Raw genomic sequence first — 72089 nt, forward strand, 5'->3', positions numbered from 1 at the left:
TATATGGACGAATAAACGACCGAGGATTAGTAGATGCCTCGTTATGTTACCCAAGTGCTTTGGCAGAGTAGCTGTCCCGGATGCATTCAAATATTATCAAGCTGCCCATCTTGGCAGAATGATTGATTGGTGAAAACACACAGATTTTAATCTCTGGACAGACATAGAACAACAGTTTAGTACCATACCCTTGCGTAGAATGTCTTGGTGTTAGGCAGCCCTACTGGCCTCTCTTAACCTCCCTGGCGGTATGATTATTTCTGATTTTAGGTGCTGAAAGCGGTACAATTATTTTGCATGGAAATTTGGCATTTTATATTGTAGGCTGCAATTCTTAGCCCCTGTACACATGGTCGGAGATTCCGACGGAATGTGTCCTATCAGACCGGTTTGTCGGATAATCCGACTGTGTGTGGTATGCATCGGACTGTTTCCGTCGAAATATCCGTCGGACCCAATTTTCCAACTTGTTGGAAATACCTTCCGACAAACTGGTCCGATAGGACATACTCCGATCATGTGTAGAGAATTATAGAGAACAAAGTGCAACGCATGCTCAGATCAAATTCCTACATCAAAGCTATTGGCTACTAGCCTGAACGTAGTCCCATCGTAACGAAATTACGTCATCACGTTCTGAATGATCTGATTTTTCGACAACTTTGTCCGACCGTGTGTATGCAACAGTTTCGGACAAGATCCGACGGATTTGGTTTTCGAAATCTCCGACCGTGTGTACAGGGGCTTAGGAATAACTCACTTAAATCTAGTAGACATCCCAGGTATGATAAAGTTTATAATATAATAAATAATGATAATAAATAATAATAAAAATAATTCAATAATGTAATCAAATCCAAAAACACAGAAATTTGCTCATTTGCAGAATTGTCGCTGTCATTAGATTTAGTGTTTGATGACGAATTTCCCCACAAATCGCTATCGCTCAATTCTGCAAGTGATTATAATTTATTATTGCTGTTTTCTAGCTGGTCTAAAATCAGTTTTGACATAAAGGGACACTTTTTGGTTGCTATGGACAATCTCCAAATTCCAGGCAGAAAAAAACAGTATTTATAATATAAAAGTCCATGCAGGGCACTGGACAGACCACTAGGGAAAAAGGGATGTGTATTTTTTTTTATACAGTACTGTAATCTGTAAGATTACAGTACTGTATGTGTTTTGTGTATTTTTACTTTTTTGAATTTGGCGCCGATCTCCGCTCCCGTGTGTCGTAACGTCACAGGGAACGGAGCTCGATGGCACTCGGGCACTGTGTGAATCGAGCGGAGAACAGCTCGCACACACAGCGGGGGGACATCGCTGGATCCAGGGGACAAGGTAAGTAACTCTCCCTGTATCCAGCGATGCGATCCCGAGTCTGGCACGGGGTTACCGCTCGTGGTACTGAAATTGCAGCCCGAGCCAGACTCGGGATTACCACCAGGGAGGTTAAAACACATCCCATTATAGGCCCCACGCTGCGAATTGGCTTTAGGATTTGCCAGAGTTCTCTTCTATAGAATCACAGTCGTTCCCCATTCTGGGGAACCCTAGTTTTCTTCCAGTTATAGAACCGGCGCGTTTAACAGTCTCTTGGAGAAGAGCTGTTTTCAGGCCTCACGTTTATTGCTGAGACTTGGTCCACGGTGTCTTCATTGATGGAACTTGGGGGATGGTATGAAATAAACTTCTGGCAGGTGTTGCAGTTATGCCATTTTTTTGGATCTTTAGGACCACTGATAAATTATCAATGTCAACAAACAACATTTGAATCATATTGTGATGAAAAGGAACCTCTCTCTCTGATTATTTCCAAGATATATGCTTTGTTAATTGCTCCCTCAGATGACTTTGTGATGCCTGGCCTTAGTAAATGGGAAAGAGATCTCAATAAGATCTTTACACTAACTAGCTTAGCATCAGAATATTATCCATCTCTCGTTAAACTCATCTATCTGTACGCAAATTCAGGAATTTGATTATAAATTATTGACGCGTTGGTATTATACCCCGTCAATTCTTTGCAAATTTTTTTTCAAAGGCATCGGATGGCTGTTGGCGATGTAAAGAGGAACAGGGGACTTTATTTCACATCTTCTGGTCTTGTCCAAAGATAAGACAGTATTGATTGGAGGTACAGGGTATTTCTCAAAAATTCACAGACCTTCTAATACTAGAAGACCCTGCTTTTTTTCTTGCTTCACTCTTCACAAATTCTGCTACAGATATATATTGCTATGTGGCTGAACAGGGTCAGAAGTATAAATCCCATGGAGGACCTAGTGCTTTCCGCTCAAGACAGACAAAAACAATATAATAAAATGTGGTCATCTTGAGATCTGTTTGTATATTCAGAAGATGAGAAGAGGTTACTAAAGAGTTATTTGGGGGAGTTAGTTCCCCCCGCCTTTGTTCCCATCAATACACGCAGGTAATCCATGTCCTCTGAGAATTGTTGATTATGTTCTCTATGTTTTTTTTTGGTTCTGTTTTGTTTTGTTTCTTTTTCTTTTCTCAGTTTAAAAAAATATATATATGAAAAGGAGAATTGAAGAGTCCATTAGGGTAAATCCTCATGCATTAGTAGTAGTTATTTTCAAAAATATGACGACAAGAAGGGGCTTTATTGAGGCTAGAATATTATGTATATAGTTGTGGAATATTAAGCTACCCTAAAAGGTATTGGTACTATAAGAGATTGTGTATGTATTTTGTGGAAATTGATGTCTTAATGGACTCCCAGATCTTCTAAAGAATTAAATTTAAAAAAAAAGATTAAAACTTTGCAAATGTACACACCACTCCTCCACCGCCCTTGTCCGAAATCCAATAAGCATCTTCAGGCTTCCTAGGGGCATAATTTATGCCCCTAGGATAATTTATCTAGTTTCCTGACTACACATTTTGGAGGCCCTGGAGCACCAGAACAGTAGAAATACCCTAAGGCATTTTTTAAGAGACATGCTGAGTCTTTTGAAGACTTCATTTTTTTGCCACAAGATTGTAAATAATATGGAAAGAGAGTGAAAATTATTTTCTTTTTTTTCACTTTAGTAAGATATTTTTCACACACAGCATAGGCATATGTTGAATATTTTTCCAGGGCTTCTCTCCATTGGGTATGGGTTGTAGGAGGCCCACTGGGATCGCCAATAGCTCTCTGTCACCAATCTCGTAATTGCACTCAGCAGGTGACAATTTCTTGGAAAAGTAGCCACACAGATGCATAGCGCTCTCAGAGTTAGGACGTTGAGACAGAAGGGTGCCAACTCCAGTCTCAGAAGCATCAACTTCTAGGATAAAAGGCAATGTGGGATCAGGATGTGCCAACACAGGAGCAGCCTTGAGAGTCTCAAAGGCCTTAATGGACTCCGGGGACCAACTCTGTGGGTTACGTCCTTTCTGGTCATATCAGTCAGGGGCTTGACCAAAGACGAGAAGTTACAAATAAACTTCCGATAATAGTTGGCAAAGCCCAGGGAATGCTACAGAGGATGTAAACCCACGGGTCGAGGCCACTGTAGAACTGTCAAAAGTTTCTCTGGGTTCATCGAAAAACCAGCAGTGGAAATGACATAGCCCAGGAAACTCCTGGAAAACTGCCGGGGCATTACAAAGGCCAAAAGGCATTACCAGGTACTCATAATGGCTTGTTCTGGTATTAAACACAGTTTTCCACTCATCGCCCTCCTTAATCCGCACAAGTATGCCCTTCTCAAATCTAGCTTTGTGAAAACCGTTGCTCCCTTGAGGCGGTCAAATAACTCTGTAATCAATGGTATTGGATAGGCATTCTTAATCGTGACACGATTGAGACCCATATAATCAGTACAAGGTCTCAGTTCACCGCTCTTCTTCACAAAGAAGAAACCAGCACCAGCAGGAGACGAGGATTTGCGGATGAAACCTTGAGAAAGTGCGTCTGCAACATACTCCTCCATGGCCATATCTCCAAGACCGACAAGGGGTAAACCTGGCAACGAGGGGGTATGGCACCAGGTTGAAGGTCAATTGCGCAATCATAAGACCGGTGTGGAGGCAAACTACCGACTTGGCCTTTGTTAAAGCCATCTCTAAAATCGTGGTACTCCTCCGGGAGGGAGGTGAGTGAAGAAGTGCACAGGACCTTGGATACCTTCAGGAATCATGTGTCACTGCATTGTGGTGACCAGGAGAGAACCTCAGCACAAAGCCAATCAAAAGAGGGGTTGTGCCTCTGTAACCAAGGCTAAGGAATAACCAGCGGAAACCTGGGTGAGGAAATAACTTGGAATTGGATTATCTCAGGGTGAAGAGCCCCTACGGCCATGGACAACGGAAACGTCTCATGAGTCACATGGGCAGGCTGTAGAGGTCTCCTATCAAGAGCCTCAATGGCAAGTGGAGTGTCACGCAGCTGCAGCGGAATCGAGTGCTGCGATACAAAGGCAGCATCAATGAACAGGCCTGCAGCCCCAGAGTCAATTAGAGCCTGTATCTTTGATGGACGACTCAGTCCAAGAAAGTGTGACCGAAACCAAGGCCTTATCCTTCTGAATAACTGGCGATAAAAAAAACGCCACCTAAGGTCTGTCCATGACAGGGCCTCAAGCTTCGGGCGTTTCTTGGACGGTGTCACGTACCTGGTTGGAGATCCCAAACGTGCAGGGAGCGGCGCCTCGTAAGCCTCCGGCTCGAGAGCCCCTGGAGATGGAGACAGGGGTTCAAGAGTCCAGAGGACACAAGTGCCAGACCGGGTAACAGCAGCGGTGATCACCACCAGTAGATGCAGGATATCAGGCAGAGGAAGCAGATGGCAGGCACAGCAGGAACAGGTAGTTGACTGGAACGGCAGGTGCAATCAGTGCTGGTAGCCGGGCCGGAACAGCAGGAGCAGCTGGCACAGGTAGTCAGGCAGGACCCACAGGAGGAGCCGGTGCAGAAGTTCAGGTGGGTAGTCAGGCGTAGTCAGAGGCAAGCCGGGTCGGCAACTATCGGGCAGCAGAGGTACAAGGCAGGAGGCAGAAGCGTAGTCAAACAGGCAGAGGGTCGGAGGCAGGCTGCGAGCAAACAAGGTCAAGGAACAGGCCGGGTATGGTATCAGGAACGAACAGGAACAGGGTAGCAGAAGTCACGGGAACGCTGTAGACAGGACAGCACTGGGGAACAGAAGCTGATTCCTTAAATAGCTTATTGGGCGCCAAGAACGGTCGCACGGTACGTTTGCGTACCCCCGCGGCTAGCCGTGCTCCCGTTCGTGACCCCGCGTACGCCCGTTCGGTTCATCGCGCACCCGCGTGCGTCCGCTCGTATCAACGCGCACCCGCGTGCGTCTGTTAGAGGCTACATGCGTTCGCATGCGTTCGTTCGCGCTAACCTGCGTCCGAGGGCACCGACGAACCTCTTGTACTGGAAACCTGTGGGTAAGTCTCCTAAGTACAGTCGGGGTGGTGGAACGATCGTGACAGACGGGTAGGTCTAAAAGTGACCTGCCTGGCCACAATAAAGGAACAATCTCTCCCTCCTCCTAAAGGCCCTCTCATCCGCAGAGGTGAGCGAGGCACGGGTGGGACTGCAAAGCTCGGAGGCAAACATACAGAAGGCTTCTGCAAGGGCTCTTTCAAAGAAAGTCTTTCTCTGAAACTAGAGTCAATGAGGATGGCAAACAAAATCAAGCTCTCCAGGTCAGTGGGTAGATCTCGGGCTGCTATCTCATCCTTGATGGAATCTGAGAGACCATGAAAAAAAAGCAGCCACAAGGGCCTCATTGTTCCAAGCAACCTCTGCTGCCAGAGTATGGAATTCAATGGCGTAGTCGGCAACAGTTCTCGTACTCTGTTTGATGGACATAAGGAACTTGGCAGCAGAAGCGGAGCATGCAGGAATGTCAAATACTCCTGTAAAGGAGGCCACAAAGTCAGGGTAACTCAAGACAACAGTTTTTTTCATCTCCCATAGAGGGTTTGCCCAGGCCAGGGCTCTCTCAAAAAGCAAAGATATCACGAAACCTACTTTGCTTCTGTTCGTGGGAAACGCCTGGGGCAGCATTTCAAAGTAAATCTCAACCTGGTTGGGAAAGCCTCTGCATTGAACTGGATCGCCCCCCAACCGCTGGGGAAGCAGAGTGGAACCAGTCATACCTCTTATAGAGGTAATACTCTAAGCGGATGCCTGCACAGAGATTGGCGCAGTAGCAGGGATGGCCTGCAACTCAGGTTGTACCAGAGCAGGGGGGGGATTCCAGGTGAGCCATGCGACTCAGGAGTGTTTGTAACGCTGTGGCAAACTGATCCATGCGGTGATCTTGCTCATCCAATCTGGAAAAAATATTACAGACGAGTGGATTAACTGTATCTTCTGAATTCATGGCCTTCGCCTACTGTGAGAAACCATGAACCAGACCGAGACAGAAGTACAATTAAATCACACTTGTTTATTAATAAAAATTAAAAAGGTAAATAGAGTAAGCGTAGTCAAAGCATAGCCAGAGTCCAGTAACTGGATCGGGTAATCAGCCAGGCCAGAAGTCAGGAATCCAAGTAGAGGAACAGCAAGCAGGATAAGGAGCCAGAAGGGATGTCAGCAAGCCAGTTTTTAAACAGGAAGGCAGGAGATGGTTTCTTGTGATGTGACTAAGGCGAAGGCAGAGATGAAGTGAGCTGGACAGCTTTGAGTAGACAGATCAGATGAGCATGATCAGGAACAGCTGGGTAACTGTGGAGAGAGATGAGAGCTGGCAATTAGCCGACAGCTGAGCAGCCAGCCCAGAGAAGGAAGGACTAAGCCAGCCCTGACACCCACTCTCTTTACTAAGAAGGGGGGAAGGGCAGGAGAGGGGGGCATGAAGAGATAGAATTAGGATGATGTTGTTAAACTGCTTAACCTATGACAAGGGTTAAATACTCCAGAAAAGGGGTACAAGGTACTAAATGAAATTGGAAGGTACTCTGCAAACATTATATTTTTACAAGAAACTCATATAGCACAAAATACAAATGTAAAACTATACTCAATATTCTATCCAATATCGGACAATGGAGACTCCCCTACAAGAAGAGCGAAAAGGTAGCAATAGGAATGGCAAAAGATGTAAGCTTTGTATTGGAAGATGGGAAAGTAGATCCAGAAGGACGTTAACTATTTTTGAAAGGAAACTTACAGGGGATGGAGTGTACACTGGCTAGTGTTTACTACAAAAGCTATTTGAAAGAGATCTTGAATTTAAATAATGGACTTTATAAAAGGCAATATAGTCTTGGCAGGAGACTTTAACTTTTGTTTGGATCCTCAAATAGACAGTACGTCAAATGCATAGGGGACTGGAAATTACCAACTAAGAATGATAAAGAAAAAATGACATCAATGCCAGTTGGTGGATGTATGGAGGGCCCAACATCCAAGGGCAAGAAACTATTCATTCCATTCCTCAGTGTATAATACATACTCAAGATTAGATTATATTCTGGTGGAGCATAGACTTTTGGAGACAGTAGTTAATTCATCCAATGAAATAACAACACTCTCAGATCAGTAATTGTGGAGTTGAGGCCCAAGGGGACCCAGAATAGGATAAATAAATAGAGATTGACTGAAGATCTGACACAATATAGATGTGGAAACAAAAATAAAAATAAATAAATAGAACAATATTTTCTGTTTAATGGGTCCCTGGAGGTCTCAAAGGCTACAATATGGGAAGCGCATAAGGCATATATCAGGGGTATACTGATTTCTATAGGAGCCAGGAAAAAGAAGGAAAGATCAAGAGACATGGAAATTATAATAAAAGAAATACATGAACTGGAACAGACGCATAAAAAGAGTCTAGATGTTGAAATACATCAAAAATTAACAACTAAAAGAGATCATCTAAGAGACTTGTTGGAGCAGGGAACAAGAAAAGTTTTTAATAAACTGGTGAAAGACAGGTATAAATGGGGGAATAAACCAGGAAAATATCTTGCCAAAACTATAAAATATTAAAAATATTAAAATTATATAGAAAAGATAAAATACAGTATAGGAGAAATGGTATAAGAAACATCAGTAATTGGAAAAGTTTTCCAAAGTTAATACAGTGCTCTCTATTCATATGGGAGAAGGAGACACGAGAAGTAGAAACAAAAAGAGACAAAAAATACAGGAATATTTAAAAAAAGCAAAACAACCAAAAGTTTCAATGGAAAAACTACAGGCCTTGGAAGATCAAATAACATATGAGGAGATCAGAACAGCAATAAATAATAAAGCAGTAGGGAAGAGCCTGGGGTCTGATGTATTTACAATAAGATATAAAAAATTTAAGAAACAACAATTACCAAAATTATGTGAATATCTGAATGACTTGGGCCGAGGGGGAGGAGGTGAGGGGAAAGTCCCTGTGGGCATATGTTATGGTTATACCCAAAGAGGGAAAAGATGCTACACTATGTTCCAACTATAGACCAATAGCATTGTTAAATTCTGATACTAAACTTTTTGCTAAAGTGCTAGCAACAATATTAAAGAAGTAAATGCCGGAGTGGATCCATGTGGTACAAATGGGGTTTATACTGGGAAGAGAAAGATAATGGGATAAGAACATTGTTATTGTTACAAAAGGAAAGAAGTGGGAAATCCCTGCTACTAATCCTGTCAATAGATGTGGAAAAGGCTTTTGACAGGGTAGACTGAGGATTCATGATGGAAATGATAGAAAACTTGCGAATAGGACCAAAAATGACCCAATGGATTAAAAACCGATACAATCACCCCACAGCGTTGGTTAAAGTTACTGGGAGAATGTCATCACCTTTTGAGATGTTCAACGGAACAAGACAAGGATGCCCACTGTCGCCCCTCCTGTATGTACAGTACTTTCATTGGAACGTTTTCTGGTAACTATATGGAACAGTGCAGGCATGGGGGGGGGGGGCAAGGATAGGAAATGAAGAACATAAGGTGTCAGCATATACCGATAACATCTTGTTTTATATATCTAAACCTAGATTAACACTTATTAACTTAATGGGGGACATGTTAAACCTCTTTTAAACCTTTTCAGTTACTTGGGGCATAACCTCTATCAGATCATATCGAAGTTTTCTCAGACATATACCATCTCAGAGGTTTGGGATTCAAAGATAGAGTGGTTTACTTTACATCTCTAGCTACCTAGTACCTTCCTGACCCACAATACTTGTATTTATTCCTTTGAAATATTTTTTTTATCATATCTGGGTTTCCCTTTTAATATCAGGTAAGAGCCTATAACATCTAGGCCCCCCTTGCTTTTTTTATTTTTATCACATCACCCTTCTTTTGCACACTTATTATTTACTGTACAAATATGAGTCTGCTCTGCTACCCCAGTGAGTACCAGGAGGTCATCCCCACAGGCTCCCCAGGTTTCTTCTCCCATTGGACCAACATGCTAAGTCTTAGCCCTTGTACACATGGTCGGACATTCCAACAACAAAATCCGTTTGTCCGAAATTGGTGTTGCATACACATGGTCGGACAAAGTTGTCAGAAAATCCAATCATTCAGAACGTGATGACGTTCGGACTACATTCAGGCTCGTAGCCAATAGCTTTGGTCTCGTAATTTGATCTGAGCATGCGTGGCACTTTGTCCGATTGGAATTCTCTACAAACGATCAGACAAAGTCCGATCGGATCATATTGTTGAAAAATTTTATAGCCAAGCTCTCAAACTTTGTCCGTCGGATATTCAGACGGAAACAGTCCGATGGAGCCCACACACTGTTGGATTATCCGACAACACAGTCCGATCGGACATTTTCCATCGGAATATCCGACCGTGTGTACAAGGGCTAACAGTTTGAAGGTAAATAAATAGATAAACTAATTCAGTATACATCTATATTATATATACGTTCTATAATCGATTTCTCAGCTTTCCTGGTTTGCCCTTGGTTTATGAGATATTGCTGGACATCAAATAAACTGTATGCAATACTGTTCTGTCATAGAGTTTTATGCTATATTATTCCCATTATAATACTATTTGGGCAATTGTGAATGCTCCACAAACACACACTGTTTTAGAAATTACATATAAAGAATGTCAATATTTGTTAATACTGTTTTATAACGTTGTCAATATTGTATTGTTAGGTTACTATAATACTTTCATTGTGTTTGTGCTACTCTAAGCCATTGTACACACGGTCAGAGATTCCGACGGAATGTGTCCGTTCGGACCGTTTTGTCGGATATTCCGACTGTGTGTGGTCTCCATCGGACTGTTTCCGTCGAAGTATCCGACGGACCAAGTTTTCCAAAGTGTTGGTAAAATTTTCTGACAAAATGCTCCGATCGGACATACTCCGATCATGTGTAGAGAATTCCGATCGGACAAAGTGCCACGCATGCTCAGATCAAATTCCTACATCAAAGCTATTGGCTACTAGCTTGAACGTAGTCTCGTTGTAACGAAATAACGCCATCACGTTCTGAATGATCGGATTTTCCGACAACTTTGTCAGACCGTGTGTATGCAACAGTTTTGGGCAAAATCCGTCGGATTTGGTTGTTAGAATGTCCGACCGTCTGTACAAGGGCTAAGGTCCTGACAAAGCCGTGTTTCCCATGAAATCCGTAGGCCATATAATTGATCCATCGCACCAGGATCAGCACATCCTGGACCAACATAACAGTAACTGTATCTTTACAACTGTAACATGTTTTTAATTAATAGATGAAAAATAAAGTTTGAATATATATTTTAAATTTGTAATATTTTTTTTTTATTCATACCCTACAGAGGTACACACAAAGTCCCACCCCACTTTACCTTTACCCCTGATTTTGTATCTTTTCTTTGGGATGGTACCCATGTAGGGTTATTATTGTTCCACATTCACCCACCCTTGTGCACTCTCATTCAGAGAGTTACTTTTTACACTTTGCATTATATGCATTGTATTTGTGCTGTACTGTTTACATGCCTTGACACTGACATACTGAACTGCTTTGTAATATTACAATTTTGGTCTGCCAATACAGTCTGCTTGTTCTCCTAAAAGGTGTTCCCAGCCGAGGCATTTTGGTGGTGTCAGCGGTGGTGAGGCTTTGCCTAAGGCTAGAGAGAACAGAGGACTCAAAACTACTAGTGGCTCGAGTGGGGGTAGCACTACATTACGAAGAATAACAGTTTGTTCTAAAAGGGGCAGGTAATTCAGGGCGTAAATTCTTATAAGATCTCTAGGGTTTGAACTCCTAAATACATAAGTGCCTGGTCTTGGCAATGGAAAACAAATTTCTCCTCTAGCAAGCCTAGTTCCTCTGTTTTCATGGAAACATTTAGTACCTCTAATACCTTAAAGCTACTCTTTGCTTCAAATCGAATTAATTCAGTTAAAATATAAGGGAAGGTAACTTGTGGGTTTGAGATATATAGCAACATGTCTGCATATAGACCCAATTTGTGGTGTGTTTACCCTAAAATTATTGCACAGATGTCTGTTTTTTGTGAATTCCAACTGCCAGTTGCTCCATGGCAAGTATATAGAGACATGGAGAAAGTGGGCAACTTTGGTGAGCAACAAACAGATGGCCCCTATCCCACCTATAACTGGCCTTCACAGAACGAAAGAAAATTCTCAGCTCAACTTACCAACCAGTCTGCTTACCAACCGAATTAACCTGTCCAACAGTATGCATTAAAAACAGGGGTTTAGTTAGCACACATTTGCAAACGCATGCTTAAGCTGCAAGGCCCCTTCATGGCACCCTGTATTACTTGCAGTCCTAACCCTTCTAAATTTTAGAGTCTTCACAGTGGGAGTACATGCATGCTAATGGATAGATAAGGGACAGGTTGGCCTGGAGGTAGCCCAATCTTCCTTAAAGGCACAGGGGCATATTGGGCACCCAGCACATAGCACATGGCAGCAAAGATGCCCAGTGTGTCCCCTGACCAAATATACACCAGACAAGCTGGTTTGAATATTTCAAAAATGTCTGATCTACTGGGATTTTCACACACAACCATCTTCGGGTTTACAGAGAATGTTCTGAAAAAGATAACATTTCCAATGGGCCGGAGTTGTGTGGAGGAAAATGTCTTGTTGATGTCAGAGGTGAGAGGAGAATGGGCAGTTCTAGGTGATAGAAAGGCAAAAGTAACTCAAATAACCACTCGTTGGAACCAAGGTATGCAGAATACCATCTCTGAATGCACAACACATCGAGCCTTGAAGCAGATGGGCTACAGCAGCAGAAGACCACACCAGGTGCCACTCTAGTCAGCTAATAACAGGAAACTAAGGCCGCGTACACACGCGGGGACTGTTTGCTGAAACTGTCCGCCGAAACAAGGTTTCAGCGGACAGTCCGCTCGTGTGTGGGCTTTCAGGGGACAGTTTCAGCGAACAGTCCGCTGAACAAGGTTTTTCGGAATTTCCGAAAAACTGTCCGCTGAAACTTTGTTTCAGCGAACAGTTCCCGCGTGTGTAGGCTTGTTCGCTCAACTTTTGAAATGAGCACTTTTCCCGCACGGAGAAAAGTCCGCCCATTTCGAGCGCGTGTACAGGTAGGCGGGGCCCGCGAAGGAGACGTCGCGGGCACCGCCGCCTGGAATGGAGTTAAAGGGACACCCAACGCCGAAAAAATCGGCGTGGGGGTTCCCCCAAAGTCCACAACAGACCCTTGTCCGAGCACGCTACCCGGCCGGCCAGGAAAGGGGGGCGAGCGAGCGCACCCCTTCTGAGCCATACCAGGCCGCGTGCCCTCAACATGGGGGGTGCCTTGGGGAAGGGGGGGCCGCGCGGCCCCCCCACCCCAAAGCACCTTGTCCCCATGTTGATGAGGACAAGGGCCTCTTCCCGACAACCCTGGCCGTTGGTTGTCGGGGTCTGCGGGCGGCGGGCTTATCGGAATCCGGGAGCCCCCTTTAAGAAGGGGGCCCCCGGATACCGGCCCCCCACCCTATGTGAATGAGTATGGGGTACAATGTACCCCTACCCATTCACCTGTAAAATAAAAGCACCCAAAAAAAAAACACAACACACGAGATAAAATATTTTATTGCACAGCTCCGGGGGTCTTCCGTCTTCGGGGGTCTTCTCCGGACTCCTCCGCTATCTTCTCTTTTGCTAGCGGAGGAGTCCGGCTTTCTTCCTCCCCGCCGCCGGCCTCTTCTCCCGACTTCGGGGGTCTTGTCCCCCTCTTCGGTTCTTCTGCCGGGCCACCGCGCCTTCTTATAGCTCTTTTACAGGCGGTGGCCCGGTCTTCTGTCGCCGCTGTCGCCGCCTTCCGTTCTTCTTCTTCTTCTTCTTCTTCTCCAGGAGATGTTGACACGACGATCTCTCCGGCCGGAATGCCAGAGCCGCGCTGTGCTGCCACTTATATAGTGCCAATGGGGCGGTGTCACATGGTATATGTCACATGGGTTGGTCACATGGGTTGATGTCACATGGTGACCCCGCCCCCTTACGATGTCATAGTCCCCATGTGACATCAACCCATGTGACCAACCCATGTGACATATACCATGTGACACCGCCCCATTGGCACTATATAAGTGGCAGCACAGCGCGGCTCTGGCATTCCGGCCGGAGAGATCGTCGTGTCAACATCTCCTGGAGAAGAAGAAGAAGAAGAAGAAGAAGAACGGAAGGCGGCGACAGCGGCGACAGAAGACCGGGCCACCGCCTCTAAAAGAGCTATAAGAAGGCGCGGTGGCCCGGCAGAAGAACCGAAGAGGGGGACAAGACCCCCGAAGTCGGGAGAAGAGGCCGGCGGCGGGGAGGAAGAAAGCCGGACTCCTCCGCTAGCAAAAGAGCTACAAGAAGATAGCGGAGGAGTCCGGAGAAGACCCCCGAAGACGGAAGACCCCCGGAGCTGTGCAATAAAATATTTTATCTCGTGTGTTGTGTTTTTTTTTTGGGTACTTTTATTTTACAGGTGAATGGGTAGGGGTACATTGTACCCCATACTCATTCACATAGGGTGGGGGGCCGGTATCCGGGGGCCCCCTTCTTAAAGGGGGCTCCCGGATTCCGATAAGCCCGCAGACCCCGACAACCAATGGCCAGGGTTGTCGGGAAGAGGCCCTTGTCCTCATCAACATGGGGACAAGGTGCTTTGAGGTGGGGGGGCCGCGCGGCCCCCCCTTCCCCAAGGCACCCCCCATGTTGAGGGCACGCGGCCTGGTACGGCTCAGAAGGGGGTGCGCTCGCTCGCCCCCCTTTCCTGGCCGGCCGGGTAGCGTGCTCGGACAAGGGTCTGTTGTGGACTTTGGGGGAACCCCCACGCCGATTTTTTTCGGCGTTGGGTGTCCCTTTAAGTCCATTCCAGGCAGCGGGTCCAGCGACGTCTCCGTCGCGGGCCCCGCCTACCTGTACACGCGCTCGAAATGGGCGGACTTGCCTCCGCCTTATGTGGGCGAGTCCGTTCATTTCTAAAGTTGAGCGAACTGTTTGGCAAACAGTCCGCTGAAACAGTCCGCTCAAAAAGTGCCGTGTGTGGGCAAGTTCGCTCATGCAAATTTTGAGCGGACTGTTGCGGCAACTGTTTGACGAACAAAGTTTCAGCGAACAGTCCCCGCGTGTGTACGCGGCCTCAGGCTACAATTCACACACACTCATCAAAATTGTTGCCTGGTCTGACATTTAGATGGTAGGGTCAGATCCATCCTGCCTTGTGTAGCGGCCATAACCCTTGGCAGGGCGGCCTTGACTTTTGGGCTTACCGGTTACCTCCGCTTGTCTTGTTCTTCCACGTCTAGGGGTTCCCAGGGTTAGTACCCAACAACTTTGGATGCTGACACCATAAAAGTCCTTTAGAAAGGTTTTTATTTTTATTTGCAGGGGTAACATCCAAAAAACACAGTCTCATATGGGAACAGAGGGCAAGGGTGAAGAAACTCAGGCACCTTGAACTAATAATTAGCAGAAAGTCTCTAATACCACCCAGAGAGTAGCCACTCGCAGCTGGGTGCTTCAAAGCTGAACAAATCTCTAGCCAGAGATTATGGCAGTCAGCACTTTGATCCAGAACTTGTGAAACCTCTGACCTTGATAAATTTGTAATAGAAAGTGAACAGGAACCTTTTCTCAGTACCTGGAACGTTCTCTGTCTCCTTGGCAGTACTGGAAAAGCATGGATCCGTTAGTGTCCTTCACAACCCAACAACCAGGCACTTCTTAGGATGCCAGCTTGTTGGCCCTCCTCTGAAGAGTCCTCCCTGGTCACTTACACAAGCTGTGGTGCCCCTCCAAGCCGAGAGCACACCCGGACGCCTTGAATCCTCCCTCAGTTTCTGCGCCTCGAACCAGCCGGTTTCCGAGACTCGGGAACAGACGGATCCCTACCCCAGACCAGGCGGGTCTATTGGGGTTAGACAACCGAAGCATGTTGCGGAGCGACACATGCTTCCGTGACCGAGTCCCCTCGGGGAGCTACCCCGTTTCAGAACCAGGAACAGGCGGCTATCGCCTCACGAACAAACCCCGAACACGTGACCTCAACTCCTCAGCGGGGCCAGGCGCACCCACTGATTGGCTCCGAGGAACGCTGATACCCAAAGCGTCCAACCAGGCCTAGTTCTAGCCTGTCATGTGCACTTAACTGTACACAAGACCAGGCAGAACTCTAACACCCAGCCAAACTGATGTCAAAGTTAAACCTACACAATCAACCCTCAGAACCCCTTCTGAGGTAAAAAACTAAATTTGTACATGACAGACACCTTGTCCAAAGGGTCATCGCAACACTTGTATCAACGGTTTAGGCTGGTGGCGGTGTAATGTTGTGGGGGATATTTTCTTGGCACACTTTGGGCCGATTAGTACCAATTGAGCATTGTTTAAATGGCACAGCCTACCTGAGTACTTTTGCTGACCATGTCCATCCCTTTATGACTACAGTGTACCCATCTTCTGTTGGCTCCTTCCAGCAGGATAATGCACCATGCCACAAAGCTCAAAATCACAAAATGGTTCCTTGATCATGAGAATAAAGTCACTGTACTCCAATGGCCTCCACAGTCACCGGATCTCAATCCATAGTGCATTGCAGGGCTGGTACTGGTTTCAGGCCAGCAGTAAAGGAGCCCCTACTTGGGGCGGGTCCATTACCAGGCTACTCCTTGGCATCTAACTTTTTCTAGAAATAAAACGCAGTGCTTTTAAATATAAAGAAGTCTTTCAAAGATATCTGTAAAGATCCAAGGTATAGACAGCACCTCAGGTGTATATCAAATGTTCTTCTATGAGTGGTGAAAAGATCCTCCACCAACACCACAGCACACTGGGCTTACCCCCAGAATTAGACCACCAAGTTATAATTGGTCTAACAGTGCTCAGTCCTCCACCAGACATGGTCAAGATCCTAATAGACTTCACATAGGTTATGGCTAAATATTGGTATCCCCTCTAGGATTGCCTCTCCAAAGGTCAGATCACCACGCATGTGTGTGAAAAGGAGAAAAACACGCCTCATGGTGTAGTATGTAAAAGTACTTTCAAGATTTATTAAAATATTCTGGAATACTCACAAAGTATAGGACTAATTTGAGCATATCATTAACATCCTACAAAAATTTCCAACCAACCGGTCCTCATTAGTGATGGACGAACGTTTCGCCCGGCGGTCGTTTCGCGGCGAATTTCGGTCGTTCGAGGTCCGCACGCCTTTTCCCGTCGTTCGCCCCAGCGAACTTACGTGTTTAATGTGTAAAAGAACTTTAACCTTTGGTGACACGTTTATCATGTGGTACAGGACAGCCAATTGAGACATGACAGCACATGCACACTTGGACATTCCCCCTAACCTATAAATACACCCGATCCGGTGGCCATTTTACATTCTTTCTTCTGTTACTATAGGGAAAGGTTCCTGTGTGGAGTAGGGAGAGATAAACCACTAGCTATTTGGTACACAAAAGTTATTTTCAGGACTGGTATAGGTGTTAGGTGTTTATAGGTTTGCTGTGCTACTGATTCTTGCAGCAGCCTGAGTGTCTTTTGTCAGTTTAGAGAAAGGGAAAGGGCGGTGTATGCTACAGGGACAGCAAGATTAGTCTTTCATCATTAGCTGTTACTATCAGGTCCACAAAAGAGCTGTTTCATAACCACTAATCGTTCTAGTCTACTGTTTTTTGCCACTTTGTATAGGGACAGGAAGGAAGCAGTGTTGTCAGGCAGTGAGGGTCAGTTTAAAGACTTGCTGTTACTATTAGTTCCACAAAGGTTCTTTTCAGGACTGGTATCAGTGGTACGGTAATAGGCTTGTACACGTATAATATTCTTTCTTCCAAATATAGAAAGAATATTATACTTGACTGCTGCCCTTCTGCTGCAGTCTGCTAAACATTCACAACTCACTTGTTCCACAAAGCTCTTTATCAGGACTGGTAACTTGGTCTGTCTAGGGTGCTACGGTACATAGGCTTGAGTGCGGTACAGTCTGCTGTTCTGTAAGGACCGCTATCGGTCCACAATAGATAGGGTTGAGGTGCACCACTGCTGACCGCTGCCCTATACTGCAGCAGTCCTTCAGCGGTATAGGGACTGACGTACAGTCTGCTAAACACTAATACACAACCTGCTTGGTCCACAAAAGTTCTTATAAGGACTGGTAACTTGGTATAGGGTGCTACGGTACATAGGCTTGAGTGCGGTACAGTCTGCTGTTCTGTAAGGACCGCTATCGGTCCACAATAGATAGGGTTGAGGTGCACCACTGCTGACCGCTGCCCTATACTGCAGCAGTCCTTCAGCGGTATAGGGACTGACGTACAGTCTGCTAAACACTAATACACAACCTGCTTGGTCCACAAAAGTTCTTATAAGGACTGGTAACTTGGTATAGGGTGCTACGGTACATAGGCTTGAGTGCGGTACAGTCTGCTGTTCTGTAAGGACCGCTATCGGTCCACAATAGATAGGGTTGAGGTGCACCACTGCTGACCGCTGCCCTATACTGCAGCAGTCCTTCAGCAGTATAGGGACTAAGAGTTTTGTCACAGGGTGATTTAAAAAATGACAGGCAGAGGAAGAGGCAGGCCCTTCCGCAGGGGTGGTAGGGGTAGGGCAGGAGCAACAGCCTTGAGCCAAAGTGAGAAGTTGCAGAAGGTGCGTTCAATTACTTTAAAGGACGCACCAGACTTGGTTGAGTGGCTCACTCAGCCTTACTCTTCTGCACCCTCCTCATCCTCTCGATCTGCACCCTCTTCTTCACTCTCTGCTATGTGCACCCCCAAAGACACTACCACCAACAACACCACCACCACCACATACCTTCCGCTTGAGTCACAGGAATTATTTTCCGATCCATATCAAGAGGACATTTCTGATGCGCAGCCACTCTTGGTATTGGATCAGGAAGATGAGGTAGCAACAAGCGCTACTCAGCAGTCTGACGACAGTACCCAGATCAGCCCAAGGAGGAGGTTGGTCCCCGGTGTTGCTGCCTACTCCGAGATCTCTACTTATAGCGGTGGGGAAGGTGACGTTGATGATGACGTGTCTAGTGATGTCACGTGGGTGCCCACAAGAGAGGAAGAGGAGGGGAGTTCAGAGGGAGATATGGACCAGCAGATAGGGAGGAGAAGCAGGACTAACTTACATTGCACAGGAGGGACAAAGCAGACTGCAAATGTATCAGGAGCGAGTCATCGACCATGTACGGTCACATCTGGCGCTCCCAGGACACCGGCACATGGCTCCGCAGTGTGGGCTTTTTTTAAGGTGTCCGCTGCTGACAATAGCGTTGCCATCTGCAACCTTTGCAGTCAACGCATTAGTCGCGGTAAGCCCAACACTCACCTAGGGACGACCACCTTAAGAAGGCACATGAGCAGCCATCACCGAGCCCAGTGGGAGCAACGGAACACACAAAGCCACACTGCAGGCTCTCACCGTCCAGCCTCGTCTTTTACTTCTCCTTCTCCTCTCTCCTCACAATTGTCCTCCACTCCACCTTCCATCACGCCAAGCTCACGTTTTTCTGCAAAAAGGCAGGCTTCCGTGGGCCTAATGTTTGAGCGTAAAAAAATGATGACGCCGGATAACCCTCTTGCCCAACGGTTGACAGCTGGCTTGTCAGAACTGATAGCCCGCCAACTACTGCCATATAAACTGGTGGACTCGGAGGCCTTTCGCAAATTTGTGGCCATTGGAACACCAAAATGGAAGGTCCCAGGAAGGAAGTATTTCTCAGAGAAGGGCATCCCAGAGCTTTATGGCCATGTTCAGCGGCAAGTGAATGTATCTCTGGCACTCAGTGTCGGTGCCAAGATACATCTGACCACAGACACATGGTCTAGCAAACACGGGCAGGGAAGGTATATCAGTTTTACTGCCCACTGGGTGAACCTTCTGACGGCCGTCAAGCATGTAACCCGTGGCACCCGTGTAGATTTGGTTTTACCGCCACGGATTGCATGCAGGCCTGACTCTTCTTCTCCTCCTCCTACTCCATCCTCCTCCCTCTCCTCCTCAGCTGCCTCCTCCTTTTCCGCTGCTAGCGTCTCTTCCGCTGCACCGCCCAAGCTCCCCAGAACCTATTCCACATGCCAGGTGAGACGCTGCCATGCCGTGCTGCGTCTGTTGTGCCTGGAAGCAAAGAGCCACACTGGCCCGGCACTCCTTTCAGCTTTGCGTTCACAGGCAGATGAGTGGCTAACACTGCTCAATTTGACAGTTGGTAAAGTGGTGTGTGACAACGGTGCCAATCTGCTTAGCGCATTGAAACAGGGCAAAATCACGCACGTGCCATGCATGGCACACGTCTTAAACTTGGTCGTGCAGCGATTCCTTGTCAAATACCCTGGGGTCCAGGACATCTTGCGGCAGGCAAGGAAAATCTCGGCCCATTTCAGAAGATCTTACACGGCCATGGCTCACCTTGCTGACATTCAGCGGCGACACCATCTGCCGGTCAGACGTCTTATTTGCGATTGCCCGACGCGATGGAACTCAACCTTCTATATGCTTGATAGGCTGCTCCAGCAGAAACGTGCAGTTAACGTCTACCTGTATGAACTCTGCGAAAGAAACGGTTCTGGGGAGCTGGGGTTTTTTTCACCGCGCCAGTGGCTGCTCATGCGCGACGCATGCAGACTTCTGCGCCCATTTGAGGAGATCACCAAACTGGTCAGTCGCAGCCATGGCGCCATCAGTGACATGGTACCTTATGCCTTCTTTATGGAGCGTGCATTGCATCGTGTCATTGATCAGGCTGTGGAGGAGCAGGAGCGGGAAGATGAGGAAGTCGCAATGCTGGATGAATTCCCAGGGGGGGCTACTCTATCTGAGACAAGTCAACAAAAGGAGTCTGATGAGGAGTCAGAGGAGGATGGTGCCGGGGCGGATGAGCAGGAGCAAGAAGAGCATGCTTTAAACCTTTCTGGGATCCCTGTTGTGCGAGGATGGGGAGAGGAGAATGAAGAGGACGACATTATCCTGGATGATGAGCAGGAGCCAGGCCACCACACCGCTTCCACTTTAGTGCAAATGGGGGCCTTCATGCTCCAGTGTTTTAATAGGGACCCCCGTATAAAAAGCATAAGGGTCAAGGACCAGTACTGGGTGGCAACGTACTTAGACCCCCGGTACAAACACAAAATGGTGGAAATGTTACCACCGTCGCAGAGGGCTGTCAGAATGCAGCACTTCCAGGCCTTGCTTCGAGAAATGCTGCATTCTGCTTTTGCGTGCGCTGGCAGAGGAGCAATTCCCACTCCCAGAGAAGGATTTGCAGGTACCAATCCAACAGCGCCTGCAAGAAGAGGCCGGTTTGAAGATGTGTTGGTGACTTCGGATATGAGGTCATTCTTTCAGCAGATCCATCGACAGGTGTCATCCGGATCCAGCATCACGGAAAGCCTAGACCGTCAGGTGTCCGACTACATTGGGTTAACGGCCGATGTGGACGCTCTGAGGAGTGATGAACCCCTGGACTACTGGGTCGGCAGGCTTGACCTCTGGACAGAGCTTGCCCAATTTGCAATCGAACTGTTGGCTTGCCCCTCATCCAGTGTCCTGTCCGAAAGGACGTTCAGCGCAGTAGGGGGGATTGTGACCGATAAGCGTACTCGCCTAGCTCACGACAGTGTTAACTACCTCACATTTCTAAAAATGAATGAGGCATGGATCTCAGAGGAATTCAACACATGTGACCAGTAGACCATGTATATGTCTATAAACAATTTTTTTAATCAAGCACACAGACCTTCTTTCTTCATTTGGCTCACTTCCTTGTCCCAAAAAAGCACACCGTACTATATGCCCCTACCCTCCTCTTTGAAGAGGTTGAGCGGTGTCATATTTCTACTGGGGCTGCTTATGATATCCCTGTGCTGTGCTGACTTCCTCCCGGGGGTTCTAATTATGAGGGGATCACACTATCCCTGTGCTGTGCTGACTTCCTCCTGGGGGTTCTTATTATGAGGGGATCACACCATCCCTGTGCTGTGCTGACTTCCTACTGGGGCTGCTTACGGTGCTGCTGTCAGTGCTGTATATCACGGTGCTGATGTCAGTGCTTAATGTCACGCTTCTGATGTCAGTGCCCTCTATCACGGTGCTGCTGTCAGTGCTGTATATCACGGTGCTGCTGTCAGTGCTGTATGTCACGCTTCTGATGTCAGTGCTTAATGTCACGCTTCTGATGTCAGTGCTGTATGTCACGGTGCTGCTGTCAGTGCTGTATGTCACGGTGCTGCTGTCAGTGCTGTATGTCACGGTGCTGCTGTCAGCGCTGTATGTCACGGTGCTGCTGTCAGTGCTGTATGTCACGCTTCTTTGTGTCAGTGCTGTATGTCACGGTGCTGCTGTCAGTGCTGTATGTCACGGTGCTGCTGTCAGCGCTATATGTCACGGTGCTGCTGTCAGTGCTGTATGTCACGGTGCTGCTGTCAGTGCTGTATGTCACGCTTCTGATGTCAGTGCTTAATGCCACGCTTCTGATGTCAGTACTCTATCACGGTGTTGCTGTCAATGCTGTATGTCACGGTGCTGGTGTTAATGCTTTATGTCACGCTGCTGATGTCAGTGCTCTGTATTACGGTGCTGCTGTCAGATGCCTCTATCACAGTGCATGTGTCATTCCGGTATGTCACGCTGCTGGTGATCATCTCCTGCACCCTCTTGTTTGCCTACCCTGGTCCCTGACCTTCCCTCTCCTCCATTGCCTTCATTAGCTCCATAGTCCTGAATTGTCAGAACAATTTCCCAAATAAAAAAAGAATGCTTGTAGTTATCGATCCCAAATTCACCTCATACATGTATTATATCATTGTCCAGGTGGTGGGAGTGCGTTTTCCCTCCTAATAAATACCACGTGGCTGCAAATTCGACATGAAGGTTTGAAACGTTCGCCTCCCATTGAAGTCAATGGAGCCCGCGGCGAACATTCGGTTTCGCGAACGTTTGGTCCCGTTCGCGTTTCGCTTTCGCGAAACGTCCCGTCGGAAGTTCGTCCATCACTATTCAACACTAACACAAAGCTTTACATTGACATGAGCACTATATTTCCACAGTCCTACGGCATCCTTTGAAGACTGTAAAATCTCCAACTGCAATAACAATCAAACATAAAGGGCACAGCTAAATGTAGCAGTAAAGTGCTTTATTAAAAGAAGAAAGCTAAGAGCTTGGATGAGTGACATCGCTGCACATGAGGACTAGTGATGGACGAACTTCCGATGGGACGTTTCGCGAACGCGAAACGCGAACGGGACCAAACGTTCGCGAAACCGAACGTTCGCCGCGGGCTCCATTGACTTCAATGGGAGGCGAACGTTTCAAACCTTCATGTCGAATTTGCAGCCACGTGGTATTTATTAGGAGGGAAAACGTACTCCCACCACCTGGACAATGATATAATACATGTATGAGGTGAATTTGGGATCGATAACTACAAGCATTCTTTTTTTATTTGGGAAATTGTTCTGACAATTCAGGACTATGGAGCTAATGAAGGCAATGGAGGAGAGGGAAGGTCAGGGACCAGGGTAGGCAAACAAGAGGGTGCAGGAGATGATCACCAGCAGCGTGACATACCGGAATGACACATGCACCGTGATAGAGGCATCTGACAGCAGCACCGTAATACAGAGCACTGACATCAGCAGCGTGACATAAAGCATTAACACCAGCACCGTGACATACAGCATTGACAGCAACACCGTGATAGAGTACTGACATCAGAAGCGTGACATTAAGCACTGACATCAGAAGCGTGACATACAGCACTGACAGCAGCACCGTGACATACAGCACTGACATCAGCACCGTGACATACAGCGCTGACAGCAGCACCGTGACATACAGCACTGACATCAGAAGCGTGACATTAAGCACTGACATCAGAAGCGTGACATACAGCACTGACAGCAGCACCGTGATATACAGCATTGGCAGCAACACCGTGATAGAGTACTGACATCAGAAGCGTGACATTAAGCACTGACATCAGAAGCGTGACATACAGCACTGACAGCAGCACCGTGGCATACAGCACTGACATCAGAAGCGTGACATACAGCACTGACAGCAGCACTGTGACATACAGCGCTGACAGCAGCACCGTGACATACAGCACTGACATCAGAAGCGTGACATTAAGCACTGACATCAGAAGCGTGACATACAGCACTGACAGCAGCACCGTGATATACAGCACTGACAGCAGCACCGTGATAGAGGGCACTGACATCAGAAGCGTGACATTAAGCACTGACATCAGCACCGTGATATACAGCACTGACAGCAGCACCGTAAGCAGCCCCAGTAGGAAGTCAGCACAGCACAGGGATGGTGTGATCCCCTCATAATAAGAACCCCCAGGAGGAAGTCAGCACAGCACAGGGATAGTGTGATCCCCTCATAATAAGAACCCCCAGGAGGAAGTCAGCACAGCACAGGGATATCATAAGCAGCCCCAGTAGAAATATGACACCGCTCAACCTCTTCAAAGAGGAGGGTAGGGGCATATAGTACGGTGTGCTTTTTTGGGACAAGAAAGTGAGCCAAATGAAGAAAGAAGGTCTGTGTGCTTGATTAAAAAAATTGTTTATAGACATATACATGGTCTACTGGTCACATGTGTTAAATTCCTCCGAGATCCATGCCTCATTCATTTTTAGAAATGTGAGGTAGTTTACACTGTCGTGAGCTAGGCGAGTACGCTTATTGGTCACGATCCCCCCTGCTGCGCTGAACGTCCTTTCGGACAGGACACTGGATGAGGGGCAAGCCAACAGTTCGATTGCAAATTGGGCAAGCTCTGTCCAGAGGTCAAGCCTGCCGACCCAGTAGTCCAGGGGTTCATCACTCCTCAGAGCCTCCACATCGGCCGTTAACCCAATGTAGTCGGACACCTGACGGTCTAGGTGTTCCGTGATGCTGGATCCGGATGACACCTGTCGATGGATCGGCTGAAAGAATGACCTCATATTCGAAGTCACCAACACATCTTCAAACCGGCCTCTTCTTGCAGGCGCTGTTGGATTGGTACCTGCAAATCCTTCTCTGGGAGTGGGAATTGCTCCTCTGCCAGCGCACGCAAAAGCAGAATGCAGCATTTCTCGAAGCAAGGCCTGGAAGTGCTGCATTCTGACAGCCCTCTGCGACGGTGGTAACATTTCCGCCATTTTGTGTTTGTACCGGGGGTCTAAGTACGTTGCCACCCAGTACTGGTCCTTGACCCTTATGCTTTTTATACAGGGGTCCCTATTAAAACACTGGAGCATGAAGGCCCCCATTTGCACTAAAGTGGAAGCGGTGTGGTGGCCTGGCTCCTGCTCATCATCCAGGATAATGTCGTCCTCTTCATTCTCCTCTCCCCATCCTCGCACAACAGGGATCCCAGAAAGGTTTAAAGCATGCTCTTCTTGCTCCTGCTCATCCGCCCCGGCACCATCCTCCTCTGACTCCTCATCAGACTCCTGTTGTTGACTTGTCTCAGATAGAGTAGCCCCCCCTGGGAATTCATCCAGCATTGCGACTTCCTCATCTTCCCGCTCCTGCTCCTCCACAGCCTGATCAATGACACGACGCAATGCACGCTCCATAAAGAAGGCATAAGGTACCATGTCACTGATGGCGCCATGGCTGCGACTGACCAGTTTGGTGATCTCCTCAAATGGGCGCAGAAGTCTGCATGCGTCGCGCATGAGCAGCCACTGGCGCGGTGAAAAAAACCCCAGCTCCCCAGAACCGTTTCTTTCGCAGAGTTCATACAGGTAGACGTTAACTGCACGTTTCTGCTGGAGCAGCCTATCAAGCATATAGAAGGTTGAGTTCCATCGCGTCGGGCAATCGCAAATAAGACGTCTGACCGGCAGATGGTGTCGCCGCTGAATGTCAGCAAGGCGAGCCATGGCCGTGTAAGATCTTCTGAAATGGGCCGAGATTTTCCTTGCCTGCCACAAGATGTCCTGGACCCCAGGGTATTTGACAAGGAATCGCTGCACGACCAAGTTTAAGACGTGTGCCATGCATGGCACGTGCGTGATTTTGCCCTGTTTCAATGCGCTAAGCAGATTGGCACCGTTGTCACACACCACTTTACCAACTGTCAAATTGAGCGGTGTTAGCCACTCATCTGCCTGTGAACGCAAAGCTGAAAGGAGTGCCGGGCCAGTGTGGCTCTTTGCTTCCAGGCACAACAGAGGCAGCACGGCATGGCAACGTCTCACCTGGCATGTGGAATAGGTTCTGGGGAGCTTGGGCGGTGCAGCGGAAGAGACGCTAGCAGCGGAAAAGGAGGAGGCAGCTGAGGAGGAGAGGGAGGAGGATGGAGTAGGAGGAGGAGAAGAAGAGTCAGGCCTGCATGCAATCCGTGGCGGTAAAACCAAATCTACACGGGTGCCACGGGTTACATGCTTGACGGCCGTCAGAAGGTTCACCCAGTGGGCAGTAAAACTGATATACCTTCCCTGCCCGTGTTTGCTAGACCATGTGTCTGTGGTCAGATGTATCTTGGCACCGACACTGTGTGCCAGAGATACATTCACTTGCCGCTGAACATGGCCATAAAGCTCTGGGATGCCCTTCTCTGAGAAATACTTCCTTCCTGGGACCTTCCATTGTGGTGTTCCAATGGCCACAAATTTGCGAAAGGCCTCCGAGTCCACCAGTTTATATGGCAGTAGTTGGCGGGCTATCAGTTCTGACAAGCCAGCCGTCAACCGTTGGGCAAGAGGGTTATCCGGCGTCATCATTTTTTTACGCTCAAACATTAGGCCCACGGAAGCCTGCCTTTTTGCAGAAAAACGTGAGCTTGGCGTGATGGAAGGTGGAGTGGAGGACAATTGTGAGGAGAGAGGAGAAGGAGAAGTAGAAGACGAGGCTGGACGGTGAGAGCCTGCAGTGTGGCTTTGTGTGTTCCGTTGCTCCCACTGGGCTCGGTGATGGCTGCTCATGTGCCTTCTTAAGGCGGTCGTCCCTAGGTGAGTGTTGGGCTTACCGCGACTAACGCGTTGACTGCAAAGATTGCAGATGGCAACGCTATTGTCAGCAGCGGACACCTTAAAAAAAGCCCACACTGCGGAGCCATGTGCCGGTGTCCTGGGAGCGCCAGATGTGACCGTACATGGTCGATGACTCGCTCCTGATACATTTGCAGTCTGCTTTGTCCCTCCTGTGCAATGTAAGTTAGTCCTGCTTCTCCTCCCTATCTGCTGGTCCATATCTCCCTCTGAACTCCCCTCCTCTTCCTCTCTTGTGGGCACCCACGTGACATCACTAGACACGTCATCATCAACGTCACCTTCCCCACCGCTATAAGTAGAGATCTCGGAGTAGGCAGCAACACCGGGGACCAACCTCCTCCTTGGGCTGATCTGGGTACTGTCGTCAGACTCCTGAGTAGCGCTTGTTGCTACCTCATCTTCCTGATCCAATACCAAGAGTGGCTGCGCATCAGAAATGTCCTCTTGATATGGATCGGAAAATAATTCCTGTGACTCAAACGGAAGGTATGTGCTGGTGGTGTTGTTGGTGGTAGTGTCTTTGGGGGTGCACATAGCAGAGAGTGAAGAAGAGGGTGCAGATCGAGAGGATGAGGAGGGTGCAGAAGAGTAAGGCTGAGTGAGCCACTCAACCAAGTCTGGTGCGTCCTTTAAAGTAATTGAACGCACCTTCTGCAACTTCTCACTTTGGCTCAAGGCTGTTGCTCCTGCCCTACCCCTACCACCCCTGCGGAAGGGCCTGCCTCTTCCTCTGCCTGTCATTTTTTAAATCACCCTGTGACAAAACTCTTAGTCCCTATACCGCTGAAGGACTGCTGCAGTATAGGGCAGCGGTCAGCAGTGGTGCACCTCAACCCTATCTATTGTGGACAGATAGCGGTCCTTACAGAACAGCAGACTGTACCGCACTCAAGCCTATGTACCGTAGCACCCTATACCAAGTTACCAGTCCTTATAAGAACTTTTGTGGACCAAGCAGGTTGTGTATTAGTGTTTAGCAGACTGTACGTCAGTCCCTATACCGCTGAAGGACTGCTGCAGTATAGGGCAGCGGTCAGCAGTGGTGCACCTCAACCCTATCTATTGTGGACCGATAGCGGTCCTTACAGAACAGCAGACTGTACCGCACTCAAGCCTATGTACCGTAGCACCCTAGACAGACCAAGTTACCAGTCCTGATAAAGAGCTTTGTGGAACAAGTGAGTTGTGAATGTTTAGCAGACTGCAGCAGAAGGGCAGCAGTCAAGTATAATATTCTTTCTATATTTGGAAGAAAGAATATTATACGTGTACAAGCCTATTACCGTACCACTGATACCAGTCCTGAAAAGAACCTTTGTGGAACTAATAGTAACAGCAAGTCTTTAAACTGACCCTCACTGCCTGACAACACTGCTTCCTTCCTGTCCCTATACAAAGTGGCAAAAAACAGTAGACTAGAACGATTAGTGGTTATGAAACAGCTCTTTTGTGGACCTGATAGTAACAGCTAATGATGAAAGACTAATCTTGCTGTCCCTGTAGCACACACCGCCCTTTCCCTTTCTCTAAACTGACAAAAGACACTCAGGCTGCTGCAAGAATCAGTAGCACAGCAAACCTATAAACACCTAACACCTATACCAGTCCTGAAAAGAACTTTTGTGTACCAAATAGCTAGTGGTTTATCTCTCCCTACTCCACACAGGAACCTTTCCCTATAGTAACAGAAGAAAGAATGTAAAATGGCCACCGGATCGGGTGTATTTATAGGTTAGGGGGAATGTCCAAGTGTGCATGTGCTGTCATGTCTCAATTGGCTGTCCTGTACCACATGATAAACGTGTCACCAAAGGTTAAAGTTCTTTTACACATTAAACACGTAAGTCCGCCGGGGCAAACGACGGGAAAAGGCGTGCGAACGTGCGGACCGTGAACGACCGAAATTCGCCGCGAAACGACCGCCGGGCGAAACGTTCGTCCATCACTAGTGTTGAAAATATTTTTATTGAACATTTCAAATGAAAACAATAAGACAGTAACCGTCATGAGGCAAAAACAAGCAGGAACAGTAACAGGATTACATTCACGGGCGTCCGGCTAATGACTATCAGCCACAGTCGGCCCCGTCGGAAAGTTTAAAGCTTTGTGTTATGGTCTTTAACTTTTGCTCTATGGTTTTTGGTTCATAGTTCTCCCAGTGTCCCCTCTTAGTACCTCCTGGATGTCACTGGTTTTCGTGTACTTATTTTTTACTTATTAATGTTCTTTGTATAGTTCTGCTCTCGGAAGTGCTCTCCTATAAGTCTAGGGTAGAGAGGCAGAGCTATGACACTCTAAGCTCCTGGTGCCCAACCTGTGGCCCAGGGGCCGCATGTGGCCCTTTGGTATATGATTTGCGGCCCATTGATTAGGATAATAGCAGTGATGTCTACTAGCCTCATGTACCATTTTCCCAGTTTCTTTTTGGCTTCTGCAGCATATCCCCAACCAACAATGTAACCTGTCCTCACTCTCTGACCCTCATTTCCTCTATTAGGTCTGCAGTTTCTGATAGTCTTCTCAGGTATTACATATATTGAACATTATGTGTGGCCCTTTAATGATGTTGAGCCCCTTTAGCTCATGAGTTGACAACCACTGCTATACGCTCAGAGGAAGTGGCTTAAATTACACTAGGCATCGTTCAGCTTGGAAGATGAGCCATTCAGCATTGCAGGATGGGTGAGTCTGGGCTTTAACTACCTCCTTTGCCTATACGGCAGGCGGGATCCCCTCTCATTCTGGGACAACGTCATATGACATTGACCCAATCTCACCACTCTCGCGCCCCCCTGCGGAGGTGTGTATTGCATTGACCTGGGACACTGCCCGACCCCATTTTTTGGTAAAGAGTCGATGACAAGGCTCTTTACCCATCTGATCAGCTATGTCCAATAACCAAGGAAGTGCCCATTATAGGCTCGTCTCACACTGATAATGTGTGAGGAGAGGAGTGCCGATCAGCGGCATCTCCTCCCAGGGAAACTATACAGATAATCAGTACCCTGATTATAAGTACATCCCCAACATTTCCCAGCAGTGATGCTAATTTCTGCCCATTAGTGATGCCAATCTGTGCCCATCAGTTATGCAAGTCAGTGCTGCATTTTAATGCCCATTAGTGCCACCTATCAGTGCATCAGCGTGGCATGTTAGTGCCTCCTCATCAGTACCTTCTCATCAGTGCCCTTCAGTGCCACCTCATCAGCACACATCAGTGAAGAAGAAAAATGACTTATTTAGAAAATTTTCTAACAAAAACTAAGATACAATTTTTTTTCCCAAATTTTTGGTCTTTTTTTGTTTTCTTTAGAAAAAAATGAAAATGATGATTAAATACCACCAAAAGAAAGCTTGATTTGTGTGAAAAAAATGATAAAAATGTCATATGGGTACAGTGCTGCATGATGGGTGCAGTGTTGTCATTCAAAGTGTGACAACGTTAAAGGTGGAAATTGGTCTGGGCAGGAAGGGGGTAAAAGTGCCCGGTATTAAAGCAGTTAAACAAATAGAAATAATATTTTTTTATGAATACATAAGGGCTGTAAAGTTTTTTGTTTTTTTAAATCAGAAAGGGATTTTTATTTTATAAAATTATAAAAAAGTACAAAAAACGGATCAAAAATACACCTCCGGTAGTATATACATTAAATTGGTAATTATACATTTCAGAAATTAAACCAGTATACAGTATCTGTATATCACAGCTAGGTATATACTCTACAACTTCAATATAGGGTTCATTATTAACATATTCTATAAAAACATAAAACTGAAATAAAACTAAAACTAACTTATAAAGTATGTGCTATCCTTCAAGCAAGATCTGGTATATGGTACAGCTGACCGTTCTACCGCAGTGTCTACCACCATTCTACAATCATTAATCTTAAAGATTTGCAGCTGGGGTCTCCACAACCCGCTTTCCTACATCTGGAGTAATCTATCACAGACTAACTGAGGCGGATGGGACTCTAGCCATTCCTGCCAGATTTTGGTGAGTTTGCTATACGCACTCCTATGCTGATATGCATTTTTCTCTCTAATCAATATACCATTAACTTGTTGTATCCATTGGTGTGACATAGGTGCCTGAGGTGAGAGCCAATGCCGCACCAGTATCAGTTTTCTAGCTAGATAAAATAGTCTAGTTAAGGCAATATATGTAGCAGGAGTATATAATTCCTCTTCCAGGCCCCAAGCAAACAAGTGACAGGGCTCAGTTGTAGCTGTAACTGATAAATACTAGTGATAACCCTGACAGCTTCCGGACAGTAATTTATAATTTCTAGACATGTGCAATTCGTTTTGTTCCAAATTAGCTTTTTAATGAATTTTGACAAATCAGAAATATCCAAATTAACGAAATCTCGTTTAACCAACTTTCCCAAATATTCATAAAATTTGAAAATTCGTAAATTCAAAAAAATTTGTAAATTCGTAAATTGAAAATCTTAAATAATAACTAATTAATAATAACTATTACTAACTATTAAATTATAGGTATTGTCATTTCCTTTCAACTTTGGCTGTTGGTGAATTATTCGAAATAACGAATGTTGCATCTGAACAAATGGAATGGAATAAATTAATAGTAAATAATAATAAAAAGGTTTTGGATAATTCTTTTGGATAAATTTGTATTTGCTACGTTCACTAACAGGCAAATTTGAAAGGAAATTCCAATACCTATTATTTAATAGTTAGTAATAGTTATTATTAGTAAGTTATTATTTCAGATTTTCGATTTTTCTGGTTTTCGGATTTTCTCATTTCCGAAAATTCGAATTTACAAATTTTTTAGAATTTGCACATTTTTTACGAATTGCAGTCATAATGAATGACCTGAAAAACATAATGAATGACCTGAAAAAAAAATGAATGAAAGGAAAACTAACACATTTTTAGGCAGTACACATGTCTACTAATTTTGGACATTTCCAGAGCAGATGTATTAGAGCAGTGGTCATCCACCCTGTCCTCAGGGCCCACTAACAGGCCAGGTTTGCAAGATAACTGGAATACATCACAGGTGATATCATTTGATACTCAGTGATTGCAGTATTCTAGTCTGCATCTCCCCAAGGTAATACATAAATCCTGGCCTGTTAGTGGGCCCTGAGGACAGGGTTGATGACCACTGTATTAGAGAGTCTAGGTGTAATTGACATTTTGGACACAAGGGGGAATACTTCCTCCCCCACGTATGCAGCTGAATAGGAGTTCTGTAAACATGATGGAGGATAAATAAATGCGATAGTTTCTGTGCTGCCGATACCGACACCAACAGATCTGCAGCCAGAATTTGTATCCAACTATCCCCATCGATAGGGCCAATATCTGATTCCCATTTTGCCCTGCTAGGTAACAAATCTGGGGCCTCTATATGAGATAGCAAACAGGCATATATATATGGAAGATAATGCCCTTTTTGTTTGCAATAAGCGAAAACCGAGTGGAGAATATCAGACTCAGCTAAATGCACGATTGAGTGTCAGCATCCTCATGGCATGTCTCATTTGTAAGTACATGTAGTAGCTATTAAGTAGTAGAGGGAACTCCTGTCGCAATTGGTCAAAAGTTTTCATGGTTGACCCATCAAACAATTGCGATTGAGATATTTAATTCCAGGCACCATCCATATTGAATGACTTGGAATTTTTGCTAATTCAGGGTATGATCTATTACGCCAAATAAGGGTACATTCCAAAAAAACTGTTATGTCCATTCTCTTCTTAAGCTCCTTCCAACGTTTAATAAGTAGCTGCACAGTTGGGCAATCTGGCGAAACCCCCGGGAGCTCCATTTCCATTTGGGACATTGCCGAATACTCCACAAGGGATTTAATCAACAAGGTCCTGGAGGGGTCCAATGTCCCCAGCAAGTCCCATCCAGAAAGGTGCTGCAACTGTGCAGCCAGAAAGTATGTAAAGCAGGGGTCTCAAACTGGCGGCCCTCCAGTGGTTGCAAAACTACAAGTCCCATGAGGCATTGCAAGGCTGATAGTTACAAGCATGACTCACACAGGCAGAGGCATGAAGGCACTTGTAATTTTGCAACAGCTGGAGGGCCGCCAGTTTGAGACCCCTGATGTAAAGGAATGAGGAACAGCCTGTCCACCCTGGTCCTTGGGGTACTGTAGTGTAGCTAGTTTAATACGGGCCATCACATTTTTCCATATTACAGTGCCTTGCGAAAGTATTCAGCCCCCTTGAACTTTTCAACCTTTTGCCACATTTCAGGCTTCAAACATAAAGATATACAATTTTTATTTTTTGTGAAGAATCACCAACAAGTGGGACACAATTGTGAAGTGGAACGAAATCTATTGGATTTTTTAAACTTTTTTAACTAATAAAAAAATGAAAAGTGGGGCGTGCAAAATGATTCGGCCCCCTTGCGTTAATACTTTGTAGAGCCACCTTTTGCTGCGATTACAGCTGCAAGTCGCTTGGGGTATGTCTCTATCAGTTTTGCACATCGAGAGACTGAAATTCTTGCCCATTCTTCCTTGCAAAACAGCTCGAGCTCAGTGAGGTTGGATGGAGAGCGTTTGTGAACAGCAGTTTTCAGCTCTCTCCACAGATTCTCAATTGGATTCAGGTCTGGACTTTGACTTGGCCATTCTAACACCTGGATACGTTTATTTGTGAACCATTCCTTTGTAGATTTTGCTGTATGTTTGGGATCATTGTCTTGTTGGAAGATAAATCTCCATCCCAGTTTCAGGTCTTTTGCAGACTCCAACAGGTTTTCATCCAGAATAGTCCTGTATTTGGCTGCATCCATCTTCCCCTCAATTTTAACCATCTTCCCTATCCCATGCCACCACCATGTTTGACAGTGGGGATGGTGTGTTGAGGGTGATGAGCTGTGTTGCTTTTACGCCAAACATATTGTTTTGCATTGTGGGATTTTGGTTTCATCTGACCAGAGCACCTTCTTCCACATGTTTGGTGTGTCTCCCAGGTGGCTTGTGGCAAACTTTAGATAAGACTTTTTATGGATATCTTTGAGAAATGTCTTTCTTCTTGCCACTCTTCCATAAAGGCCAGATTTGTGCAGTGTATGACTGATTGTTGTCCTATGGACAGACTCTCCCACCTCAGCTGTAGTTCTCTGCAGTTCATCCAGAGTGATCATGGGCCTCTTGGCTGCATCTCTGATCAGTCTTCTCCTTGTCTGAGCTGAAAGTTTAGAGGGACGGCCAGGTCTTGGTAGATTTGCAGTGGTCTGATACTCCTTCCATTTCAAAATGATCACTTGCACAGTGCTCCTTGGGATGTTTAAAGCTTGGGAAATCTTTTTGTATCCAAATCCGGCTTTAAACTTCTCCACAACAGTATTACGGACCTGCCTGGTGTGTTCCTTGGTCTTCATGATGCTCTCTGCGCTTTCAACAGAACCCTGAGACTATCACAGAGCAGGTGCATTTATACAGAGACTTGATTACACACAGGTGGATTCTATTTATCACCATCAGTCATTTAGGACAACATTGGATCATTCAGAGATCCTCGCTGAACTTCTGGAGTGAGTTTGCTGCACTGAAAGTAAAGGGGCCGAATAATTTTGCACGCCCCACTTTTCAGTTTTTTATTTCCTCAAAAACTTTAAATTATCTAATAGATTTCGTTTCACTTCACAATTGTGTCCTACTTGTTGGTGATTCTTCACAAAAATTTAAAATTGTATATCTTTATGTTTGAAGCCTGAAATGTGGCAAAAGGTTGAAAAGTTCAAGGGGGCCGAATACTTTCGCAAGGCACTGTAACACTCTGTATTGGGAATCTATGCAGTCAAACCAATAATGGGGTTTCCACACTGGAGCATTATGCAGGATATGCAGTGATTGGGGAGCCCATACCATTTACCACCAATACGATTACCCCTGCCCGTAACCGATAAAGGTAATTTACACCAACTAGTAGGCTTGTGCAATTTGTTTCGTAACGAATCAAAATTCGGCCGAATTTTACATCTTTTGGACATTCGAATGCATCGGAATGTCCGAATAAAAAAATAACGAATTACAACGAATATGAAAGAAATTATAGCGGATATAACGAATGAATTCGACATGATTTGGTAATTCTTTAAAGATCTAATGAAACAAAAGGTCAGCTCAAAGTAAATCTTATAGTCCAATTAGCTGATTAATTTTGTGCCGGAGGTTGGATTACTGGCAAAGTGCATTCCTGAGAACTGAGTGAGAAGGGTGTTTTATTGTATTTGAGCCGAGGAGAAGAGACGTTGTCATTGTGTGTGTTAAAAGATTCAATAAACAAACAACTTTGCAAACTACAAATCATTATCACGAATGTATATACATACATAAATATCGAATTTCAACGAATGCGAACGAAATTATAGCATATATAACAAATGAATTTGAAATGATTCGAGATTCAGTATAACGAATATCGACACTCTACGAATAATAATGAATTATCCAAAAACGTATTAACGTAACATAAGGAATATAACAGAACGAAATGATGTATTTTACGAATGACAACGAACCAAAACTAAACAAAATTTTCTGTTGTACACAAGTCTACCAACTAGCACACTTGTGCTTAAACTTCTGCAGAATAAAAAAAAAGGAGATTAAGGTCTGGTGTGACCTCTCTGACACCTCCATCCCTAATTATGCACAGAAAAGACAAGAGAAATAGCCCTGGGACTTTAGATGACGTGAGAGAGGTTTAGCCAAAGTTCACAGCGAACACTGAGACAAAATCATTTTATTTGTTTCAAAATGTTATGTAACGGAGTGGCAACAACAATGATTGTGAGTTACCCGGCATAATAGCCAATGCACACAACACAGAGGAAAGTAAATATACAAAGATTTATTTCAAGTGTTATACATCAATGAGCAACAATAAAACTTGACCGTTGCTAGGTCAGTAAATACACATACACAATAAGAAAAGAAAATGTCCATACATATAGACAGGTAAGTATGTAAATGTAATGCAGACATCAATAATACCCAGCATGTACTGGCGTAAAACAAGCATCAATAAAGCCCTACGCATTTCGCAAGACCCTGCTCGCTTCTTCAGGGGCAGATGCATGAATGTTGTATCGAATGGCTGAGATAAATCGCCAAACGCTGGATATCAAGATGGTGGTCATGTAGTGCATCCAACTCAGGAGCTGAGAAGGCGGAACAAACAAAAGCCACAACAGGGGAACATTTGGAGGATCAGCACGGTCTGGATAGGGGTGTTTCTCACTATGGTCTCCACTTAGCCCCTTAAAATCATGTCTAGAAAATATCTCAATGGAGTGAATATCCAATGGTTATCAGTTTGTTCTTAGAGATGTGACCGCTCTATCCAATCATCAAGTTGTGAATCAGAATCCCAGCCATGCTGAACGTCCAGATATACCCACAAGGGCGCGAAGGCTACGCCCTCAGCATCATGTATGGGCAGTGACGCATGGGCGTCCATAAGACGTGCACTGATGCCCGAAAAAGGTAATTTACACCAACCAGCACACTTGTGCTTAAACTTCTGCAGAATGGGTTTAAGATTCAAATTATTTTAGTCTCCAGTATCCCCCCCCATCACTACAATCCCTAAATGTTTGAAAGAGTGGACTACATTCCGCTGTAAAGTTTAATATTTGGTTGGAGTTCTACTTTTTCTTTACAGTCATTTGCTTGTATTGAACATTTGCTCATACAGTAAATCCCCAAAGTTCTTGTTTTCTTCCCATTACACAGTCTACATTTAGCAATGTGAGCTCTGCGTTACTAACCAGCTTCTCTTTGGAGATTTTATATTTACATCTACAGAGACCTTTCATCTCACCTGTAAGATTATAAAACAGAAACTCCCCACTAAAAAAAGCACAATGGATTTATTTGTGCAGGTAAGTGATATCCCGTTCCTCTGATGGACATATTCCCCTCCTTTCTTATTATTCTAAATGGATTCTGAAATTTTGCTTAAACATAAAACATTATTTTTTATTTTTAACTTTTTTTTAATCTTTTTTTATTTAAAATATAACCTTCTTCAAGAAAACATCTGGGCTGCTATTGCCAAACTTTCTTTCTAAAAATACTAGTTGTCTGGGTTTTATGTCAGTCCAATGGGCCTGGTTTACAAAACCTTATGTGGGTATGCCGGCACTTCTGTCTCAGACAACCAGATCAGATCTTCACAGTATTCAATCATATCTAAATCCAAGAACAAAAATGCAAGATATTGTAGCTTACATATTAATGGACTTAGCGGCAGCATTCATTTTCATTAGCAGGCCGCGTACACACTATCAGAAATGCTGCCAGCAAAAGTCAGATGAGAGCTTTTGGTCAGAAATTCCGACCGTGTGTACGCTCCATCTGACTTTTGCTGGCAGAATTCCAGGCAGCAAAAGATTGAGAGCAGGTTCTCTATTTTTCGGTCAGAAAAAGTTCCTATCCGAAAATGCATTTGTCTGTATGCAATTCGGACACACAAAAAAATCACGCATGCTTGGACACAATTTGACACATGCTTGGAAGCATTGAACTTAATTGTCTCGGCTCATCGTAGGGTTGTACATCACCGCGTTCTTGACGGTTGAATGTTCCGAGAACTTTTGTGTGACTGTGTGCATGCAAGGCAAGCTTGAGCAGAATTTCGTCGGAAAAACCATCCAAGTTTTTTCTCATGGAAATTCCGGTCCTGTGTACACAGCATAAGACTTTTTTCTTTAATGCCCGATTCCACCAGTAACTCACTTCAGGGTCAATTAATAAAAAAATATCTGGAATTTGCCCAACCAAAATACATTTTCATTGTAATTTGTGTAAGGTTTATTTCCTACAATCATCCGCTCCATCTGGTGGCCATAATGTTGCATTTTCCTGAAATACCTCAATACCTGAAAATACTGCACTATGGCCACTAGATGGCGCTGACATTCATAGAAAATACACCTATTAGATAAAATATGGTGAATATTTGTTAAAGCTGGGCAAAGCTTGAGACATTCACCCAGAGATGTTTTTATTTTTATGTTCAGTCTAAGGTTATTGTTTTTTATATATATATATATATATATATATATATATATATATATATATATATATATACATAGACTGGTAATGCAGAAGTGAAATACACATATCAAAAAAAGCAACAATTCTCAAAACTATAGGAAACACTGCAATATAAACATGTACATGATATTCTTCTTATAACGGACCACCGTTACACCTTTATAATAAGGATTAGTTCTAATACTAAAAAAGGGAATTAACCATTACAGAAGAATATCTATTACAGAATGCAGTGAATCAAACAGCATTCAATGCTTGTCTTAAGAGGGAAAGTGGATACATCATTGCCTCTTAGCCCAGGCCAGAATACTTTAATCTTTAGCATCCATCATCTAATACAGAAAGGGTGTTCGTCAGTGGCGGGTGGTGGTAATTTTTTTTGGGGGAGGGCAGCAAACCGTGCACAGCCAGCCAACCCCCCAACAGTCAGGTCACCAGCATCCCCCCCAGCCGCAACACTTACCCTGGGCGACCGGCTTCCTCTGTGTCTCCTCTCCACCCTCCTCCTTCTGGCAGCCAGCGTAGCTTCTCCTTTCAGCCAATCAGAAAACAGGTCTCAGGACCCGTTTACTGATTGACCTGGGAGGAGCATTAGAGTGACACTAGCGAATATTCATTTTCTTGTGTCGGACAACTGGGTGGGCAGTGCTCTGCACCCCGAGCCCACCATATTTTGAAGCCTATTAAAGCCTTTGGCTCGAATCACGTGCTTAACAAAAGAACACCCACACCATTGGAATCCATGTATCTGGTGGATGCGCCCATTATGGATGCGCTGCCACTGGTGCACATGACAAAAAAAAACAAGGATAAAACTGAAAAAGAAAAAAGCAAAGAAGGAAAAAAAATAACAATAAATAAAAATAGTAAATCAAAATAAAAATAGTAATTAAAAATGAATAAATAAAATAAAAGCTGCCAGGAGTGGACTACCAGACGCTGCCTCACCCAACACAATCTTGGGCCAAGTTCAGGTCCTACAGTTGTCCAGCAAGAGAATTTTGGCCATACTCTACTGTTCTGTATCTATGGAAGAGCAGCATTGTCACACTAGGCTGTTCTGATTTGGATTGCATACACCACCTTCTGTCCTTATTTTCATTACACAGGGAGGAAGTGTTCTTTACACCACATAAGATAGAGCAGCTGATAAATCTGATCGCATTGTTTGCGATTTCAGTTTAGTGCACGGGAAGTTACAAGGGCATCAGCATTGTGGCAGGATCAACAGGTATTTTTCTATACGTACAAAAACTTTACTTGTCTGAAAAAGTGCAAATGAATGCAGTGGGGACTGGAAAGTTGCAATATATTGTATTTTGGGCTTAAATATCCCTAACTATGTGCAGTAAATTTACTAAGAAGTATGATTTTCTGTGGCATAAGCATCCAAGTAAATGAAAGTACCCGGGACAAAGGGTGCAATGCCTAAAATAAAAATATGATTTTCTTTAATCCTTTGGGGTCTGTCTGATCTGTTAGTGAATTTTCATGCATATCCCATGTAGGAACTGCATTGCACATATGTACTGATATATACTGATAATAAATTGAACTGTAAAAAAATAAATAAACTAGAAGCCATAGAGCGCGCTGCGTTGGGGCATCAAAGTCTTCAGTCACAGATATACTTGCTTTGGCTGTAGCCAAACCATATATAAAATTTCTGCCTCTGAACAGTTTCCTAATAATAAATACCCATGCATAGCCATTTCTTTAAAGATTTGACCCTGCAATGCAAGCCTATCATAGAGATTTACACTTCTCATTAGTTAACCACTTCAGCTCTGTGCCAATTCTTTCACTTCTCACGTCTATATATATGTAAAAAAATCGACTTTTTTTTTTTTGCTATAAAATTATTTAGAACACCCAAACATTATATATGGATTCTTTAAAGAGGACCTGGAGAATAAAATGGTGGGTGCTGCCATTTTTTATGTCACACGGTATTTGCACAGCCATTTTTCAAGCACAATTTTTAATTTTAGTGAATTGTAATGCACAAAAGCACAATATAATACCTAACTGTTTAGTAAAATATAAAAGATGCTGTCACACATAAAGTAAATAGATACCTAACATGTCACACTTTAAAATTGTGCATTGCTCATAGAATGGCACTAAATAATGGTATTTAAAGGTCTCCATAGGCAACGCTTTTAAGGTCTTTACAGGTTACCAGTTTAGAGTTACAGCGGAAGTCTGTTGCCAGAATTATTGCTCTTGCTTTAACATTTGAGGCGATGCATGAAGTCACCTTTCTGTGCGAGCCTGGTGGGCAGGGCAGGACTTACCATTGGGCTTGACTGGGCTCAAGCCCATGGGCCTCGCTCAATAGGGGGCCCAGCGGGCCCTGCCGAGATACATAGCCGAGTGTACTCGGTGTGGCTCCACTCAGTCATGCCCAGTCCCGCCCTATGATGGACATAATACAGGGACCGGGTCTGACTGTGAGCCGAGCCAAGTACACTCAGCTACTCTCGGCTCCACTTGGGACTGCGAGAGGACCCGAGAGCCACTGAGAGCTGCCAAGAGCCGCCAAGAGGACCCGAGAGCCACTGAGAGGACCCGAGAGCCGCCGAGGTCCACCGAGATACACAGGACACTGTATCTCGGTGGCGCCATTTTTAAACTTCAAGACTGCAATGACAAGGCTGCAATGACACTGGACAAGGCTGCAGATGGATGGACAAGGCTGCAGATGGACACTGATAAGGCTGCATTGATGGACATTTAAATGTACGTTTTTTTCCTTAAACTTCCCTCCTAAAATTGGGGTGCATGTTATACGACCGGCGCGTGTTATACACCGATAAATACGGTAATGTATAGAAGGTAGGGCCCGAAAGTGACTCAAGCCCAGGGGCCCCCACCACCCTAAGTCCTGCCCTGCTGGTGGGAGGTTGGGTGCTTTAAATTTGTATCCACCTAGCGGGTCATAGACAACTATAAAAACTGTATTGCTATCCCCCCCATAGGATACACTTGGTAGATTGGGTTCTTTGTTCCTTTGCCCTGGCTCAGTGAAGGACCCTCTGACAAAAACAGAATATTGCACCACAATGACGAGTACAAATGTAAATATCCTGCACATATTACAGTTCAGTATCAGGAAGCAAACACCAGACTGGTTATGGATAAAGAAATGTGTTGTATTGTAATATGTACATATAGGAACAAGTAAAGCGTAGGTCAAACACAATTCTGTATACAAAGAAATTACTGTATTGTAGTAGTTTAGAGCAGCCCTTTTCAACCAAGGTGTCTAGAGGTTTCTAAAGGGGTGTCTTGGCAAAATGCCTAACAATTGCACCAAAATTGTATACAAGCCTACAACCTTCTTGAGGATACTGAGCAATGGAGAAAAACTGAGAGAGAAGAGAAACATTGGAATACTTGTCAGTATCAATTTGCAAAAGTGTATTTGCTTTGGAAACATATACCGTATCACATCTAATGTTGGTTGTTCTACTTGTGTGGATATTGCTGTTTAATGCAAAAATATTCGAATAGGTTTTACATTTTAGAATGAGATGCCTCAAGACTGTCCAAAATGTTTAAAGGGTGCCAAAGATTTCCCATAATTTTAAAAGTTGCCTTGACTGAAATTTTTTGGAGAAACACTGCTTTAGAGTAACAATCTACAGGATTAGATTAAGCTATATCTAATTATCTGCAAATTAGAGTTAAGCAATACAATAGATGACAGTAATGGCAATGGTGATCATTACTGTCAATGTTCCTGTGACCAGTAGGCTATACTACTTTGAGTGCACTCTGAATGACTACACGAAGACCCAGACCTTCCTACAGAGGTACCTCTTGCTAGCTCATTGACTCCCACAACATATCTTCTCTTCTGAAACATATGGCAGTCTCTAAGCCCTTGTACACACGGTCGAAGAATCCGTCGGAATGTATCCTATCGGACCGTGTTGTCGGATAATCCGACTGTGTGTGGTATGCATCAGACTGATTCCGTCGGACCCAATTTTCCAACTTGTTGGAAATATTTTCCAACTTGTTGGAAATATTTTCCGACCAACTGGTTCGATCGGACATACTCCGATTATGTGTAGAGAATTTTGATCGGACCAAGTGCCACGCATGCTCAGATCAAATTGCTACATCAAAGCTATTGGCTACTAGCCTGAACGTAGTCCCATCATAACAAAATTGCGTCATCACGTTCTGAATGATCGGATTTTTCGACAACTTAGTCCGACCGTGTGTATGCAACAGTTTCGGACAAGATCCGACGAACAAAATCCGACGGACAAAATCCAACGGATTTGGTTGTCGAAATCTCCGACCATGTGTGCAGGGGCTAAGAGTGTAGATGGCCCCAACCAGTCCTTGTAGGCATCTTCTTCCTCACTACTTTCCCCTTCATCTGCATCTGGTGATAGAGACCGAGGTTTAGATGCTGGGTGTTGCTTTTGAGAAACAGTCTGATCAGGCTTTAAAATTGTTTTTTGAGCTATACGGACTGCTTCTGCTAGTGGCATTAATGGACCTATTCTTCCTTCTTGGGAAAATTTGCTATACCAGCAATCTGGGTAACTTCTTACAGATGACATAGGGCTGGGACTTCCACCAATCAGCTAACTTTCTTTCCCAGGGACACCCAGATTTCTTAGCAGTACTCAGTCACTGAGTTGCAAGTCCTACACTCTTACTCTCAGATCAAAGTTTATCTTATTTTGCTGAACCCTGAGCCTTCTTCAATGCTAAATTCAGTTTCTTCCTAAAATGATCTAATACCCCTTGTTGGATGTTGCAGAGGTTCATTCCAAAAACTAGCCAAATGCTAGGTCAACGGGCAGCCGGGCTTCTTTCCGAACATGAACATGAGTAAATCATGTACCCGGGACATCGAACTCAGTGCTGTTGTAAGCCAATACCACAGCTGAAATATGTCTACTCTAATGTTGATTCTTTTCATTGGTAAGCAAGCATATATAAAAGAATGGGGTTGAACCATTCTGGTTGGGAGTCCCTTTGTGGGTGAACGGTCACAGTAGTATTTTGGGATCTCTGCAACTGAGATTACAATGGCTTCAGCCCCTGCTGTTCCTCTGGCACAATGATCTACTGCTTGGCATAAGGCTTGTATTCTTTCTGACGTTAGTTGTGTCCACTCTTCCGGAGGAGTCTCAGGGTTGTATGGCCTTTTTGTAAAGTGGTAACACAGCAGAGGAGGGTGATATGGCGCTCGCTGGGAATCCCAAAAATATATTGTAGTGTAATCACAAAATGTTAGTGTAAAAAAGTTGTTAGTATAAAAAATTGATCGTCTTAATGTAGCCAAAGTATATCAATTTTTGTGTGAGTTTTAGGTATATCCACACACCAGTATCCTCAATGAGAAGTTCAGGGTCTTTGTGGATCATCAAAGTAGTCCGCGAGGGGAATCAGCAGTACGGGCTGTACCCTAAAGGGCTGCCAGTCTTAAAGCAAGAAGTAGCTCTAGGAAACAATGAAATAGAGAAAGAGACGGCGCCCTCTAAGTGCAGCAATAAAGATGCTCAAATTTATTAAAAATGGTTAAAAAACACTCACATTAAATTAGTGGTGTACAGGCACATCAGTTAAATAATGTTTCATCCGTATGTCCATGGGGGCGACTCGCAGGGCTGTAAGGCAGGGTTTCCGGCATCTGACTTTATTTGACCGATGGTTGGTGTTTTGGTCTATTCCATGTATTGCCTCGGAATGGTCAGAGCAATCGGGGTAGTGCTGGTAGCTGTGGTGCCTTTAGTCCGGTGTTCAGGGAGTCGGTGTCCTCAGGAGACGGGCTAGGTAAAGCGGCGCTTCGGAGCATGCATGCTCCTTCATCAGGCTTCAGACAAAGTGTATGTGATGGAGGCAAATTTAAGGGATAAGTGGGAGGGGCAGGGAGAGGCGGGTGGTAACTGAGCTACATTGTATTTAGTACATAGGATCATGCAGTGAATTGGTAAGGCAACTGTGTGGAATAATGAACTGCAGAGCGTGCAGGGGGTGTGTGAATAATGAACTGCAGAGCGTGCAGGGAAGTGTGTCAGGCACGCCGAGGTGCGGCGTGTCTATAGCGGTGGCGCGTCGAGTGAGGGGGGTTGCCATAGCGACGCGTCATGCGTACTGGCCGGCGGGGATTCCCTGTGCGGCATGTGCGTCATTAGGAGACGTGGGGGAAAGGAGAGAGGGTTGTCATGGAGGCAGAGCATGCGCAGTAGCCGGGAAATGAGCGAGAACGACGGAGCGGGGACAGGGAAAAGTCCGTCCGTGCGGGACATGCGCAGTGGCAGCTAAAGAGACCGAAGCTGTGACAGAGAAGAGAAGAACTCAAGAAAGAAGGAAAGAAAGAGGAAACTAGAAAGTAGATGGACAAGGAAATATCAAAAGGTGTTCAGTCATATGGGGGATATGGTGAAAAAAACTAAAAACGGTAAAATAATAAAATATAATAAGATATTGATAAAAAATTATTAAAAATGGAAATAAAAATAAAAATACTAATAGGAAGTAAGAAAGTATAAATAGTGGGAGGATATAAATAAATGATAAAAAATAATAATAATAAATAATAAATAATAAAAATAAATAATAATAATATGGGATAAAATAAAAAGTTGAGGGAAAAAGGGGGGGGAGGGAAGGTAGGGGAATGATGACGTAGGGTGGGAGTGCGCATGTGACACCATAGGTGTGCGAGAGAGGATATCCTTACAATGGACATTAAAAGGATACTGCGCAAAGAAAGAACACCTTATAAAAACACCTTCTAAAAATGCACTAGACCTCGTAAGAATACAAACGTAAGGCTCCATATTAGTATAAACATAAATAATGAATTGTATACAGACATATATGAAACATATACATACATGCATGCATACATACACACATACGGTCTAAACACAAATCAAAAAGGATGCATATAAAAACAAGGGGTGAAAAAAAGAACAAAAGGAAGGCAATAAATAATTAATTAGGTACATGCTTTTCATAAGAGGATGTTGATTTCGATTCCCTCATTGAGCCCCCCAGGGGTTAGGGTGTCTAATTTATAAATCCAATAATTTTCTCTTTCGCACAAGCGTTTATATCTTTCAGCGGTTGGAAATGATGAAGGAATGGATTCTATTACCCAAACACGTAGACCCAAGGTAGATTGTTCATGATATTCCTTGAAGTGTCTGGGGACACTGTGTTTATCTTTACCCCTCTCAATTAGGTTGCGATGCTCACCGATTCGTTTAGTATCATTACACATATATACTAATAATCCTTTTGCCGCTAATATAATTTTTTACGGTCGGTACATAGACGACATAGTCATCATTTGGGACGGCCCTGAAGGCCTCATCCTACCCTTTGTCCACCACTGTAACAACAACGACATGGGCCTATCTTTCACCTCCGTCACAGACAGTGACACCTTGGCGTTCTTAGATCTAGAACTGTTCCATAAAAACAACACAATCTGCGCCCGAAACTATACTAAACCCACTTCCGGAAACCCCTACTTACATTTTGACAGTTGCCACCACCCAAGATGGCTAAAAAATATCCCTAAAAGCCAATTCTGTCGCCTTAAACATAACTGCACATTAAAACAAGATTACATTTCTCATAGCCGAACTCTGATAAAAAAATTTAAAGATAAAGGTTACCCTGACCAGACAGTCAATGATGCCTATTCATACTATCTAGACAGTTTCACCCACGAGACAAGTCCTCATATATCACCCTCTGCTAATACTGCTAATACTCCGAACACCAACACTGTCCAGCCGACAAGATTTGTCACTAAATTCCATAACAGATTCAAGACCATGGAAAAAATCATTAAAAGACATTGGCCCATCTTACAGGAAGACCCCCATCTTAAACACAGCTTAAGCGATAAACCAATTATTACCTACAGACGGGCCAAAAACATCAAATCACAAATAGCACCCAGTAAAATAAGAAACTCCGGTCCCCCAGCTAATACCCTTACGACCTTTTTCGATATTAAAGGGATGTACCAATGTAAAAAACCCTTATGCCTTACCTGTGCCCACGTCAACCATAAACAAAAAAATTTTGTTCATAAGGGCAAACTATACCCCATCCCCGAATTCTTTAATTGTGGTTCTAAGTACGTAGTGTATTGCCTCACCTGTCCCTGCGGCCTACTATATGTAGGCCGCACTATACGTGCACTTCGGAAACGAATCGGTGAGCATCGCAACCTAATTGAGAGGGGTAAAGATAAACACAGTGTCCCCAGACACTTCAAGGAATATCATGAACAATTGTTTTCGCTCATTTCCCGGCTACTGCGCATGCTCTGCCTCCATGACAACCCTCTCTCCTTTCCCCCACGTCTCCTAATGACGCACATGCCGCACAGGGAATCCCCGCCAGCCAGTACGCTATGACAACCCCTCTCACTCGGCGCGCCACCGCTTTAGACACGCCGCACCTCGGCGTGCCTGACACACTTCCCTGCACGCTCTGCAGTTCATTATTCACACACCCCCTGCACGCTCTGCAGTTCATTATTCCACACAGTTGCCTTACCAATTCACTGCATGATCCTATGTACTAAATACAATGTAGCTCAGTTACCACCCGCCTCTCCCTGCCCCTCCCACTTATCCCTTAAATTTGCCTCCATCACATACACTTTGTCTGAAGCCTGATGAAGGAGCATGCATGCTCCGAAGCGCCACTTTACCTAGCCCGTCTCCTGAGGACACCGACTCCCTGAACACCGGACTAAAGGCACCACAGCTACCAGCACTACCCCGATTGCTCTGACCATTCCGAGGCAATACATGGAATAGACCAAAACACCAACCATCGGTCAAATAAAGTCAGATGCCGGAAACCCTGCCTTACAGCCCTGCGAGTCGCCCCCATGGACATACGGATGAAACATTATATACCTGATGTGCCTGTACACCACTAATTTAATGTGAGTGTTTTTTAACCATTTTTAATAAATTTGAGCATCTTTATTGCTGCACTTAGAGGGCGCCGTCTCTTTCTCTATTTCATTGTATGGCCTTTTTGACAAGGCATCAACACCTCTGTTCCCTTCCCCTGGGCAATACTTCAGGCTGAAGCAGAACAGCTTCCAAATACATGTGGTCAGTGGCCACTCCCTCAGCATAGACCACATGTCCGAGGTAAGTGACAGAAGGCTGGTAGAACTGGAACTTCTTTAGAGACAGCTGCACCCCAATCACAAAGTCTTTGCAGCACTTTCTCTAGACCCTCCTCGTGTTCCTCAAGGGTTTTATGAAAATGTTGATGTCATCTACATACACCAACACTTCAATCAAATTAATGTCTCCCGCTGTACATTTCATCAGATTTTAAAAAGTGGCTGGGGCTCCTAATAGAACTTGAGGCATTCTATCAAATTCATAGAATGTCAGTGGGCAGATAAATTCTGTCTTCTCATTGTTTTCTGGGTGTATTGGAACTTAATAGAACTCATTCTTCAAATCCAGCACACTGAACGACCTTACCTTGGACAGGCATTGATTAGCCTCTTCTATCCATAGGGTAGTGTGCTGATTGTGAATAGTCCTCTGGTTGAGTGTTTGGTAGTCAATACACATTCTTAGGGAACCGTTCTTTTTCATCACTACCACTATAGGCGAGGCATAAAGACTTTGTGAATTTCAAATGGTGTCCATTTGCTTCAACTCTGCCAGTTGTTCATGAAGGTCTTCCAGATCACCCAGCGGGCTTGTCTTTCTGAAGGAAAATCCTGTATTGGGCACTCTTTGCATATGAAAGTAATTTTTGGAGAATATCTCCCACCATCTCAAGGGCTGGACTTTGGCTCTTTCCCTCCATTCAGGTGGAAGTGGGGTGTTCTGGAGTTAGACGCTCTATACTTGGACTTCACATGTGACATGCCAGTTACAAGCACAGTTGCATGCACACAGGCTCAGACTAAGGAGTTAGAACAAGAAAGCGTATCACCACAGCATCGTACTGAGGATACTGTTACAATACTAGGTGCCACGTTCCGAAATTATATGAAAAGAGAAAACCAACAAGATGGCTTGGACTTTATAGGCACAAAGAATGTCATAATATATTAAAAATGTATTTATTATTTATAGAAAATGAATATATAGAAAACTCTGCCTGATTGCCACGCCAACCTTAGCAGCCGCCAAGATGGAATCCACAACCAGTCTCCTTACACTAACCGGATGACTGACCCCTCCGACTTCATATGAACATCAGCACCTGGTGGGGCAGTACCATTTCCTCTTTATATAACTACACAGGGATTTTTCTGATGGGGTATTAGTGAGGATGGGATCCTCTTTTCTGATACCATTCCGATACCAATTCAAGGCGGTAGCAAGGCATTATATGGCTGGCAGATGCTAAACTCTCATAGTGATATACTTTTTATATATACTACTTCGCAAACTTGTCTCCATGAAGCTCCTGAAGAAGCGCAAGTCGTGTAACAAGTAGAGCTCCACCATTTGTTTGACTCAGTTGCAAGTGTAGACCTCAAGTTAATAACTTGCTGAATCATTGTATTATGAAAATTGGTGTTATCATCACTATTTCTTGTTATTAATACTATACGGTCCTTCTATGTTTTAACCTTGCATTCTGCAATTATATTCTACAATCCTGAGACATGGCTATTTGTTAGTGTTTTTAATAAATTTTCTATATATAATACATTAATTAATATATTATGATGTTCTTTGTGCCTATAAAGTCTAAGCCCTCTTGTTGGTTTTCTCTTTTCAGTCTAAGGAGTGTATTTTTAGAATGTATTGCTAATAACTTGAAACAGGGGAGGCATTTAAGGGTTTCAGGATACTCAATAGCAGCAATCCATAGAAGGATACATTTCTCAGCAGGAATTTGTAAAGCAGCAGGCACACACTAAAGTCCCAACATCAGGTCTTAAGCTGGCCATACAGCATACAATTTTCTTGTACAATATCCTTTAGATTTGCCTGTAACTATGTAGTGCAATGGCCTGCCTTACTTGATACAAATTTATATGTTTTTTGGTAAATCCACAGGAAAATTGTTCAAGAAAAGTGTATAATGTATGGCACGCTTTACTCACAATGTCCCAGGAGCTATCTGTCACCCAGCTTCCACAGGTAGATCCTCAGTGAGAAGGATAATCGATGATTCTCCAGACCTGGATTTCAAAGCTGTGCCCTCCAGCAAAAATCCTTTAAGCAATCCTCTCCAGGCCCTCAATCCAAGCCCTGTTGGGGCGCAGACTGCAATTCATGTCTCTTTCTGAGGAGAGCCACCTTCTGGACATCTCCTTCCATGGATTGGCTGGAGCATAATAAATATTCATACTGAACATTTGACTCTACCTGCCCTATATTTTGGAAGCTTCTACCAGAAGCAGATGGTAAAAAGCATACACATAGCTTAGGAAGTCATGATTAGAAAAAAATAATGGATCACTGATCCACTGGCTACAGTGAAGCCAACAACTGAATTTACTCAACATCCTAGCTAAAGGAAAGCGCTAAAAAAAGTTCTAGATGCTGGATACTAACAGTTAGATTCTATTTTTGTGCAGTCAGTATATGTTGATGCTTTTTAATCTACCTGAACGAGGCAGCTCCAAATAAATAAGGCGCTGAACATAATCCACAAAAAAGAAGCATGGAGTAAGAAATTTTTTATTTTTTTTGTCCAACTGTTCTTATTCTACATCCCAACATGTCTCAGGGCTTCTAAAATGTCCTCTTCATTAGGACTTTTCTGATTGATTAACCTCCCTAGTGGTGATCCCGAGTCTGGCTCGGGTTGGGATTTTAGTTCCACAAGCGGTAACCTCGAGCCAGACTCGGGATTACATTGCTGGATGCAGGGGAGGACACGGAAAAGTTACTTACCTTGTCCCCTGGATCCAGCGATGTCCTCCACGCTGTGTGATCGAGCTGTCCTCCGCTCGATTCACACAATGCCGAGTGCCGCCGAGCTCCGTTCCCTGCGACGTTACGGCGCATGGGAGCGGAGATCGGCGCCAAATTCAAAAAAGTAAAAGTACACAAAACACACACAGTACTGAAATCTTACAGATTACAGTACTGTATAAAAAATACACACACCCTTTGTCCTTATTGGTCTGTGCAGTGCCCTGCATGCACTTTTATATTATAAATACAGTTTTTTATGGCTGGAATTTGGAGATTGTCCATAGCAACCAGAAAGTGTCCCTTTTTCAGTGTTTTAGGATTTGATTACATTATTGAATATTTTTTATTATTATTTATTATATTATAAACTTTATCATACCCGGGATGTCTGCTAGACTCTGGTTTGAACAGATTTAAGAGAGTTATTCCTAAGAATTACAGGACTACAATATAAAACGCCAAATTTCCATGCAAAATAATTGTACCTCTTTCAGCACCTAAAAACAGAACGAATCATACCGCCAGGGAGGTTAAAGGAATCACGCAAAAATTTCTATTTACAGTTAGAATCTGCTTATTTTAACCAATTTCACTTATTCTTACAGGTATGTTTACCGTGTCAACAACTTTATTTATGGCACATACAGATATGAGACCTGGGAGCGTGAGGGTGCAATGGAGGCTGGCACCATCAAAGCACAAGTCCAGCCCAAGGTATTACCAACACACCATGTTCAGATAAACAGACAAGACACTTGTATGTCACCAACAGAAAACAGCAACATTTCAAGGCCATTAAGGGCCTATTCCTCAGGTAGTAGTGGGGGGAAGAGGCCCTTAGTGGCCAGGAAGCATCACTGCTTTCTGTTGGTGATATTAAAGCGTCATGTCTGATTATCTGAACATGGTGTGCTAATGATATCTTGGACTGGACTTACAGTACATTCTGTACTTTCATATAAATCCCTGCCCTCAAGTAGCTTAAAATTTAATGTCCCCATGGTTCATAAAGAAAAGAAAAAGAGTTTTACACAAGCAGCTTGTTTCAGGAGCCTCTCCACATTGATAGGGAGTCTAACTCTTCTGTGTTCTATACAAGACAAAAAAAAAAATGTTTGCTATAAATACGCCTTTACTCACAAAGTCTGTTGGTTTTCTTCTTCCAGATGTCAGACCTCTCAAGATGTGGATGTGTGGAACCACACCCCGATTGAATATTTCATTATCAAAGGCATTACTGATGCTCCGGGGCTCCAGGCCTTGGTTTTCCTTTTTGCTCTGTTCATCTATCTGATTACAGTTACTGGTAACATGTCTATCCTCTTCCTGGTCTGCCTGGATACTAGTCTTCACACCCCAATGTACTTCTTCTTGGGCAACTTGTCCTTCCTTGATGTGTTTTGTCTGACAATCACCCTTCATAAAATCCTTTTGTCCTACGTGTCTGGAGATAAAACTGTTTCTTTTGCCAACTGCATGTCACAAATGTATATCTTTTCTACTTTGACTTGCAGCGAGCTCCTTATACTGACAGCCATGGGTTATGATCGTTACGTTGCCATTTGCAACCCCTTGCTCTACCACATCATCATGAACAGCAGAGTTTGTGTTCTCTTGGCCATCATTTGTTGGGTTTTGGGTTTTGTAGAAGTTATACCTCACATGTGGGCAATATCTCGATTCTCGTGCTACAAGTCAAATGAGATTAATCATTACTTCTGTGACATCTTGCCAATCATGAAACTATCCTGCAGTGACACCACCCTGTTGAAGCTCATAATATTCATTGAGGGGCTCTTGGTAGTAAGCTTTACCCCCTTCCTCCTTACCTTCATCTCCTACGTCTTCATCATAGCTACCATACTTAGGATACATTCAAGCACTGGAAGACGCAAAGCCTTCTACACTTGTTCGTCACACCTCACTGTTGTTATAATTCTGTACGTGAGTCTCGTCTGCCAGTATCTAAGGCCAAAGTCAACTGACACCTTGGACTCCAACAAACTGTTCTCTTTGTTTAACACAGCTGCAGTACCTGTCCTCAATCCGTTTATCTACAGCTTGAAAAATAAAGATGTGAAGTCAGCGGCAAGAAGGCAATTGAAGTGGTTAATGCAGTAAGCAAAGTGTTATAAATGTATACTGGGGTAATAGTATATGGAACAGGAGCAGAGTCAGCTGTGACTAGATCTCAGTTCCAAGAAGTAATGTAACAAAACTGTAAGTTGAAGTGCCACACCACTGCTGTCAGATTCAGATATACGATTTTACTCTAGTTAAAATTAGGGAGTAGTGATGGACGAACTTCCGACGGGACGTTTCGCGAACGCGAAATGCGAACGGACCCAAACGTTCGCGAAACAGAACGTTCGCCGCGGGCCCCATTGACTTCAATGGGAGGCGAACTTTGCAAACCTTCATGTCGAATTTGCGGCCACGTGGTAATTATTAGGGGGTAAAACGTAGTCCCACCATCTGGACAATGACATAATACATGTATGAGGTGAATTTGGGATCGATAACTACAAGCATTTTTATTTTATTTGGGAAATTGTTCTAACAATTCAGGACTATGGAGCTAATGAAGGCAATGGAGGAGAGGGAAGGTCAGGGACCAGGGTAGGCAAAGAAGAGGGTGCAGGAGATGATCACCAGCAGCGTGACATACCGGAATGACACATGCACCGTGATAGAGGCATCTGACAGCAGCACCGTAATACAGAGCACTGACAGCAGCACCGTGACATACAGCGCTGACAGCAGCACCGTGACATACAGCGCTGACAGCAGCACCGTGACATACAGCGCTGACAGCAGCACCGTGACATACAGCGCTGACAGCAGCACCGTGACATACAGCGCTGACAGCAGCACCGTGACATACAGCGCTGACAGCAGCACCGTGACATACAGCGCTGACAGCAGCACCGTGACATACAGCGCTGACAGCAGCACCGTGACATACAGCGCTGACAGCAGCACCGTGACATACAGCGCTGACAGCAGCACCGTGACATACAGCGCTGACAGCAGCACCGTGACATACAGCACTGACAGCAGCACCGTAAGCAGCCCCAGGAGGAAGTCAGCACAGCACAGGGATGGTGTGATCCCCTCATAATAAGAACCCCCAGGAGGAAGTCAGCACAGCACAGGGATAGTGTGATCCCTTCATAATAAGAACCCCCAGGAGGAAGTCAGCACAGCACAGGGATATCATAAGCAGCCCCAGTAGAAATATGACACCGCTCAACCTCTTCAAAGAGGAGGGTAGGGGCATATAGTACGGTGTGCTTTTTTGGGTCAAGGAAGTGAGCCAAATGAATTAAGAAGGTCTGTGTGCTTGATTAAAAAAATAGTTTATAGACATATACATGGTCTACTGGTCACATGTGTTGAATTCCTCCGAGATCCATGCCTCATTCATTTTTAGAAATGTGAGGTAGTTAACACTGTGGTGAGCTAGGCGAGTACGCTTATCGGTCACAATCCCCCCTGCTGCGCTGAACGTCCTTTCGGACAGGACACTGGATGAGGGGCAAGCCAACAGTTCGATTGCAAATTGGGCAAGCTCTGGCCAGAGGTCAAGCCTGCCCACCCAGTAGTCTAGGGGTTCATCACTCCTCAGAGCGTCCACATCGGCCGTTAACCCAATGTAGTCGGACACCTGACGGTCTAGGCGTTCCCTGATGCTGGATCCGGATGACACCTGTCGATGGGTCGGCTGAAAGAATGACCTCATATCCGAAGTCACCAACACATCTTCAAACCGGCCTCTTCTTGCAGGCGCTGTTGGATTGGTACCCGCAAATCCTTCTCTGGGAGTGGGAATTGCTCCTCTGCCAGCGCACGCAAAAGCAGAATGCAGCATTTCTCGAAGCAAGGCCTGGAAGTGCTGCATTCTGACAGCCCTCTGCGACGGCGGTAACATTTCCGCCATTTTGTGTTTGTACCGGGGGTCTAAGTACGTTGCCACCCAGTACTGGTCCTTGACCCTCATGCTTTTTATACGGGGGTCCCTATTAAAACACTGGAGCATGAAGGCCCCCATTTGCACTAAAGTGGAAGCGGTGTGGTGGCCTGGCTCCTGCTCATCATCCAGGATAATGTCGTCCTCTTCATTCTCCTCTCCCCATCCACGCACAACAGGGATCCCAGAAAGGTTTAAAGCATGCTCTTCTTGCTCCTGCTCATCCGCCCCGGCACCATCCTCCTCTGACTCCTCATCAGACTCCTGTTGTTGACTTGTCTCAGATAGAGTAGCCCCCCCTGGGAATTCATCCAGCATTGCGACTTCCTCATCTTCCCGCTCCTGCTCCTCCACAGCCTGATCAATGACACGACGCAATGCACGCTCCAGAAAGAAGGCATAAGGTACCATGTCACTGATGGCGCCATGGCTGCGACTGACCAGTTTGGTGATCTCCTCAAATGGCCGCAGAAGTCTGCATGTGTCGCGCATGAGCAGCCACTGGCGCGGTGAAAAAAAACCCAGCTCCCCAGAACCGTTTCTTTCGCAGAGTTCATACAGGTAGACGTTAACTGCACGTTTCTGCTGGAGCAGCCTATCAAGCATATAGAAGGTTGAGTTCCATCGCGTCGGGCAATCGCAAATAAGACGTCTGACCGGCAGATGGTGTCGCCGCTGAATGTCAGCAAGGCGAGCCATGGCCGTGTAAGATCTTCTGAAATGGGCCGAGATTTTCCTTGCCTGCCGCAAGATGTCCTGGACCCCAGGGTATTTGACAAGGAATCGCTGCACGACCAAGTTTAAGACGTGTGCCATGCACGGCACGTGCGTGATTTTGCCCTGTTTCAATGCGCTAAGCAGATTGGCACCGTTGTCACACACCACTTTACCAACTGTCAAATTGAGCGGTGTTAGCCACTCATCTGCCTGTGAACGCAAAGCTGAAAGGAGTGCCGGGCCAGTGTGGCTCTTTGCTTCCAGGCACAACAGACGCAGCACGGCATGGCAACGTCTCACCTGGCATGTGGAATAGGTTCTGGGGAGCTTGGGCGGTGCAGTGGAAGAGACGCTAGCAGCGGAAAAGGAGGAGGCAGCTGAGGAGGAGAGGGAGGAGGATGGAGTAGGAGGAGGAGAAGAAGAGTCAGGCCTGCATGCAATCCGTGGCGGTAAAACCAAATCTACACGGGTGCCACGGGTTACATGCTTGACGGCCGTCAGAAGGTTCACCCAGTGGGCAGTAAAACTGATATACCTTCCCTGCCCGTGTTTGCTAGACCACGTGTCTGTGGTCAGATGTATCTTGGCACCGACACTGTGTGCCAGAGATACATTCACTTGCCGCTGAACATGGCCATATAGCTCTGGGATGCCCTTCTCTGAGAAATACTTCCTTCCTGGGACCTTCCATTGTGGTGTTCCAATGGCCACAAATTTGCGAAAGGCCTCCGAGTCCACCAGTTTATATGGCAGTAGTTGGCGGGCTATGAGTTCTGACAAGCCAGCCGCCAACCGTTGGGCAAGAGGGTTATCCGGCATCATCATTTTTTTACGCTCAAACATTAGGCCCACGGAAGCCTGCCTTTTTGCAGAAAAATGTGAGCTTGGCGTGATGGAAGGTGGAGTGGAGGACAATTGTGAGGAGAGAGGAGAAGGAGAAGTAGAAGACGAGGCTGGACGGTGAGAGCCTGCAGTGTGGCTTTGTGTGTTCCGTTGCTCCCACTGGGCTCGGTGATGGCTGCTCATGTGCCTTCTTAAGGCGGTCGTCCCTAGGTGAGTATTGGGCTTACCGCGACTAACGCGTTGACTGCAAAGATTGCAGATGGCAACGCTATTGTCAGCAGCGGACACGTTAAAAAAAGCCCACACTGCGGAGCCATGTGCCGGTGTCCTGGGAGCGCCAGATGTGACCGTACATGGTCGATGACTCGCTCCTGATACATTTGCAGTCTGCTTTGTCCCTGCTGTGCAATGTAAGTCATTGCTGCTTCTCCTCCCTATCTGCTGGTCCATATCTCCCTCTGAACTCCCCTCCTCTTCCTCTCTTGTGGGCACCCACGTGACATCACTAGACACGTCATCATCAACGTCACCTTCCCCACCGCTATAAGTAGAGATCTCGGAGTAGGCAGCAACACCGGGGACCAACCTCCTCCTTGGGCTGATCTGGGTACTGGCGTCAGACTGCTGAGTAGCGCTTGTTGCTACCTCCTCTTCCTGATCCAATACCAAGAGTGGCTGCGCATCAGAAATGTCCTCTTGATATGGATCGGAAAATAATTCCAGTGACTCAAGCGGAAGGTATGTGGTGGTGGTGGTGGTGGTCGTGTTGTTGGTGGTAGTGTCTTTGGGGGTGCACATAGCAGAGAGTGAAGAAGAGGGTGCAGATCGAGAGGATGAGGAGGGTGCAGAAGAGTAAGGCTGAGCGAGCCACTCAACCAAGTCTGGTGCATCCTTTAAAGTAATTGAACGCACCTTCTGCAACTTCCCACTTTGGCTCAAGCCTGTTGCTCCTGCCCTACCCCTACCACCCCTGCGGAAGGGCCTGCCTCTTCCTCTGCATGTCATTTTTTAAATGACCCTGTGACAAAACTCTTAGTCCCTATACCGCTGAAGGACTGCTGCAGTATAGGTGAGCGGTCAGCAGTGGTGCACGTCAACCCTATCTATTGTGGACCTATAGCGGTCCTTACAGAACAGCAGACTGTACCGCACTCAAGCCTATGTACCGTAGCACCCTATACCAAGTTACCAGTCCTTATAAGAACTTTTGTGGACCAAGCAGGTTGTGTATTAGTGTTTAGCAGACTGTACGTCAGTCCCTATACCGCTGAAGGACTGCTGCAGTATAGGGCAGCGGTCAGCAGTGGTGCACGTCAACCCTATCTATTGTGGACCGATAGCGGTCCTTACAGAACAGCAGACTGTACCGCACTCAAGCCTATGTACCGTAGCACCCTATACCAAGTTACCAGTCCTTATAAGAACTTTTGTGGACCAAGCAGGTTGTGTATTAGTGTTTAGCAGACTGTACCTCAGTCCCTATACCGCTGAAGGACTGCTGCAGTATAGGGCAGCGGTCAGCAGTGGTGCACGTCAACCCTATCTATTGTGGACCGATAGCGGTCCTTACAGAACAGCAGACTGTACCGCACTCAAGCCTATGTACCGTAGCACCCTATACCAAGTTACCAGTCCTTATAAGAACTTTTGTGGACCAAGCAGGTTGTGTATTAGTGTTTAGCAGACTGTACGTCAGTCCCTATACCGCTGAAGGACTGCTGCAGTATAGGGCAGCGGTCAGCAGTGGTGCACGTCAACCCTATCTATTGTGGACCGATAGCGGTCCTTACAGAACAGCAGACTGTACCGCACTCAAGCCTATGTACCGTAGCACCCTATACCAAGTTACCAGTCCTTATAAGAACTTTTGTGGACCAAGCAGGTTGTGTATTAGTGTTTAGCAGACTGTACGTCAGTCCCTATACCGCTGAAGGACTGCTGCAGTATAGGGCAGCGGTCAGCAGTGGTGCACGTCAACCCTATCTATTGTGGACCGATAGCGGTCCTTACAGAACAGCAGACTGTACCGCACTCAAGCCTATGTACCGTAGCACCCTATACCAAGTTACCAGTCCTTATAAGAACTTTTGTGGACCAAGCAGGTTGTGTATTAGTGTTTAGCAGACTGTACGTCAGTCCCTATACCGCTGAAGGACTGCTGCAGTATAGGGCAGCGGTCAGCAGTGGTGCACGTCAACCCTATCTATTGTGGACCGATAGCGGTCCTTACAGAACAGCAGACTGTACCGCACTCAAGCCTATGTACCGTAGCACCCTATACCAAGTTACCAGTCCTTATAAGAACTTTTGTGGACCAAGCAGGTTGTGTATTAGTGTTTAGCAGACTGTACGTCAGTCCCTATACCGCTGAAGGACTGCTGCAGTATAGGGCAGCGGTCAGCAGTGGTGCACGTCAACCCTATCTATTGTGGACCGATAGCGGTCCTTACAGAACAGCAGACTGTACCGCACTCAAGCCTATGTACCGTAGCACCCTATACCAAGTTACCAGTCCTTATAAGAACTTTTGTGGACCAAGCAGGTTGTGTATTAGTGTTTAGCAGACTGTACCTCAGTCCCTATACCGCTGAAGGACTGCTGCAGTATAGGGCAGCGGTCAGCAGTGGTGCACGTCAACCCTATCTATTGTGGACCGATAGCGGTCCTTACAGAACAGCAGACTGTACCGCACTCAAGCCTATGTACCGTAGCACCCTATACCAAGTTACCAGTCCTTATAAGAACTTTTGTGGACCAAGCAGGTTGTGTATTAGTGTTTAGCAGACTGTACGTCAGTCCCTATACCGCTGAAGGACTGCTGCAGTATAGGGCAGCGGTCAGCAGTGGTGCACGTCAACCCTATCTATTGTGGACCGATAGCGGTCCTTACAGAACAGCAGACTGTACCGCACTCAAGCCTATGTACCGTAGCACCCTATACCAAGTTACCAGTCCTTATAAGAACTTTTGTGGACCAAGCAGGTTGTGTATTAGTGTTTAGCAGACTGTACGTCAGTCCCTATACCGCTGAAGGACTGCTGCAGTATAGGGCAGCGGTCAGCAGTGGTGCACGTCAACCCTATCTATTGTGGACCGATAGCGGTCCTTACAGAACAGCAGACTGTACCGCACTCAAGCCTATGTACCGTAGCACCCTATACCAAGTTACCAGTCCTTATAAGAACTTTTGTGGACCAAGCAGGTTGTGTATTAGTGTTTAGCAGACTGTACGTCAGTCCCTATACCGCTGAAGGACTGCTGCAGTATAGGGCAGCGGTCAGCAGTGGTGCACGTCAACCCTATCTATTGTGGACCGATAGCGGTCCTTACAGAACAGCAGACTGTACCGCACTCAAGCCTATGTACCGTAGCACCCTATACCAAGTTACCAGTCCTTATAAGAACTTTTGTGGACCAAGCAGGTTGTGTATTAGTGTTTAGCAGACTGTACGTCAGTCCCTATACCGCTGAAGGACTGCTGCAGTATAGGGCAGCGGTCAGCAGTGGTGCACGTCAACCCTATCTATTGTGGACCGATAGCGGTCCTTACAGAACAGCAGACTGTACCGCACTCAAGCCTATGTACCGTAGCACCCTATACCAAGTTACCAGTCCTTATAAGAACTTTTGTGGACCAAGCAGGTTGTGTATTAGTGTTTAGCAGACTGTACGTCAGTCCCTATACCGCTGAAGGACTGCTGCAGTATAGGGCAGCGGTCAGCAGTGGTGCACGTCAACCCTATCTATTGTGGACCGATAGCGGTCCTTACAGAACAGCAGACTGTACCGCACTCAAGCCTATGTACCGTAGCACCCTATACCAAGTTACCAGTCCTTATAAGAACTTTTGTGGACCAAGCAGGTTGTGTATTAGTGTTTAGCAGACTGTACGTCAGTCCCTATACCGCTGAAGGACTGCTGCAGTATAGGGCAGCGGTCAGCAGTGGTGCACGTCAACCCTATCTATTGTGGACCGATAGCGGTCCTTACAGAACAGCAGACTGTACCGCACTCAAGCCTATGTACCGTAGCACCCTATACCAAGTTACCAGTCCTTATAAGAACTTTTGTGGACCAAGCAGGTTGTGTATTAGTGTTTAGCAGACTGTACCTCAGTCCCTATACCGCTGAAGGACTGCTGCAGTATAGGGCAGCGGTCAGCAGTGGTGCACGTCAACCCTATCTATTGTGGACCGATAGCGGTCCTTACAGAACAGCAGACTGTACCGCACTCAAGCCTATGTACCGTAGCACCCTATACCAAGTTACCAGTCCTTATAAGAACTTTTGTGGACCAAGCAGGTTGTGTATTAGTGTTTAGCAGACTGTACGTCAGTCCCTATACCGCTGAAGGACTGCTGCAGTATAGGGCAGCGGTCAGCAGTGGTGCACGTCAACCCTATCTATTGTGGACCGATAGCGGTCCTTACAGAACAGCAGACTGTACCGCACTCAAGCCTATGTACCGTAGCACCCTATACCAAGTTAACAGTCCTTATAAGAACTTTTGTGGACCAAGCAGGTTGTGTATTAGTGTTTAGCAGACTGTACGTCAGTCCCTATACCGCTGAAGGACTGCTGCAGTATAGGGCAGCGGTCAGCAGTGGTGCACGTCAACCCTATCTATTGTGGACCGATAGCGGTCCTTACAGAACAGCAGACTGTACCGCACTCAAGCCTATGTACCGTAGCACCCTATACCAAGTTACCAGTCCTTATAAGAACTTTTGTGGACCAAGCAGGTTGTGTATTAGTGTTTAGCAGACTGTACCTCAGTCCCTATACCGCTGAAGGACTGCTGCAGTATAGGGCAGCGGTCAGCAGTGGTGCACGTCAACCCTATCTATTGTGGACCGATAGCGGTCCTTACAGAACAGCAGACTGTACCGCACTCAAGCCTATGTACCGTAGCACCCTATACCAAGTTACCAGTCCTTATAAGAACTTTTGTGGACCAAGCAGGTTGTGTATTAGTGTTTAGCAGACTGTACGTCAGTCCCTATACCGCTGAAGGACTGCTGCAGTATAGGGCAGCGGTCAGCAGTGGTGCACGTCAACCCTATCTATTGTGGACCGATAGCGGTCCTTACAGAACAGCAGACTGTACCGCACTCAAGCCTATGTACCGTAGCACCCTATACCAAGTTACCAGTCCTTATAAGAACTTTTGTGGACCAAGCAGGTTGTGTATTAGTGTTTAGCAGACTGTACCTCAGTCCCTATACCGCTGAAGGACTGCTGCAGTATAGGGCAGCGGTCAGCAGTGGTGCACGTCAACCCTATCTATTGTGGACCGATAGCGGTCCTTACAGAACAGCAGACTGTACCGCACTCAAGCCTATGTACCGTAGCACCCTATACCAAGTTACCAGTCCTTATAAGAACTTTTGTGGACCAAGCAGGTTGTGTATTAGTGTTTAGCAGACTGTACGTCAGTCCCTATACCGCTGAAGGACTGCTGCAGTATAGGGCAGCGGTCAGCAGTGGTGCACGTCAACCCTATCTATTGTGGACCGATAGCGGTCCTTACAGAACAGCAGACTGTACCGCACTCAAGCCTATGTACCGTAGCACCCTATACCAAGTTACCAGTCCTTATAAGAACTTTTGTGGACCAAGCAGGTTGTGTATTAGTGTTTAGCAGACTGTACCTCAGTCCCTATACCGCTGAAGGACTGCTGCAGTATAGGGCAGCGGTCAGCAGTGGTGCACGTCAACCCTATCTATTGTGGACCGATAGCGGTCCTTACAGAACAGCAGACTGTACCGCACTCAAGCCTATGTACCGTAGCACCCTATACCAAGTTACCAGTCCTTATAAGAACTTTTGTGGAACAAGCAGGTTGTGTGTTAGTGATTAGCAGACTGTACGTCAGTCCCTATACCGCTGAAGGACTGCTGCAGTATAGGGCAGCGGTCAGCAGTGGTGCACGTCAACCCTATCTATTGTGGACCGATAGCGGTCCTTACAGAACAGCAGACTGTACCGCACTCAAGCCTATGTACCGTAGCACCCTATACCAAGTTACCAGTCCTTATAAGAACTTTTGTGGAACAAGTGAGTTGTGAATGTTTAGCAGACTGCAGCAGAAGGGCAGCAGTCAAGTATAATATCCTTTCTATATTTGGAAGAAAGAATATTATACATGTACAAGCCTATTACTGTACCACTGATACCAGTCCTGAAAAGAACCTTTGTGGAACTAATAATAACAGCAAGTCTTTAAAATTACCCTCACTGCCTGACAACACTGCTTCCTTCCTGTCCCTATACAAATTGGCAAAAAAAGAGAACGATTAGTGGTTACTGGAACAGCTCTTTTGTGGACCTTGATAGTAACAGCTAATGATGATGATGATGATGATGATGATGAAAGACTAATCTGGCTGTCCCTGTAGCATACACCGTCCTTTCCCTTTCTCTAAACTAACAAAAGACACTCAGGCTGCTGCAAGAATCAGCAGCACAGCAAACCTATCAACACCTAACACCTATACCAGTCCTGAAAAGAACTTTTGTGTACCAAATAGCTAGTGGTTTATCTCTCCCTACTCCACACAGGAACCTGTCCCTATCGTAACAGAAGAAAGAATGTAAAATGGCCACCGGATCGGGTGTATTTATAGGTTAGGGGGAATGTACAAGTGTCCATGTGCTGTCATGTCTCAATTGGCTGTCCTGTATCACATGATAAACGTGTCACCAAAGGTTAAAGTTCTTGTATACATTAAACACGTAAGTCCGCCGCGGCGAACGACGGAAAAAGGCGTTCGAACGTGCGGACCGCGAATGTCGGAAATTCGCCGCGAAACGACCGCCGGGCGAACCGTTCGGCCATCACTATTAGGGAGACAATCCCTCTGACTTTTATCATAATAGATGTCGTATCTGGACCTTTTAGCAGTGGTGTGGCATTCCAATTTACATTTTTGTTATATTACACTATAAGCCAAGGAGATTGTGGAGATCCTCTGGGGTGTAAATCAATTACCGAATGAGAACAAAAAGAGGGTGGGACTTTACATGTATCTTGCTGGGTCTAAAAAATACACATACCAAAAAGGCTTATAAAATAAACAAATCTTTCATTTCCATATACAAATGGTTAGATTTAAAAAAAAGTTAAATCTAAATCTAACCATTTTTATATGTAAATTAAAGATTTGTTTATTTTTTAAGCCTTTTTGGTATGTGTATTCATTAGACCCTGCAAGGTACATGTAAAGTCCCACCTCATTTTTGTTCTCACTCAGTAATTGTTTTATATGGGATGGTACCAACTATGTGTTCTAAGTGTGGCCAGTTGTTATGCCACCTTTTTTGTCAAGCCAAGGAGACCGTAGAGATCCTCTGAGTTGTAGAAGCCACGTGCCCAGGACCCAGATCCCTTACATTAACATGAATATTTTAGGGTAGCAATGACAGAACTATAACCTTCAGGTCCAGCGCAATTTTTCCACTTTCTTCAACTATCTGTTCCAAGAGTGGCCAGTTGCTGTCACCTTTACTGCCTTACCAGATATCAAGTCTCCATTATGCAGACTGGACAAAGAACGTGCTGGATGGAAAAACTGCAGAAAAGTTACAGTCCTGGTGAAGGACATGTGTGATGTTGGATTACATGATGATGTGCTGGGTTGCATTGGTATTTACCTATGTCAGTAGCATCCTTGTGCAGCTCTGAAACCCAATACCTTTCATTATGGTGGGTTCCCAGCTGTGCAGTACGGGGAGGGGTTACCCCAAAAAAAGGACACAATCACAACTATCCATAGATATAATTTTCATAGAGTTGATATAATAAATGGGTTGCTTTTAGTGTTGGGTACCAGGGGAGCTCATACCCTCCATATAAATATCGCCAAATTACGTCATCATTTAAATCAACTTTTTGTGATTCCTTTTTTATTGTAATGTATAATTTTGTTTTCCTGAAAGAAAAGTATTTCTTAAATTAAAGTAACAATAAAAAAGTGCCACTTGTTGCAAATTTATTTTATTTATTAGTACGAATTGAACACAAATTGTATTAATCTTGCATTAAAGTTGAAGTTTAGTTAAAAACAAAAAAAGACAAATTACTTTTCAGGGTCTTTGCCTTTTGACTTCGTCCTGGGTAAGACAGCATGCATAGCACGTCACTGTATTTATATCTTATAATATCCTAATTATGATGTAATTAATTATTCTCGCTTTTTCTATTCTTCATCAAAGTATTAAATGTGATGATTGCTCTAGCTATTAAGAACTTGAAGACGTGGTGGTTTCTCACGCAAAACATGTTGAGCATCCAAAACACGGATGGTATATTCTAAAGCTGACATTGGTTATTCTTCAAAGGTCACTCCATCTGTGATTTTTTTGAGCTGATTTTCAAGGACACAGGTCATTGTGTTCATTTTTAGAATGTCTGTATGTTTTAATATATTGTTGGAATAAAATTGATATTTTTTACTTTTTCTTTGTATGTTAAGCCTTCGTACGGTACCATGAAAGTCCACAATAGCCTCTATTAATTTTCTCTCCAATTTGATAAGACGCAGGCAACATTAATAATTGTTGCTAAAACTGACACTTCCTTTCAATATATTGTTTGGGTGATAACACACCCTGAGGCAAGTATTTAGTGCCATATTTACTCAATCTAAACATACATAAAATATTGTTTTTCTTTCGTTTTCTCTACATTTATGTGAATACGGTTCCAGACTGATTGTGTGTCACAATGGATCTTCATGGTACCGCATGGGCAGGGTTCATGTCCCGAATTGAAACAGGGTATACTGTAAACAAAAAAAGTGATGATGATCTTGCTATGTATCTTGGTAAAATGAGGCTATTACTTACTATATCGAAATGAATATTTCCAACATTACATTAAAGAGGACATAAATCCCCAAGGCTTTCCCCTCCACACATTTCCAACGATAAAAAAACCCTCAGAGGATTTTAAAAAAACTATGTGAGGGAGTCCTAACTAAATGTAGCAGGGACCTTATGACCTTATTGGTCAATCAGTATTCCAATGATTTACAATCATTGGATGCAGTGATTTACACTCTTAATGACCATTACAAACATGTCATTGATCTCCCTGTATTTCCTTCCAAATAGAAGGAGATCAGGGACCACCAAGAGACTATGAATAAAGAGATTGTCACTAAAAAACAGAAAATTTAAGTTAGATACATTAGCCTTCTCGGAGGGCTATGCCTATAAGTGGAGTCAACAACGTGATGCTACTGCATGCTGGGACATGGCGGCCATTTTTCTGGTGGGGAGAGGCTGTATACATACAAACAGAGCTTGCTTTTGTTTGTCAGCAATGTAGGTGAAATTTCAATTGTTTTTATCGGAATAAATGCTGTCATAATGTACTGTGCAATGAGGTTAATCTCCTTTTGTCTGCATGGCATGTCATATATTTGATAATTATCGCTGGAGGGTAATTTTTGAACAAGGAAAGTCACATTCAGGTTTACTGCATCCACTATCCGGTCTGCTGCCACTAAGTATATGAAGAGTGATGGGCTTCAATCTTAGCTGAGTTTACTTTACATAAGCTGATGTGACCTTTGTGATGAGGGTCTACCACATGGGGTAAGCGGCTGTATTGTCGGGTGCTGGTGACGGGTCTTCCTATTCCCTGTCTATTGAACTACTATTGAACTTTTGTTCCTGGATTGTTCTTTTGGGATTTAAAGCACTGCACACTTACCATATATATCTTATTATTGACTTCCTTCAATATTGTGCTGGCTGCTGATATATTATTGAACCAACTGATACTAAAGATCTGTAGCGCAACAAATTCTTCATATTTTTTATGCCTATAAGTGGACTGGGAGAAATGTAACTAGAAATTTTGGTGGACGTAATTTTTCACACACGCACCCCCAAATAAAAGATACCACAGAATCTGACTAATCTACTACTGCTTCTGTTTCCTCATGGGTTATTTTGCGATTTTCAAATTCACAATCATCATGAGCACGTCTTCCCAAATGTTCTTGTAATCATGGTGGTTGCTATTCACCTACAGATATTGATAAATAAAGCATGTTCCAATGTGTCGCCTCGACTGGGAGAATCAAGTATTACACCAATACTACACAATCTGCTGAACAAATGCACCTCAATTGTACCGGCTAATACCAAGCTCCCCACTGCAACGGGATTGTTTAGACCCCACTCTGGCTTTGTCAGAAGCCAAAACTCAAAGCAACCTAAATACTTATGTTGTGGGGTCACAGCAGGCACCAACAGTACCAACCACCCAGAGCTCAACATAATTAATTAATCCTACAGATCTTCCCCTCACAATGGCTCAAAAATCAGTTTCTGGATGGGCCTGGGCTTTTGCCCTTCACAAGAGATAGATGTAATGGAAAAAATCTAAGATCTCTATTTGCATGTAACCCCACTTATGAAATAATGTTTGATCCTGAACGTAAGGAGAAGAAAATCAAGAAAGAAATTTCTGAACAAATTAAGGACTTTACTATGAAGGAATTTTGAGATCCTGGGACCTCATGTTACTGTAGAACTGGATCCCCCACTCGAGTCAACACAAAACATCTCTGAACCTAATACACACAGGGTGAAAACATTCAAGCCCAAGTAACTTCACTTCCCAGAATTTTTTCTCTGTCCCATATATGGATGTTTTTTGATCAAACTATTAGAGACACAGAAGCTCCACAATGACAATCCCACTTTTTTTCCTCAATGTTATCTGACTAACAAATCACTGCACTTAGACAACTCAAAACGCAGATCAATGTAGTTATTAAACCATCGGAAAAAGGTGGAAACATCATTCTGATGTCCTACCCGGAGTACCAACAAATGTGCTATGATGTACTTAACAACAAACAATATTTTAGATCTCTCTCGAAGATCTTTGTACACAAGCATTTTTAGAAGGACTGATTGACGAGGAAACTCTGGATTATCTAATTAACCCCTATCCACGTATGCCTATGTCCTATACCTTTTTTTTTTTAACATAAAATTTTTATTACATTTTTCACAGTACATGTCAGAACAGTGGTACAATCTCAGCAAAAATAGTTATGGCAGTTTACAGCGGTACATCAAGAGAAATAAAAAGTCAAATCGGGGCAAAGCAGCATATCAACATATCTGGTTACAGCATACATTTAGGCAGTGTTTCCAGTAAGCCGGAATTACACTCAGAGAGTAAGATCCGTGGGCTACACATCATGACGGGTGGGATACCAACATCTATATCAAACACAAATCATTTCTACGCAACTTAAAAGGGCAGACAGAATCCCCGGCCCTACCCACCACTACCACCTTCCCAGCTAGAGATTCCTACCCTGTCTGGAGCCCAGTGATTAAGGGAGTGGTCTCTCTTTGATCCAGGGGCCCCATATCTTGTCAAATTTGTTGGGACAGTTCCTTCTTAGGTACGTCAACTTATAGAGTGGTAAGGCCGCATCGATCAGGGCTCTCCATTGGGAAACCGTTGGGGGGCTAGGGTCCTGCCATTTGATTATGATAGCTTTCCTAACATAAAAGGCTGAATAGAATACAAATTATTTTTTAGCCTGTGGGGCTGGGAGCATGTCCACAATGCCTAATAAAAGGGGTAGTGGATCACAGGGGACATCGAATTGGCCTATGGAGCCGATCTCCGACGCCACCCCCCTCGAGAAGGCCTGTAGATGCACACAGGACCAGACAATATGGAAGAACGTGCCAGAGGCCAAGCCACATTTAGGACACGTACCAGTTCTATTAGGATAAATTCTGGCTAAACGGTCTGGGGAGTAGTAAGCTCGGTGAATAAATCTAAGTTGGGTGTATATGTCTCTAGAGGAGATCATAAGGGGTAGATATTGCTGGACACCCTCCCAATCATCCTCCGCTAATTCCGGTATATCCCGCTGCCATCTGGAGAACAGATGGGAGACAACAGATGTATCAATACTATTTATAACCGCATATAGGGTTGACAGCATTTTCTTTTCAGTTGGTAGGGTCAGAATGGTCTCCACAGGGGTCACCTCCAGAGCAATAGCACATGGAAACTGTGCGCGGTAGACATGCCGGAGCTGTATGTATCTAAAAAACATGGAGTTAGGTAGCCCATGCCTACGTTTCAGTTCATCATATGGAAGCAACCCCTGCGGGGAGGAAACATCCGCCAAGGTTTTGATACCGCTCCGGGCCCACAACATCGGGTCCGGAATGGTTCGAAAGTGGGGCAACCGTGGGTTCCCCCACAGTGAAGTATTGGGGGACAAACTATGCGGTTTTCCTATTCTAGCCCTAACTACATCCCAAACCCTCAGCGTGGTCCGCATCGAGGAGGTAACCCCGGGATTGGACTTAGGGCCTCTGTGGACCAGACTCCGGAGTTCGGAGTGAGAGCCCAAGAGTGCCGCCTCAAGGGCAGCCGCAGGGTTCACCGGCTCATCCGACAGCCACCACCGCACAGTTACCAAGACTGCGGCCCAGTAGTATTTCACAAAGCACGGTAAAGCCAAACCCCCCAAAGAGAGCGGAAGCTGAAGCGTGCTCTGCACTATCCTCGGGGGGCGCCGTTCCAGATAAAGGAAATAATCAGACTATTTAACTTCCGGAAGAAGGCCTGGGGAATAATGTCCTATACCTTACCCAAGGTTCACAAGAGCCTTACCCATCCACCAGACAGGTCCATTATTCGGGAATTGGGTCTTTGACTGAGAATGCCAGTAGATTTGTAGACTAATTTATTTTTCCCTGTGTAACAAGATTTCCCTTGTATATTAAAGACACACCTGACCCATTGGCACATGTGGAGGGGACCCATGTTCCCCAGGGAACCCTATTCTTCGCTATTGATATAGAATCTTTGTATTCAAGTATCCCGCACAAGTAGGGAATCCGGGTGATGGGGTCCTTCCTCATGGAACAGCACAGGCCCTCTTGGCCACTCAATCAGTTTGTTCTAAATCTACTCACTTTTATTTTGACCAAGGACTACTTTTTGTTCATGCATCAATTTTTTCTTAAAATCCACGGAGTAGCCATGGAGACCTGCTGTGCACCATCATATGCAAATTTGTATCTAGGTGACTGGGAGAGAGAAGTCTTTTCTAGTGAACTTTATACACCTTGGCTCCCCTATATTCTTTACTGGTTCCATTATATAGATGACCGACCTATTGGTCAGCTAGAATGGTACAGAAAAGGATCTTGGCTTATTTTTGCAACAACTTAATATCAATCAGTACAATTTGAAATTCACCACAATGTGAGTAAGTTACAGGTATCCTTCCTTGATCTAGCAAAAAGGAAAAGGGTTGGGACTTTAGATGAGGTGTGAGCCCAAAGATCAATGCAGTGCACATGACCTAAGTATGAATACTTTGACCCATGAACACATTGAAGACAATCTTTATTAAAATGTCTGTCAAAAATTGTGACCATGATTAAAGCATTACATTGAATGAGTTTCTGCAGCAATGATACAGCAAGAATGCATGAAAAGAATCGGAGCAAAACGTTTATACATGATATTAAATATTGAAAATCAGAATGATTGCAGCACAGTATGCTCTACGCGTTTTGTGAACCATCACTTCCTCAAGAGCAGGGTGCAATCCATCTATCTATGAAGAACATATACTCTATATAGTTACATCACAAAAATGTGAAATATCAATATATTAATTTACAAACATATATATATATATATATATATATATATATATATATATATATATATATATATATATATATAATTAATATATACCTGTATATACATATAAACAGGGATGGAAGTGTTTTTTGCAGAAGTCGATTGCAAGTGACCAACCCTTTGATGTCTTTACTATATAGGCAATGATGTTCCCATTAACAGTGGGTTCCGCATTTTATGCAAATTTTTTACCCCCTCATGTTTCAGCTACTGTTCATATGCTACAGTTTCACACTGATGTACTGACAATGGTAGCCATTTTTGTGAGTAATTTAATACTTGACATTGCTCTCATCTGGGCTAATATTTTAACCACTTGCTTACTGGGCACTTAAACCCCCCTCAGTCCCAGACCAATTTTCAGCTTTCAGCGCTGATGCACTTTGAATGACAATTGCGCGGGCATACAACACTGTACCCAAATGAAATTTTTATCATTTTTTTCCCACAAATAGAGCTTTCTTTTGGTGGTATTTAGTTACAGCTCGGAGTTTTATTTTTTGCTAAACAAACAAAAAAAGATTCAAAAAAAAAATCATGTTTTAATAGTTTGTTATAAAATTTTGCAAACGGGTCATTTTTCTCCTTCATTGAAGTGCGCTGATTAGGCGGCACTGATAGGCTGCATTGGTGGGCACTGATGGGCTGCATTGGTGGGCACTGATAGGCATAGTTAAGGCGGCACTAATAGGCACAGATAAGGCGGCACCGATGGGCACAGATAAGGTGGCACTGAGGGGCAAAGATGGGCACAGATAAGATGGCACAGATGGGTGGCACGGATGGGCACTGATAGGTACCACTGATAGATGGGACTGATGGGCACTGATAGGTGGCACTGATAGGTGGCTCTGATAGGTGGCACTGCTGGGCACTGATGGGCGGCACTGCTGGGCACTGATGGGCGGCACTGCTGGGTGGCACTGGGGTGCAGTACCTTTGAGGCAGATTGTGGGCACTGTGGGTGGCACTGCTGGGTGGCACTGTGGGCACTGCTGGGTGGCACTGTGGGCACTGCTGGGTGGCACTATGGGCACTGCTGGGTGGCACTGACAGGGGCACTTACTTTTTATTAGGGTGGCACTGCAGGGGGCAGGTGGGCACTGGCAGGGGGCAGGTGGGCGCTTGCATTGCTGGCCGTGATCGGGACTGATGTCCCGATCACGGCCGCCGTCGATCGGCTTTTTTTTTTTCTCCTCGCGCTGTCAGCGCGAGGAGGAATACTAGCCGATTACCGGCTCCATTATATCACATGATCAGCTGTCATTGGCTGACAGCTGATCACGTGATAAGAGGTCAGGATCGACCCCTTGCACGGATCGGTGATCAGGCGAATCTCATGGACTCGCCGATCACAGAGCGCGCCGCGCGCGCCCCTCAGGGGGCGCGCAGGCCGCTCGTACACGGGACGACGTCTATTGACGTCGTCCCGGAAAAGGAGATCCGCACTGTAGCTGTCATTTGGCTATAGCGCGGATCTCAAGTGGTTAATTACTATTTAGATTGTCATGGTTATGCAATAGAGTTCGTCTGCTTACCTGTCTGCATGTGTTCATTTCTAGAGACCAGCCAAGCTTCACCTGACTGCTTTTATATCCTTCCTCTGGCATGGCTCCACCCTAGCTCCTATCAGAAAACTCTATATTAACCTGTGCACTGCTAGCCTATCCTGCTGATCAACCTTTGTGTGTTAGCTTCCTGTTTCCTGCCGTGTGCTCTGCTACTGTTTTCCGTTACCGACTTTGGCGTGTCTTGACTATCCCTGTTTGCCTGTGACCCTGACCTTTTGGTGTGTACCCGACTATTCTTGTCTGCTTGTGGCCCCGACCTTGGCCTTGTCCCTCACCATCCCTATCCTCCTGTTGCCTACTGTGGGTGTGAGCTGGGGGACCCTGGGGGTTGCGACCTGGAGCCAGTTGCAGCCAAGTCCATCCTCACCACTCGAGGCTCTGGTGAACACCTGCTGGCTCTTAGACTCTGCGCTCCAGGGAATCTTACGCTCTAACCCCAGTGGGATCTGTCCCCCGTCTGCAGCAGTCAGCCGTAGGGTCCACAACTTTGCGGTGCACCCCCTAAACCCTACGGTGTGCATCTGTCACCTGGGCTCTAGGTGACCTGACATAGATATAGTGTTATTTATGCATACATATATGTTCTTCATAGATAGACGGATTGTGCATGCTCCTGAGGAAGTGATGGTTCACGAAACACTTAGAGCATACTGTGCTGCAATCATTCTGGTTTTTAATACTATGTATAAAAGTTTTGCTCTGATTCTTTTCATGCATTCTTGGTGTATCATTGCTGCAGAAAAAGATTCAATGTAATGCTTTAATCATGCTTCAACATTGTCAAAATTGTTGACAGACATTTCCATAAAGAATGTCTTCTATGCGGATCTACCTTTGTTCATGTATTCATACTTAGGTCATGTTCACTGCATGGATCTTTGGGCACACATCTCATCTAAAGTCCAAACCCTTTCCTTTTTGCAATTTAACAGGGATGGAGGCACATTTCTACATGGGCCTCATTCAAAGTCCCAAACTTTTTCTATATTATCCTTCTGGATCTAAATATCTTTATTGGATCAGATAGATACATTCAAACAGACATATATTGGAAGCCCAGTGCATGCAATACTTTACCTCATGCCAGCAGCCTACACCTTGGATCACGAGTCAGAAGCATCTCCTATGCCCAATATAGGGAGAAATTGTACCTCGGATTTCGAGTTTGAAAAACAGGCTGACCTGTTACAACATAGACTTCTAGCACGGGCATACACACTGACACTACTAAGACATTTGTATAAGGCTAAATTAATAACACACATTTTTCTACAGCCATTTATTTCACCTATGTATATTTGGTATTGTCACAGAAAGGACCCCACAGGTTTTGATGGGCGATTCACATGTGGAGTCTCTCTTTATTGTTTAAGATGTTTGCCTGAATTTTCAATTCAAGTTTACAATTTTTTCATTTATTATATTCTTGAGCTTCCTTGTCCCGATGTGAGCATTCGTAAGTCTGCTATGGTCTCACATCCTCCCTCATTGTTTGCTTTTATAATTTGTTTTTTCTCCTGGAAAGGAAGCCCGTCATATTGACGGAATTATCCTTTAAATTGAATTAGAACTTTGAGTGGATTCAAGTGCTTTCTTTTATTATTTATTAAATTAATAACCTCTTTACTATACCACACCTCCCCCAAACCGCACAATCAAACTGTAGGTCTTGTCACAAGATGTTAAAATAATGAATCACAATTACGATCTTTAATTGCAAAGAACTAGCATTTTCTTCCAGATAATTACACTATCTCTAAATATGTTAAACAGACCTCAAAACTCATCTTCAGATGGGCTACTACACTTAGAGAACAGTTAACATCTAGTCACCATATAAAAGTAACAACTCGC

The 72089-nt window shown here is 45.0% G+C and overlaps 1 protein-coding gene across 1 annotated transcript; it reads left to right on the forward strand.

Annotated features, from left to right (window-relative positions):
• The first annotated feature begins 7755 nt into the window (after nt 1–7755).
• On the forward strand, nt 7756–51660 carry LOC143987804 (olfactory receptor 8D1-like). The gene is made up of 2 exons (XM_077486849.1): nt 7756–7913; nt 50586–51660. Exons 1-2 carry the CDS (start codon nt 7756–7758, stop codon nt 51538–51540), a joined length of 1113 nt encoding a protein of 370 aa, XP_077342975.1. The 3' UTR covers nt 51541–51660.
• The last annotated feature ends 20429 nt before the right edge of the window (nt 51661–72089 follow it).

The sequence above is a fragment of the Lithobates pipiens genome, unplaced genomic scaffold, assembly GCF_037356315.1.
Source record: "Lithobates pipiens isolate NorthernLeopardFrog02 unplaced genomic scaffold, aLitPip1_a1.2 Scaffold_1, whole genome shotgun sequence".
NCBI lineage: Eukaryota > Metazoa > Chordata > Amphibia > Anura > Ranidae > Lithobates > Lithobates pipiens.

What these genes read in the sequence shown, in the direction of transcription:
- LOC143987804 (XM_077486849.1), top strand. Translation starts at nt 7,756, where the DNA reads ATGGAAATTATAATAAAAGAAATACATGAACTGGAACAGACGCATAAA. An exon ending in AATAAACTGGTGAAAGACAG is followed by an intron (nt 7,914 to 50,585) that starts GTATAAATGGGG and finishes TTCTTCTTCCAG; the next exon opens with ATGTCAGACCTCTCAAGATG.